This window comes from Macaca mulatta, chromosome 6 (assembly GCF_049350105.2).
Source record: "Macaca mulatta isolate MMU2019108-1 chromosome 6, T2T-MMU8v2.0, whole genome shotgun sequence".
Taxonomy (NCBI): domain Eukaryota; kingdom Metazoa; phylum Chordata; class Mammalia; order Primates; family Cercopithecidae; genus Macaca; species Macaca mulatta.
In genome coordinates, this window is record NC_133411.1 from 83,283,117 (window position 1) to 83,355,205 (window position 72,089).

Genomic DNA, 72,089 nt, shown 5'->3' on the forward strand with positions numbered 1-72,089 from the left:
TAATAAAATTTGTATGCTTTTTTCCCCTAATAATCTGCCTTTTGTCAGTTGAGTTTTAGCAAGCCTTCAGAAGACAAAGGGGAAGTTTTCCCTCTGCCCCTACAATGCCTATGTAAAAAAAAAACAAAACAGGCTTTAAAAAAAAAAATACCATATTACACCTAATAATTTAATAATTCTGTGACATCATCTAATATGCAGTTCAACATGAAATTTCCATGACTATCTCAAAATATCTCTTTTTACATTGGGTTTGTTTGAATCAGGAACAAAACAAGGCCCACAGATTACATTTGGTTGTTAAGGCTCTTAAATCTATATTAATCCTCAGCAGTCTTTTCTCATTTCCCCCCATGCCTATGTTGTAGAAACCAGGTAGCCCAGTGGAAAGCTTCATATTCTGAATTTGTCCATTTGTTACCATGTTATTTAATTGTTTCCTCTATCACCTATATTTCCATCAATGAAGGTAGCTCTAGAGCCTGGATTAGAGTCAAGTTGGACTCCTGTTAAGAGTATTTCACAGGTAGTGCTGTGCAGTCAGTGTTGCATTAGGAGCTACCTAATGCCTAGTTGCCCACTTTTAGAGTATAGTGGGCCCAGTGCTATGCCATCCCAATGGGGGAGGGCAGGCTAGAGGGGTGGGAGGGCAATATCAAGACAAATGCAAAATACCCTCCCACCCACGATGGTTCCTCTTCCACCTCCAACTACACCTTCACGGGTGTAGAATCAGATTTTGCTTTCAGATGGGAGAGGTTTCCTCATCCAGCCCAACCCACACCACCACCATAGCTCCATCATGGGCAAACTGTTTTTATAGACTTGCAAATTAATGTCTGTGGATCGGCAGCATTAGCATCACCTGCACCTGAAAGCTTGTTGGAAATGCAGAAACTCTTACCCTATAATTACCAAATTAAAAGTTGGATTTGTTGGGGCTCAAAGAAATGACACTCCAAAATATGGCACTTTGACACGCTGAACTAGAGAAGCAGCCACAAGGCTTCTCTGCCCTCCTTCCCCACCCCCAATTCTCTGTGTCTCCCAAAGCTCAGGATGAGGCTGTTCTCTGAAGTTCCCTGATCGACCTAGAAACTGGATCCGCCACAGAGGAATACAATTGCCTTTGATCCTCTCCCCTAAAATATCACTAAGCAGAAAAGATTAAAACTCATATCTCAGAGGAAGAGATGAAAATTAAATACCACACTTGGAGCCCAGACACTGTTCTCTGGTCCCGTTCAATTCCCAGAGAGAATTATTTGCTAGCCATTAACTGAATATTGGGCCCATTCATTACCCCTAAAAATTATTTGCTATATAAATTGCCACATTTCCCTGCTCTTTCCTACCCTGTAAAGAAAAGTATATAAGCATCTAGACCTCACTGGGTTTTTAGGTAATCATCCTCCTGGTATTCCCTTGTGCTTATGTGTGGTAAATAAATGTGTGTGCATTTTCTCCTATTAATCTTCCTATTTATTCTGTGTTCATTTTCAGCAAACCTTCAGAGGGGGAAGAAGAGCTTTCCCTTGGCCCCTACACATTCTAACAAGATTCTTCCTGTGATTAGTATGCCCTTTAAAATTTGAGCACCACTGGTCCTCAGGACCCCAGAGGAGTTAGGTCTGGATTAGAGGAATAAGGGCAGTAGTATTAGTTATCTGCTTCTGTATAACAAATTATCCTAAAACTTAGTAGCTTAATAAAGATACATTGATGGGCCAGGTGTGGTGGCTCAAGCCTGTAATCCCAGCACATTGGGAGGCCAGGGCAGGCAGATCACTTGAGCCAGGAGTTTGAGACCAGCCTGGCCAACATGGTGAAACCCCATCTCTACTAAAAATACAAAAATTAGCTTGGCATGGTGGCATGTGCCTGTAATCTCAGCTACTCTGGAGGCTGAGGTAGGAGAATCGCTTGAACCTGGGAGGTGGAGATTGCAGTGAGCCAAGATGGTGCCACTGCACCCCAGCCTGGGCAACAGAGTGAGACTCTGTCTCCAAAAAAAAAAAAGATACATTTGTGATCTCACATATTTTCAGAGAGTTAGAAAGCAGGAGTGTCCTGGCTGGTGATTTCTGGCTCATGGGACTCTTACGAGGTTGGTGTTGGGTTGTCAAGCTATTGGCCAGAGGAACCACTTCCAAGCTTCCTCATGTTGCTGGCAGAATGCTTCAGTTTCTTGCCACAAGGGCCGATCCCTAGGAGTGCTTATGATATGAGGGTCCCCAAAGATGAGTGGCTAGAGAGAGAGAGAGAGAGGAAGGGAGAGAGAAGTCACAGTGTTTTTTTAATAGCCTAATCTCAGAAGTGACATGCCATCACTTCTAACATGTTCTATTGGTTGTACACACTAACCTAGCACTCTGTGGGAGAGGAGTATGCGGGGGTGTGAATGCCAAGAGACAGGGATGCTTGGGGACCGTTTCATAGGCTCTCTACCGCAGTAACCATAACCAGGCCTTCACCTTGTGAAAAAGATGGGAAACTTCCTCCTGGAAACAGAGTAGGTCTCACAGTCAGTCCTCTACTCCAGGAGAAACAGAGTTCACCTGGCTGGCTCTTATCTTTCTGTCCACCTGAGTCTATGGACTCTCATTTCTGTTGCAATTGCGTGATTTGCTCTAACGCTCTCAATTCTCACAAGTACTTTTTTTTTTTTAAGTTACAGATTTTCTCTTGAGTAACTTCTTTAGATAGTCTATGCTGCTTGCCATAGGAAGAACTTAGTGACTGACAGTAAGAAATCACTTAATATAAAGGTACATAAAGCCAGGCGTGGTGGCTCATGCCTGTAATCCCAACACTTTGAGAGGCCGAGGGGGGCGGATCACTTGAGGTCGGGAGTTCAGGACTATCCTGGCTAACACGGTGAAACCCCATCTCTACTAAAAATGCAAACTTTAGCAGGGTGTGGTGGCATGTGCCTGTAGTCCCAGCTACTCAGGAAGCTGAGGCAGGAGAATTGCCTGAACCCGGGAGGTGGAGGTGGCAGTGAGCCAAGATTGTGTCACTGCCTTCCAGCCTGGGTGACAGCGTGAGACTCCATCTTAAGAAACAAAGCAAAACAAAACAAAACAAAGGTACATAAAAATATAAGGGCACATAGTTTTAGAGGTTGGTAAACAAGTCATTCAGTGTGTCATTGTGGCATCTGGGCTACAAGGGACAGCTGGGAGGTAAAATTACAGGGGAGAGCAGGGGATGGTTTAGATACAGGATAGTGGAGAAGCTTAGTTTTTTTTTTTTTTTCCTGAGGAACGATGATTAGAACTCACCCAGGGGGATACTCTGGCCTAATTGCAGATATTAAGGCAATAGAATTGTCCAATCTGGTGAGTGATGAACTTAGAGTTGGTGATTAGTAGCTGTGAGGGTTGGGGCAGTGTGATGCTGTAGTCCTACCTGCCAAATGGAGCTGATAATACTCCAGGAAGATGTACTTTTAAGTTTGTTTCAACAATAAGGAAATACAAAAACAAGTTCAGTTTTCCCCAACATCCAGGTAATGGGCTTTGAGGAAAAAAAAATAGGAAAGTGGCAGTTCAGTGCGGGAGCTGGGAGGGCTGTGGAAGTGGGTGGGGCCAAAATAGAGCCCTTCCTGCACTAGCTGCAAGAAAGCCCTATAGAGCCTGGTTAGGAGCTGTGGAGCAGGGGAGGGAGCTCCAGAGAAAATGAAGCATAAAGCTTAAGGCCCAGACCTGAGGGAGAGGCCAAATGCCCGACAGGAAAAGAACCAAGCAGGTTTCAGAACAACAGAAAGATGAGAAAGCAAAGAGGGGATCTGGAGAAAGAATAGGCTCATGAAACCCATTTTAAAATTCTCTTCTCAGGAATTGACAGTTTCCAGCTTGGGGCGGTAGAATCAGCTTTGCAAAATAGAAAGGAAAAGATTTCCCCTGAAGAGCTGCAAACCATCTGATTCATGCTTTATTTCCTTAGAAACATCTGTATAAACACAAGGATTAGGTATTGTCTCCCCCGGCTTCCTGTCTTTAATTTCCTTCTTTTTAATCTGGGTGTTTTGTTATGAACTCTTCTCTCTTAAGACAATGTCTTTAACATTCAATGGTTGGGGCAATTCCCAATTCAGTCTGTGATTATTTCACCTGTGCATGATTGTAAGATGTTCCTGCCACTTCCTTCTTACGCTAATAGTAGTAACGGTGAGACATCAAGACCCAAAGCGAAGATGCTGACCCACAAGAAGCGAAGTATGGAAATAACTGTTGTTCAGGGAGGCCCTAAAACAAGTCGGGTTTGAATGCCTCAGGTCCTTCCTGTGCTCTGGGGGAGAGGGATTCTAGAGCTCAAGTGCCTCACACTGACCTATGCTTTGATGCCCTCAGCATCCGGCCCTACCTCTCCACCCTCAACTCATACCATGTTCCCCCAAGCTCCAGTCCACTGGCCCCTTTCTGAGGTTCCAGGTGTCAGTGGAAGATGCCAAGTCGTGCTCTCCCTCTGCCCCAGATCCTCACATAGCTGATCCTTCATCTTTCTCATCTCCATGCAGATGTTACCTCCTTGAGAGGACAATCTGACCCTTTATCTAAAGGATCCCCCCGCGCCCCCTCCCCACATAGCAACCACTCTTTTCTTTGGTCCTATGTCCTTGTTTTATCTTAATCAAATTTCTAGAGCCAGAAATTATCTGGTTTATGTGTTTGATCATTTAGGGTCTGTCCCCACCAGATCATGAGCTCTGGGAGAGCGGACCCGAGCCACCTTTACTTACCACTGTTTCTCCACCATCTAGAATGATGCCTGGAACATGGTAAATACTCAGAAATGATCTACTGAATGCATAGTGAATGGCAACAAGTTCCAAGTCTCAAAATGTCAAGCTGACCCATTTTCTTGGTATTTAAATCCCTTCCTGGTAACTGGTTAGGCTTCCACCACCACTCAGCCCCAACCAGTCTGGGTTGCAAAAATCATTCACCTCAATGGCCAGGAGAAGTTGAAGACCCTTCCAAAGGTGGCTTAGACCTCTGAGGAAAGCTGTCAGGAAATTTTAAAAGAAAACTCAAAGGGCATTGTGATGAAGGAAGAAATAAGATAAGGAACTAAATTTCAGCTTATGAACAACAGTTGTAGAAAGAGGAGAGTTAGGAGGGTGAAGACTAACATTCATTTAGGTCCAGCCTCATTCGCATGTTTTACCCATGTTATGACACGGAAACTTCTCAAAAAGCCTATGGGGAAAGGTTAGTATCCTCATTTCGTGGATAAGGAAACCAAGGCTCAAAATGGTTGAGCAAATTTCCCAGGATCCTGCAGTAAATACATGGAAAAGCCAGGTTCAAGCTGAGGCCCGGCTGACTCTAAGCCCATCTGTGTGTGTGCTATTCCCCATCCACAGCCCTAGACTCTCTGCTCTGAGGATGTGGGGGTTTGGATGGGGCATGTGCTGGCATTACATAGGTATTGAAAGACACATGGGCAAGAATACCTCCCATGCCCTCACCATCCACATGGATTTCACGTATCCTTTAGGAGCACCCAAGTCAGAACTGCCTCCTTTGTTTTGAAACAAAGGGTCTAGTTCACTGTCATTTTTACACACAATGGAGACCTTTATAAATTATAGCTTTTTGTTCCTCCACTTGCAGAGGAAACAAGGACCAAAACAGGGCCATCAATTATCTCCCCAATGCAGAGGACCTGAACATATAAGCTGCAAAAAGATGCCTGAAATGTTATAATTTGATTGCTTCCCGAATAATCTTTTACTTGGTAGAATCAAATGTAAGTGCCATTGTGCTTGTGGCTTCACAGCCATCTTGAAAATTAGATAATGCATCTTTAGGGTGGGAGTGAGAAGCCTTGTCCTTCCTGGCACATTTTATATAATAAAAAAGGCTTGTATGGAGCAGGGGTAAGCCGGGAAGGTGAAGCTACTTAAAGCTGCTGCTTTCTTTCTGCATTATGGTACAGAAAGCAGCAAAATATCAAAGCCACACACAGATTCCATCTCCCCTTAAAATGATAGAAGATTAGTTAAAGACAGAAGCAGCTCAGGCTCAGTAAAAAACAAAAGGTCTTTTCATATCCAGATGGGACTCTTTAATCCTCTGAAAATTCCCAGTGTCACTTACTGGGGTGGAAGTTGACTATTTAGCTGTCTCTTTTCATTTTCGTTTTAGAGATCGGGTCTCACTCTGTCACCCAGGCTGGAGTGCAGTGCACAATCATGGCACATTACAGCCTCAGACTCCTGGGCTCAAGCAATTCCCCCACCTCAGCCTCTGGAGCAGCTGGGACTGCAGAGGGGTGCCACCACATCCAGCTAATTTTAAAACATTTTTTGTAGAGACAAGGTGTCACTATGTTGCCTAGGCTGGTCTGGAACTCCTGGGCTCTCAAGTGATCCTCCGCCCTAGGCCTTCCAAAGTGCTGGGATTATAGGTGTGAGCCTCCGTGCCTGGCTATCTCTTGAGTTACCTTCACTATTAGACTCTGAGCCACAGTAGGAGAAACCTAATAGTCAACCATAATGATGGATGTGGCAGAGAGAAAATTACAGCTCCTCGCTGGACAAAGCACCCAACACATGGAAAAACACAGGAAGAGGTTTGGTCTTTGAGTTATATAATCAGCCTGGATTTTTACATGGCAGAGAGAAGGGTGAAGATAGATCCATATTGTACCTTTTTTTTTTCCCCCCGAAAAAAGTGTACAAATGAGGCTTTGACTTGTATGTGTCCACTTCATCTGGAAACTCCATTACTAATTCAGGGAAGGAGTTGCTGGACCAATTGAACAATTTGTCTCTCAGATATATGCAGTAAAATGAAGCATCCTATTAGTTAACAGAGAATTGTCTTGATACATACAGTAAAAGGGAATTAAAAGCGTTGTTTCCAGATTGATTGTGCTGGACAAATTTGGCCAAATATAAGTCCATGACAATAACCTCTTATGGCCTTGCACTTTGCTTTACAGTTGTTCCAATAGAACTCAGTATTTTGGGTCTGTACACCAAGAGGTGACATGAAATGGAAGCTGGGATCATTATGGTTAACCTGAGTGTGTCAAAAACCAAGCAGAGGCTGAATGTTATTATACGCAGCCCGTGAATCAGAGTGAATGATAGAATCAGGCTAAACTATGCATTGCAAAATAGGTGCAACGTTTGGATGGAATGGTCACCAACAGTACCCAAATAACCAATAGCTGGTTGATGGGTGTTATTTACCATACCAAAAACCCAACCTGCAGGGACACATTGTTCAATTGATCTGAGATGCCAACCCACTTCCACAAAAAGAAAAAGGCTCAATTAATAGGAGCTACCAGAATCAGGTAAAAGGAAAGGAGACAGGCACGTGCACGAGAGATTTGTAGACCTTCATGTGAAGAGGAGAATGTTAATAAAAACATCTGGTGCATCAGCATCCTAAAATTCTACTGTTGCAGCTGCTGGTCTGATTTTCCTACAACATGGTGAGGTGTTTGCAGTGAAGATATCTTCTATTCCCACCAAGGGTAGTTTTTCATTTTTAAATCTTTAAAACAAAGAAAACTGAAGGCTAGAAAACAGCCAGGGATTTCCAAACTCAGTGTTTCCTAAATTCTTCTGTGCTACAGAATTGTCTGTGATGCTTGTTAGATACAGATTCTCAGACTCTGACAGCATCTCCAGAGAAATTGCTGGGATCGCACTACTGGGCAAACTCCCTGCTTATGCTCAGGCTTGGGCAGGTCTGGTAACATGATGATTGCACATCCAAATTGTACCAAAAAGAAAAACAGGTGCACAGAAATGACACTCCCTAGGAACACAGTAGAACCGGGACTGAACTTAGGTCTCAAGTACATAAAAATCCAATCTTATTTACTTTCCATGGTAAGGAGGCACACATCTTACAGCGCGGGTTTCAGGACCACAAAGCCTAAGGTTTGGTTGCTTAGGGCAGTAGGTGATTGGACCAACCCCTTCTGTTCAATCCTCAGCAAGAAGTTCTGCAGCTTGATATCTTAGAAAAGATGCAATCACCTGACTCTGATAATTCCCTGTTAGCTTGTCAGCTGGGGCTGCTTTAATTTTACCTTTAGGTCATAATTCTATTTAATACCACTGAGCTCTGTTCTATTGATCACAGGGCTTGGCTCAGCACTGATGTTTTTGAGGAATTGACCATTATGTCTGAAGTGTAGGGTATTATGTCTGAAAGTGGGTATTTCAGACCATTATGTCTGAAAGTGGGTATCCAAGGAGAAGAAGGGTGTTTGAGGTCCTACGATTTCCTGGAATATTACCCATCTGGGAATTGTGTAGGAGTCCATTGGAGGAGATATTTTAAAACTACAGCTTGGCAGAGGTTTTGTGGAAATGGACACCTGAATCAATTTGAGAGCAGCCTATGAGAGCTAGAATGGGGTCAGCAAAGTTAACAGCTTTTTTGCCTGAAGGAATGGGGGCAGTGGGGTTTGGAACAGGTATTCTTCCTGGCTTGTAGGCAGGTGAGCAGAGAGAATGAGCTCTGGTCTCTCTTCCTTTTTCCTTTTCTTTCTTTCTTTTTTTTCTTTTTTGAGACAGGGTCTCACTCGGTCGCCGAGGGCTCACTGCTACCTCCACTTCTCTGGGCTCAGGTGACCCTTCTGCCTCAGCCTCCAGAGTAGCTGGGACTACAGGGGTGTGCCACCACACCCGGCTAATTTTTTAAAACACTTTTTTTGTAGAGACGGGGTTTCTCTATGTTGCCCAGGCTGGTCTTGAACTCCTGAGCTCAAGCGATCAATCCACCTCAGCCTCCCAAAGTGTTGGGATTACAGTCATGAGCCACCATGCCTGGCTCCTCTTTCTCTTCTTATTTGAGGACACTAATCTCATCATGAGGTCCCCACACTCATGACCTCATTTAAACCTACTTACCTTCCAAAGGTCCCATCTCCAAACACTATCACATGGAGGATTAGGGCTCCAGCCTGTGAATTAGTGGGGAGGGGCACAGACATTCAGTCCATAATAGGAGGTGTCCTTACCTTCAGCCCCATAGCGTCCTTGAACCTTGGCGGGGTTGGAGAAGTGCTATGGAAAAGACCAGATGGATAGTGAATCTGAGAACATTAAGGTTGCATTAGGAGGTCATGGACCGCGGGAGTCTAATATCCAGAAGTAAAGTGCAATCTTAAGAATAAGATGAGATCACTTACAAGAAAGAAAGAACATTTGGATTTTTTTTATTCTTCCTTTTTTTGTGCACACATAAGTCTCAGTATGTAAAATTTGACACCAGGATGTGCACATACACACATTCACACACACTTATGAGGAGAGACAGAGGAACACAGTAGGAGTAACATCCATAATGGTAGTTATCTCTGAATGGTAAAATTATGTTATTTTATCTTTTTTTCATTGACCACTAGTGCTGATTTTTCTAACATGGATTATTATTTATATATGTAATTTATAACAAAAACTTTCCAATATATCTTTTCACAAGATGTCAGTTATTTTCAAAGGTCACTTGTGTCTGCATCTTTCACAATCATAGGTTGTAAACTCAAGCATTTAAATTCTTGTTTTTCTCCCCAGTGAAAAGATAGGAGATTTGTTGCTGTTGTTTGTCTGGTTTTTGCGCAGGACTGACAAGTTGTTTTGAAGTCTTATAGGCACAACCTAAGTAATATAATTTGGTTAAGCTGGAAAATAAGAATTTTTCAGAGCTTTCTCCTAGGCTTTCAACAGCACAAGATTTTTATGCCCTTCTCAAGACGAGACTGAAGGGAAGATTTTTTTCTTTTTGAGACAGGGTTTCTCACTCTGTAGCCCAGGTGGAGTGCAGTGGTGTGATCTCGGCTCACTGAATCTCAGCCTCCCAGGTTCAAGCAATTCTCCTGCCTCAGCCTCCCAAGTAGCGGGGATTACAGGCACCCGTCACCATGCCCAACTTATTTTTGTGTTTCTAGTAGAGACGGGGTTTCATCATGTTGGCCAGGCTGGTCTTGAACTCTTGGCCTCAAGTGATCTGCCCGCCTCGGCCTCCCAAAGTGCTGGGATTACAGGTGTGATCCACCATGCATGCCTGGCTGTGAAGACCGTTTTTGAAACTCCAGTTAGGAAGATGGCTCCCACTGAGTGGCTGACCCCTTCCCATCCACAGATGAATGACTTCATTACCTTCTACAAAGAAAATTCATTTATTTATTCATCAATGCTTTAAAAATAAAAACAAAATAAAGCTAGACATTTTTTTTTTCTGATGGGATTTGGGAAGAAAGATTAAAAAACTGTAAGAAAAGCCTTTAATGACTCTGTAACATTTAACACCTAAACAAAGCGGCTTAGTACCAGTGGGAGCTGAAACTAATTAAAATCAAAATTATATTCACTTCATCAATGCTAAAATAAATCCAAGGGAAAACAAAGAGGTACTTTTGTAATTAAATTTAACTTACTGTCATAATCTCAATTCTCGCTATTTGCAGCTGTGGGAGTTATTTTCAAAAGGATGTTTAAGGATAAAGTTTTAGAGTACACAGCATTCCAAGTTTGGTATAAAATTGAGATGATTCAAAGGAGAGAGAAAGAGAAAGGGTGTCAGGTGGTGGGGGATTCAGAGCTTCAGAGAAGGCAGGCGGAGTGCCCGGATGAGGCTTCCCGTCTCCTATTCTCTAGACTGTGTTGCTGGATGGAGTTCTGGCCTCCCTCAAGGGGCAGCATGGAAAGAAAAACGTTGTTCCCGTGGTGTCTCCTCTGTCAGTACAGTGGAATAGGGGAGAATCCTGTGGAGTGAGACGGCCTCTTCAAGAGGAGTTCTAGAATTGGGACCCGGCGGGTTCAGGAATCACCTCAAACAATGTGAATGTACCTTAGAGAGCTGAGCAGTCTCTGACCCGGTCGAGTCTCAGCCTCACGTGCTAAGTCTGGGCTGGTAGACCACCCACCTGCTCAGAACCGCCCGGGACGTGCTGCTGAATACCAGAAGGAGCTGTCACCTGTTACTGGGTGGTAGCTACCTACCATCCCCTGAGCATTTGCTACATGGCAGGCCCTGTACTAAATACACACTTTTCATATATTATCGCACTCAATATTCACAACAACCTTAGGGAACAGGAATTATTGTTCGTATTTTTAAGAATACAACTTGAAAATTTATTCTCATTTCTTCATGGCCACATCTTTCATTTGATTATGGTATATATACATATCAAAATTTTACCAAAATTTTAAGTGTACAATTCAGTATTAAGTATATTCACAATGCTATGGGACAATCACCACTACCCATTTCCAGAACTTTTCACCATCCCAAACAAAAACTTTGTACCCATTAAACAAAAACTTTGTACCCATTAAACAAAAACTTCCTATTCCTTCTTCCCCCAACCACCTGGTAGCCACTAGTCTACTTTCTGTCTCTATGAATTTGCCTGTTCCAGGTACTGCATATAAGTGGAATCATATATATCTGGCTTATTTCATTTAGCATAGTGTTTTCAAGTTTCATCCGTGTTGTAGTATCCCATTGTATAGGCAAGGAAACTGAGACTTATATTAAATAACTTGCCCAGGACCACAGCAGAATTAGTGACAGAGGAAGAATTCAAATCCAGGGATGTCACACTTCAAAGTCCTTGCTCTTAATCATCCTCTACTAAGTGTTTCTGCCAATGCAGACCACAGACCACTAAATCAGAATGACCATGAGTGCTTAAAAAATACAGATTTCTGGGCTCCATCCTACTAAAAGAATCCTACTAAACGACAATCCTTGCACTTTTAACACATTCCCCAGTTGATTCTTATGCAAAACTAAAGTTTGTGAATTACTTCATTCTTCTCTATTGAAAATGCAACTAAGGAAAGATGGTGGCAGAGAAAATGAAGACAGTTACAAACTCAAGACCAAGTGATCTCACGGAAAAGGAGAAATGAGTAGGCAAGTGCTATGGTTTGAATAATAGTGTCCCCTCCAAAATTCATGTTGAAGCCTAATCCCCAAGGCAACAGTATAAAGAGGTTTGGCCTTTGGGAGGTGACTAAATCATGTGGGCTCCACCCTCATAAATGGGGTTAACACCCTTATGAAAGGGCAGAAGGTGGAAGGGAGCATTCTCTTGCTCTTTTGTCTCTCCCACCATGTGAGGACACAGTGTTCCTCCCCTTCAGAGGATGCAGCAATAGGAACCATCATGGAAGCAGAGAGCAGCCCTCACCCGACACTGAATCTGCTGGTGCCTTGATCTTGGACTTCCCAGACTTTGGAACAGTGAGAAATAAATTTCTATTGTTTATAAATTACCCAGTGTGTGGTATTTTGTTATAGCAACACAGACTAAGACAGTAAGACTCTAGGAGTTGTCAAATGCCTATGTATTTTGTTGGGGTCTTCTGGAGTGATTTCCAGCATGTCCATCCTATTTGTCCTTTGTGGCCCCATGACTTATCCTTTCATGAAGAGAAAAGATACATCTCTTATAGTCATGCCATATTTTTCATTCCCAGTTTTACAGTTCATGTCAATACGTATTATGTATGAAAAACAAACTAGCTTTTCGTCAAATGCTGCCAAAATGTAGCATCTCAATGTCTGGCATAAGAAAAGTAAGACGCAAATGGTGAATTGCAATGCTGGCAAACCAATGCACAATGTAGCCAAAAGACATGTCATATGTATTGTGGGACTAAAAACTCACCTTCAGGAAGACTTTCACCTTGAAATCTGGTGATGTGTGGAACAGATGTTTTAATTTAGCTAAAATTATTTGCATAATCGATTTAACATGTGGTTTATCAAACCTGCCAAAGAGCAGGTGACAATATGGAATTAATATGATTACTAATTTGACACATCATTGAGATTAATTTGACCTTTCTCGATCTCAGAATACCCAGAGGTCTTCACAGACAGGAATAGTGTGCTATGAAATGCAATCTAAAATCCACCATCTTAGCATCATAAATTAAGCAACCACTTTGCTCAGTCTGGCCTCATGCTTCTCTTCCTTTTCTTTCAATCTCTCCTCTAAATGGACAGGAAGGCAATGAGTGAATATTGGGGAACATATCTGATTCACAGTGTTTAAAATATTATGAAAAGTAATTGATCTAACGTGCCTCTGATACTAGATGTGGTACTGCCTTCTCCCTGGTCTGTTGATTTATCCTTGAATCTAGACTCAAAGGAGATCACCTTTGAGAATTCATTGGCTTAAGCCTTTAGTATTAAGTCTGAAGACTCAAAATAATGACTTTTTTTTTTTTTGAGGTGGAGTTTCACTCTTGTCACCAGTTGTCACCCAGGGTGGAGTGCAATGGCATGATCTCGGCTCACTGCAACCTCTGCCTCCCAGGTTCAAGAGATTTTCCTGTCTCAGCCTCCCAAGTAGCTGGGATTACAGGGGCACACCACCACACCTGGCTAATTTTTGTATTTTTAGTAGAGACGGGGTTTCACCATGTTGGCCAGGATGGTCTTGAACTCCTGATCTCAGGTGATCTGCCCGCCTCGGCATCCCAAAGTACCGGGATTACAGGCGTGAACCACTGTGCCCAGCCAAAATAATGACTTTTAAATTATATATCAGTCTGATTACAATATAAATTACCCTATTAGAAACAATAGAAATGTTCATCAATAGGGGATTGATAAAATAATATCATATGTCAGTAAAATGCTGTATGCCCATTTAAATGATGTGGAAAAACTATATTTAATGACATAAAAACATGTTTGTGATATGTGACATGAAGAAATCATATTGCATCTGTGAAAAATAACATTAAAAATGAGAAATCATATTGCAAATTAGTATGTGCACTATAATCTTATTTTTATAAGAAAAATTATGTACATATCTGAAAAGATAAATACCAAAACGTTAACCATGGTTATATCTACATGGTAGGATTAAGGCTGATTTATGTTTTTTCTTTTTTATTTATCTATATTTTAAACATTTTTTTAAAACCATGAACATATAATTTTTTGGTGTAATAGAGAAAAAAGTCAATTAAAAAATATTTGTGAAGTGAGGATGGCAGATTGAATCAGCATGCAATTTTACTCTCTCCCAAAACTCCATTAAAGTTCCTACACACACACACACACACACACACAACCATGAAGGAAACAACAGCAAGAATGTTTTGGAAACTGGAAACATTTTGAAAACTGATTTGGTAGGCTCGCAAAAGCCTAACCTCAAGGCCGCAGTGGATAAATGAACCAAGCTGCTTTAGGTTGCAGAATCCTGCCTGGGATTGCCACTGGGGACGGAGACGGGAAGAGGGAAGAGGGAAGAGGGAAGAGGCAAGGGCACCGAAAGAAGGAGCACTGGGAAGCTGCGAGATCTCAAGAGACATCTCTCCTTCATCATTCCTCAGCCCTTGAGCCCCTCATCCTTCACCCAACAGGAGTATGAAAGCTTATTCTCTGTACTATGGACACCAGACACAGTTGGAAGTCTGATCGTCACACCCAAAACAGAAGAGTAAGTGATCTTATGCTCAGCAAATCCCGGCTGCAGAGCCCTCCCTGGCCTTTCCACTCAGGTTCAGGACACCAACAGCCAGACTCTGACCCTTCCAGATAAGAGACTGGAAATGGCTTCTTCACAAAGGCTAAATTTATGCTTGCCCCTCAAGATTGCAAAATTAAGCAACATATCACTTAGGGACACATATGTAGGTGATATAACCAGAAGAAAAAAAAGCAGGGGAATGAGTACTCTTGCCCTGTGTAACGAGGAGGAAGGGGTTACAACTGGGGTAAGACCCTGGTAATGTTTGATTTTTTTTTTTTTTAAAGAACTAGAGTGATAGGAATATAGATAGTATAATAATACATTTTATTATTCTTATTTAAATTTTAGATATGCATTTTATATATTCTTCCCTACATATTATATATTTTACAATTCACAAAATGTTGGTAGGCCAGGTGCAGTGGCACATGCCTATAATCCCAGCACTTTGGCAGGTCGAGGTGAGCAGATCGCTTCAGTCCAGGAGTTTGAGATCAGCCTGGGCAACATAGCGAGACCTCATCTCTACCATAAAAGAAATAGCTGGATGTGGTGGCACACACCTGTGGTCCCAGCTACTCAGGAGGCTGAGGCAGGAGGGTTGCTTGAGCCCAGGAGGTCGACGCTGCAGTGAGCCATAATCGTGCCACTGCACTCCAGCCTGGGCAACAAAGCAAGATCCTGTCACACACAAAAAAACAAAAAACAGCAGGCAACCTATGACATCTTCCTTTCTGCGCGATTTTCTCCCTTTCTTCTTTTCATCCCTGTTATGTTTCTGCTGTTCTTTCATTCTCTTTTTCTTTTCTAGAACTTTATAGAGGTCAGGAGTTTGAGACCAGTCGAGCCAACATGGTAAAACCCTGTCTCTACTAAAAATACAAAAATTAGTTGGGCGTGGTGGTGCATGCCTGTAATTCCAGCTACTCAAGAAGCTGAGGCAAGAGCTTGAACCCAGGAGGCAGAGGTTGCAGTGAGCCGAGATCACGCCACTGCAATCCAGCCTGGGCAACAGTGTGAGACTCCGTCTCAAAAAAAAACAAACACAAACAAACAAAAAACCAAAAAAAGAAATGTGATTGGTCAAAAAGGGTATGACCTAGTGGGAATAGACAGAAAGAGGAACCCATCAATGCCTGTCTATTCAGATTCTTCTTGGCCTCACTCTCCTCCTGGGTATGGGCCGGGGCCCTTTCTGGAAAGGTAGTTCCATGACCTACAATCAAACAAAATAGGTAAGAGAATTTCTTTACGGCCGGTTCTTACTCAGAAAGGCAGGGGAAGGTTAGAGTAGTATTTTACGTTTTATGGCTGGCTTTGGGGATTTTTGGGGTTCTGGTTTTTATGAACCACTCTGTAGAAGAGAAATTCTAGTTTCTGTGGCTTGTCTTGAGGACGAATGAGAGGTGAGAGATAAGAGGGCAGGAGAGAGTCAGAGAAACGTTGCTTTTGAGGCTGCTTCTGAAGACTTCACTTGGGGGCATCACTTTCTGAGTCCCCATAGTGTCTTCTGATGAACAGAAATGTTTAACGTTAATGAAGTTTAATTTATTAGTTTTTTAATGGTTAGTGTTTTCTGTCACCTAGGAAATCTTTACCTGTCCCAACATTGCAAAGGTATTCCCCTGTTTCCTTCTATATATTTTATAGTTTTAGTTTTCATGTCTATGTGTATGACCCATCTCAAGTTAATTTTTATGTATGGTGTGAAGTAGAGGTCATGTTTTCTTCCCATATAGATATCAAGTTGTTCCGGGGCCCCATGTTTGTAAACTAATAGAATGTGCCCCTATCCCTTTATTTGCTCATCATGCAAAAAAATATTCTAAACCTAAACCTGAAAATTTGAAATGTGCATCCCTGTCTTCATATCTCACTGCCTCCCTATAACATGACCAGTAACTTTAAGGACCATCTATTATGACCGCTCCCCACCCCAGACAATTACAAATGATTTATTTCTTTAGGATCATATATTTCAGATTAGAGAAAAAATAGATTTTGAAAGGAAAATAAACCTTGGCACTATTATTCTTTGACTGCTCTGCTTTTCCAATGTCTAAGATGTAAATAAAATCAACTATTAAGTTTGGGGCTGCAAATTTTTTTTTTTTTTTTGAGACAGAATCTCGCTTTGTCGCCCAGGCTGGAGTGCAGTAGCGCCATCTCGGGTCACTGCAAGCCCCACCTTCAGGGTTCACGCCATTCTCCTGTCTCAGCCTCCCGAGTAGCTGGGACTACAGGCGTCCGCCACCATGCCTGGCTAATTTTTTGTATTTTTAGTAGAGACAGGGTTTCACCCTGTTAGCCAGGATGATCTCAATCTCCTGACCTTGTGATCCGCCCACCTCAGCCTCCCAAAGTGCTGGGATTACAGGTGTGAGCCACCACACCCAGCTTGGGGCTGCAAATTTTTATATATCACATAAAGTGTGAAATAATATGGAACAAAATTGGTGTTTAACTCCTTTTTTTTTTTTTTTTTAGATAGAGTTTTGCTCCTGTTGCCCAAGTTGGAGTGCAATGGCGCAGTCTTGGCTCACTGCAACCTCTGCCTCCTGAGTTCAAGCGATTCTCCTGCCTCAGCCTCCTGAGTAGCTGGGATTACAGGCATGTACCACCATACCCGGCTAATTTTTGTATTTTTAGTAGCGTCCTGACCTTAGGTGATCCACTTGCCTCGACCTCCCAAAGTGCTGGGATTACAGGCGCGAGCCACCACGCCTGGCCTAATTCATTTTTTCAATGTTTTTAAAATTGGCACATGTCTGACTCCTTTAAAAAATCAGGTTTACGAGGCCAGGCGCAGTGGCTTACGCCTGTAATGCCAGCACTTTGGGAGGCTGAGGTGGGCGGATCACAAGATCACGAGATTGAGACCATCCTGACCAACATGGTGAAACCCTGTCTCTACTAAAAATACAAAAATTAGCTGGGCGTGGTGGCATACGTCTGTAGTCCCAGCTACTCGGGAGGCTGAGGCAGGTGAATCACTTGAGCCCAAAAGGCGGAGGTTGCAGTGAGCCGAGATCACACCACCATACTCTAGCCTGGCAACAAAGCAAGACTCCATCTTAAAAAAAAAAAAAATCAAGTTTACCTAAAACCAAAGGAATAAATTCCAAAAAGAGGAAAAAGAGAAACTGTCAAAAAATGCAGAGAAGTCAAGGAACAAAGAGAGTGATCAGTGGATGTAAAAATTAGGAGTAACCTAACTGAGAGAAATTTTTGCAGTCTGGTGGAGGTGGTGGGAGCTGGAGCAAAGGAGATTGAGGAAAATGCAGGGAATAACTATAGATGAATGGAATTAAGTGGCAATATTTTTACTTTTTAAAATTTTTTTTAGATGGAGCCTTGTTCTGTCACCCAGGCTGGAGTGCAGTGGCACGATCTCAACTGATTGCAACCTCCACCTTCTGGGTTCAAGTGATTCTCCTGCCTCAGCCCCCTGAGTAGCTGAGATTACAGGTGCCTGCCACCACCCCTGGCTAATTTTTGTATTTTTAGTAGAGAAAGGATTTCACCATTTTGGCCAGGCTGGTCTTGAACTCCTGACCTCAAGTGATCCACCCACCTCAGCCTCCCAACGTGCTGGGATCATAGGCATGAGCCACCATGCCCGGCCTCATGAACCAATCTCTATGTAATAGTATTAACTAAAGTCATAGTTTATTCAGATTTCTTTAGTTTTTACCAAATGTTCTTTTTTTGGTCCAGGATCCCACCTAAGATACTCCATTACATTTGCTGGTCATGTCTTCTTAGGTTCCCCTTGACTGGGACGGTTGTTCAGACTTTTCTTGTTTTTGATGATCTTGACAATTTTGAGAAGTACTGGTCAGGATGCCCCACTGCTGGAATTTGTCTGTTTTACTCATGATTAGATTGGGTTATTGGTGTGTATTATTAGTCCATTCTCCAGGGTTCTCTGGAGAACCCTGACTAATACAGTTCTTGCATTGCCATAAAGAAATATCTGAGAGTGGGTAATTTGTAAAGCAAAGAGGTTTAATTGGCTCATGGTTCTGCAGGCTGTACATGCAAGAACAAAAGGAAAGACAGTTTCTTGCATGACTCAACTTTCAGCTTAATTTTTCTCCTTTTGGCATAGTGAATTGGGGTCCCAAGATTTTGTTTTCCTTTTACAACGTCAAGGTGATATGGTTTGGCTGTGTCCCCACCCAAATCTCATCTTGAATTGTCGCTCCCATAATCCCCACATGCCCTGGGAGGGACCCGGTGGGAGGTCATTGAATTATGAGGTGAGTTTTTTCCCATGCTGTTCTTGCGATAGTGAGTAAGTCTCATGAGATTTGATGGTTTTATAAAGGGCGGTTCCCCCACACACGCTCTCTTGCCTGCCGCCATATAAGAGGTGCCTTTGCTCCCCACTTCACCTTCTGCCATGATTGTGAGGCCTCCCCAGCCATGTAAAACTATGAGTCCATTAAACCTTTTTTCTTTATAAATGACCCAGTCTTGGGTATGTACTTACTAGCAGCGTGAGAACAGACTAGTACACAAGGGTAGATACTACCAATGTGATTCATCACTGTTGATGTTGACTGAGATGGAAAAAGCGTCTGTCAGGCTTCTCCACTACAGACTTACTCCCCACCCACTCCACCCCTCCCTTCCCGCTTCTCATGCTATCCTCTCTGGAGGGAAGTCACTAGGTGAAGTGCACTTTTAAGGAGCGCAGAGTTATGCCCCCTCTGTTGATGGCAGAGAATCAAGATAAATTATTTAGGATTCTTCTGGGCAGGAGACTTGTCTCTTCTCTCCATTTATTAATTTTTCAATCATTTATTTATATTAATGTGGATTCGTAGAAATTTATTTTATTCACTGGTTTATAATCCAATATTACTTTATTTTGTTGCTCAAATTGTTCCAATTCTGGCCATTGAGAGCATCTGCAGTTGGTTCTAGATGTTTACTTTTTAACTCTAAATGTATTCAGTGTTCTGGCGAGTTTTATAGCATGATATTTAAAAACATGAATGGGACCTACCATGTAACTATTATTATTTTATTATTATTATTATTTTTTAGACAGAGTCTTGCTTTGTTGCCTGGGCTGGAGTGCAGTGGTGCGATCTTTGCTCACTGCAACCTCTGCCTCCCAGGTTCAAGCAATTCTCCTGCCTCAGCCTCCCGAGTTGCTGGAACTATAGGTGCCCGTCACCATGCCTGGCTAATTTTTGTATTTTTAGTAGAGACGGGGTTTCACCATGTTGGGCAGTCTGGTCTCGAACTCCTGAACTCATGTGATCCACCTGCCTCGGCCTCCCAAAGTGCTGGGATTATAGGCATGAGCCACCATACCCAGCCCAGTATAGCTATTATATTGGCCAAAAAAAAAAAAAGCAAAAAACTCTAATTTCTTTTATATTAAATGACTATCTTCCCCTAAATAACTTAGAGGAACCTTGTTTGTTTGCACAATAGTAATGATTAGAAATGTTAAAATGTCAGCATTGAAAAGGGAGCAGGGTTTATTGATCTTTCACCAGCTGGTGAGAGTGTGCTGGGCTCAGGGCTGAGACATTGGGGTGTTTAGTATCAGCTCTTCAGCCACTTCTTATGCCCCCACAAGTTGAGCCTGGCACCATCAGCTTGTTTTTACACATGTTGATTTGGTGTAGAAATAGCCATCTGGGCCCAAGGCTATGCCTCACAGATGGTGATTCAGCTCAAGGGTTTCACAGACAAAGGTTGTCATACAGCTGGAGCACTTGGAGACTCCCCAGTTCAGAGCCCCAGAGAATGTAGAAAATTAGAAATGAAAAGGGCCTGTATTAGTTATCCATTCCTGAATAATGCATCACTCCAAAACTTACTGGCTTAAAACAACAGCCATTTATTATTTCTCGCGGTTCCTGTGGGTTAGATATTGGGAAGTACTCAGTGGGGTGGTTCTGTCTTGAGTTCTCTCTTGATGGTGCAGTCAGATGGTGGCTGGAACCGGGTCACCTCTAGGGCTTCTTTACTCATCTGGTACCCAGACTGTGATGATTAAACATTTGAGGACTGAAACAGCTAGGGCTCCTGGGCATCTCCCTGTATGTGGTCTCTCCGTGTGACCTCTCCAGCATAGTGGCTTCCTGGTAGCTGGACTTCTTTCATGGTGGCTCAGGGTACCAAAGGCACATATTGCACGAGAGAGGGAAAACTCCTGGCTGAAGGCATTTTGCTTTTTTACTAACTTAGCCTAAGAGGTCACATGGAAAGAGAATTAGTATCTACCTTTTTGTGAGAAGAGTGTCAAAGAATTTGCAGACAAGTTTTAAAACCATGGCAGGACCTTAAAGACCTGATAGCTCCCAGGGCTGGATGTCTTCCTTTGCCCCTCCTGTTCCTGTCCGTGCCCTCCTACCTGTTCTGTGCCCAGGAGGCTGAGTGAAAGCTCCTCTCTGCTCTTGGTCCTGGGACACTGCATGCTTCTTGCATTTTTCCTGCATACTGCCCACAACTTTGTAAACAGTCCTTTTATTCAACTCCTCTAATTATCCAATTTGAGACACCGTCTGTCTCCTGCAGTGATTCTGATAGTTACTCCCACGTCCTTCATCTTAGAGATGAGGAGAATGACCCCATGCTTCCAGCCAGGGGTCCAGTACTTGGGGCACCCAATCCAGGGCCCTTTTGTTTCCATTCTATTAGCCAATACACACAGAAACCAGAATGGGGCCTGAGGCAAAAGGAAAAGTCACGGACACAGAGTATTTATTTAAAACTTTGACTTTTTTTTTCAGTACGGATTTATGCATACATTTTTATTTTATAACAGATTGCATTATATTATTTATCATGACTGAGTTTTTTTTTTTTTGGCACCCCCTTTTGTGTCCCTGGGAGTCCCCTACTTGCCTCACCCTATCCCGGCCCCATCCCTCCGGCTTGCTCCCCACCTTGAGCTGCTACTGGCACTGCTGAGCTGGCTGTGGGCTTTTAGAGGCGACCCAGGAATTCTTTCAGCACCTCCTCCTTTTCCTGAGGTTTTACCCTTCAAATTTCATTGCCTGGTGTGTGCCACATCTTCGGATGCTGTCAGCAGCATTTTAGTGGTGACGAATCCCTAATTTGTAACTAGGTGGAAATAGAAGCTCCTTTATTCAATTTTCTTTTGGGCACCTCCCAGGAGTGCCAGGTGTATGTGTGCCTGGCGCTCTGGAGGAAGATGGGTGAGGTGCATGGTGGAACCTGGAGGCATTTGCATTTAGGTTGGAAAACAGACATATTAAAAGTTAGAATAAAATATGACAAAGGCTCGTCAAGCTATATAAAAAATACTGAGTACACAGCTAAATCTGTTGTTCAGAGTTTGTTAAAAGAAGGAAGGAGGGTGGATAGGAGGGGGTAGGCTGGCAGAGAGGAGGAGCAGGCTGGCAGGTCCCACCAAGGTGAGGTTAGGAGGCACCACAGATAACTAAACACCAGCTAGCTTGCAGTTTTCTCTTCTGCTGTCCTTATTTAGATCCTCTTCTGTCACTGCACGTAACTGGCAGACTTTTCTCTTTTAGATCTATTCTAAGGCACTAAGGAATGAGGCTCTTTACACTTCATTACTCTGCCGTCAGGGAAGAGGCTGATGTCACGTGCCCATGCGTCACCACTGCTTAACGACAGACACACCAGCGGTTCTGGACCTGGCAGTACTTTTCCCTTTGATGCAGGCAGTGAGGGATGTTAAATGGCATTTCATTATGATCTACTGGCTAGATGTTAGTCATGGTATATTTTAGAGTAAGCCTGAAGGGAGTTGTAGGGAAAAGAAAGAGAGATCAGACTGTTATTGTGTCTATGTAGAAAAGGAAGACATAAGAAACTCCGTTTTGACCTGTACCTTGAACAATTGCTTTGCCCTGAGATGCTGTTAATCTGTAACTTTGCCCCAATCTTGAGCTCACAAAAACATGTGTTGTATGGAATCAAGGTTTAAGGGATCTAGGGCTGTGCAGGATGTGCCTTGTTAACAAAATGTTTACAGGCAGTATGCTTGGTAAAAGTCACCGCCATTCTCCAGTCTCTATAAAACGGGGGCACAATACACTGCGGAAAGTCGCAGGGACCTCTGCCCGGGAAAGCTGGGTATTGTCCAAGGCTTCTCCCCATGTGATAACCTGAGATATGGCCTCGTGGGATGGGAAAGCCCTGACAGTCCCCCAGCCCGACACCCGTGAAGGGTCTGTGCTGAGGAGGATTAGTAAAAGAGGAAGGCCTCTTGCGGTTGAGATAAGAGGAAGGCCTCTGTCTCCTGCATGCCCCTGGGAACGGAATGTCTCAGTATAAAACCCGATTGTACATTTGTTCTATTCTGAGATAGGAGAAAAACCGCCCTGTGGCGGGAGGCGAGACATGTTGGCAGGAATGCTGCTCTGTTATTCTTTACTCCACTGAGATGTTTGGGTGGAGAGAAGCATAAATCTTGAACTTATTTGTGACACAGATTCCTTTGCTCACGTGTTTTATTGCCGACCTTCTCCCCACTATCACCCTGCTCTCCTACCACATTCCTCTTGCTGAGATAGTGAAAATAGTAATCAACAAACACTGAGGGAATTCAGAGACCGGTGCCAGTGCAGGTCCTCCGTATGCTGAGCACCGGTCTCCTGAGCCCACTGTCCTTTCTCTATACTTTGTCTCTGTGTCTTATTTCTTTTCTCAGTCTCTCATCCCACCCGACGAGAAACACCCACAGGTGTGGAGGGGCTGGTCACCCCTTCAGGAGTTGAGATACTCAAAAGGCCACTGTGCAAACACAAACAATCCCCAATCTCCTTCACAGTTATCCATCTGCAGGCATCTTACTTTAGGCTGCACCATCTCATTTTTTTTGCTGCTAGTCTAGTCATTTGGTTAATTTCCAAGGCTGTTTGTTGTCTGTGGAGGATTGACCACTTGGCTGGACACAGGGACCTCTCTAGTCTGGACTTTGTTTCTGACTCACTGTGATAATATGGGCAGATAGATCACTTAATCTCTCACCTTTTCCTCCCATCATTACTCTTCAAAAGCCTTCTCGCCAAATCACTACTTTCTAATTCTCAGTGTTCCTAGGCCTTAACGGATGACGTCATTCAACAATCCTTGATATGGGACCAAATACTACTTCTTTTGGGCAGTTCCTAATTATTTTATTTTCTGTTTCTGCTTTATAACTTCCAGTTCCCCCTTTCTTCAATCTTCTCAATTTCACTACACTCTACATTTCAGCTCTTCTCTCTGATGCAGCTAAACTACTATATTATGGTACATAATCTTTAATGGGACCCATTCCTAGCTAATCTTTTGAAATGCAGTTCTGCATTTATATTTTAACTTAATTCCCTCTTTTTCTAATGGTGGCTTTTAAAGTCTGTTAATATTCTAATATGAAGTCATTCATTCTAATTTAATAATAATATGAAAAACATATCCTATGCATGCGCTCGTATAAAACTACTATTACTAGGAGTAAAACCCTAGTGATAAAGACATATAATATGGTTGATATAATTCAATAACAGCTACCATTTAAATACATCCTCTTTGTGTTTTATATATTATAATATTTGATCCCTACAATAATTCTTAGTACACATTACCATTTCACATGTGAGAAAATTTACAATCAAAGACATTGAATCGAGGTGGGGCTTTGTTTTGTTTTGTTTTGTTTTACTCTTTTGTGGAAACCTATTATTTTGTGGATTTAGCATCCCTTCTTCTGAAAACTGCTTCTCCCTTCTCTATTCCTATGGATGCCCTAGAACAGTCATGTTATGACAAGATCCTACCCTCCAGCCTCTGGGGGCCTCATCCTACAATTTTGTGAAGCACATTAGTTTATGTTATTTTTATTTGTCTAACAGTAACATGTAAAACTTAGAATTGTTGGTGGCCTGTTTACCAGCACAGGGACTGCAGATGTCAGCTAGCAGACAGAGAGACTGGGGAGTAGCATTCAAGCTCCTGCCTTTAATCGCCCACGTCCTGGCCTCCCCATGTATTCTGGAAGAAATCTTCGTGTCCTGATGAAAAATTTCCCCTTTGGCTTACGCTCAAGTTTGTTATCAGTCAATTGCAACCCTGAAAAGTCTGAACTTTTACCAACTGTTGATCATCATTTGGGTTGAAAATAGCTGGCATATTAGAATTTCATTCCAAGGCTGATTTATACTAGTTCCCCAAAGGGTATGTGCTTCATTTCTTCCTTCCTGATCTCAAACACACATGAAAAATAAATCTTATCTATTAAAAACAGTTGCATTAAAAATAGCTAAATCCTTTTTTTACTGAAATAGAAAAACAATTATAAAATTCATATGAAACCAAAAAGACCTCAAGCAGCCAAAACAATCTTGAGAAAGAAACAAAGCAGCAGGCACCACACTTCCTGATTTCAAAATATATCACAAATCTACAGTAGTTAAAACAATATGGTGCAGGCATAAAGACAGACATACAGACCAATTGAGCAGAACATAGAGCCAGAAATAAATCCACACATATATGGTCAACTCATCTTCAGCAAGGGTGCCAAGAATATACAATGGGGAAAGGATAATCAGTTCAACAAATGGTGTTGGGAAAACTGGATATCCACATGCAAATAAATAAAATGGAACCTTTACCTTACATCTTACACAAAAATCAAGTCAAAATGGATTAAAGACTTAAGTGTAAGACCTGAAACTATAAAACTCCTAGAAGAAAACAGGAAAAAGCATCATGACATTGGTCTTGGCAATGATTTAATGGATATGACACCATAAGCACAGGCAACAAAAGCAAAAATAGGCAAGTGGGACTACACCAAACCAAAAAGCTTCTGCAGGCGGGGATCTGTGGCTCACGTCTGTAAACCCAGCACTTTGGGAGGCCAAGGCAGGTGGATCATTTGAGGTCAGAAGTTCAAAACCATCATGGCCAACAAGGTGAAACCCTGTCTCTACTAAAAATACAAAAATTAGCTCGGTGTGGTGGTGCACAACTGTAATCCCAGCTACTGGGGAGGCTGAGGCAGGAGAATTGCTTGAATCTGGGAGGCAGAGGTTGTAGTGAGCTGAGATTCTGCCACGGCACTTCAGCCTGGGAAACGGAGTGAGACTCTGTCTCTAAATAAATAAATAAATGGCTTCTGCACAGCAAAGGAAATGATCAACAGGGTGCAAAGGTAACCTACATAATGGGAGAAAATACTTACAAACCATATATCTGATAAGTGGTTAATATCCAAAATATATATGAAACTCCTACAACACAGCAAAAAACCTAATAAGTCATTTTAAAAATGGGCTAAGGACTTGAATAGACATTTCTCCAAAGAAGACATACAAATGGCCAATCGATATATAAAAAGATGCTCAATGTCACCAATGATCAAGAAAATGCAAATCAAATCCATGACGAGATATCACCTCGAAACTTTTCGGATGGCTATCATCAAAAAGCTACAAGATGACAATTGCTGGCAGGGAGAAAAGGAAACCCTGGCCACCATTAGAGGGAATGGCAATTAGCACAGCCATTATGGAAAACAGTATGGACCTTCCTCAAAAAATTAAAATAGAGTATTGTATGAAAGGAAAGAAGGTTATCATTCCCCTTGACAAGAGGAGCAGAAAATCAAATACTGTGTGTCCTCGTAAGTGGGAACTAAATGATGAGAACAAACACATGGACACACACAGGGAAATAACACATACTAGGGCCTGTTGGAAGGTGGAGGGTGGGAGGAAGGAGAGGATCAGGAAAAATAACTAATGGGTACTAGGCTTAATACCTGGGTGACGAAACAATCTGTACAACAAACTTCCATGACAGACACACATTTACCTATGTGACAAACCTGTACATGTACTCCTGAAGTTAAAATAAAAGTTTTTAGGCTGGGCGCCGTGGCTCATGCCTGTAATCCCAACACTTTGGGAGGCCGAGGTGGGCGGATCACAAGGTCAGGAGATCGAGACCACCCTGGCTAACATGGTGAAACCCCGTCTCTACTAAAAATGCAAAAAAATTAGCCTGGGCACCTGTAGTCCCAGCTACTTGGGAGGCTGAGGCAGGAGAATGGTGTGGACCCGGGAGGTGTAGCTTGCAGTGAGCCAAGATCCTGCCACTGCACTCCAGCCTGGGCAACAGAGCGAGACTCCATCTCAAAAAAAAAAAAAAAAAGAAAAGAAAAAATAAAAGTTTCAGCAAGCCCACTTCTGCATATTTTTCCAAAAGAATTGAAATCAGTATGTTGAAGACATACCTGCACTCCCATGTTCGTTGCACCACTATTCACAATAGCTAAGATGTGGAAACAACGTAAACATTGATGAATGAATAAAGAAAATGTGGTATATACATACAAAGGAATATTACTCAGTCAGAGAAAAGAGGAAATCCTTGTTATATACTACAGCATGGATGAACCTTGAGGACATTATGCTAAGTGAAAGATGCCAGCCACAAAACGGCAAATACTGCACGATTACACTTATATGAGGTATCTAAAATAGTGAGACTTGTAGAAGCAGACAGTAGAATGATAGTTGCAGGGATTGGGAGGAGGGTAAAATGGGGAATCAATAATAATGGGTATAAAGTTTCAGTTATGCAAGATGAATAAGTTCCAGAGATCTGTTGTACAACGTTGTGCCTATAGTTGATAATATTGTGTTGTGTACTTAAATATCTTTTAAGAGAGTAGATCTTGTGTTTTAACTCTTCTTACCACAATAAAATAAAAATAATAGCTAAATTCATTCAAACAAATCATCTTGAAAGCAACTGAAAACTATTTGGTGGTGGTTGTTGTTGGTTAACTACAATGAGTTTTATTCAGTAGTCTTTACTTCTTAAAGAACGCAATAAGGCCGGGCGCGGTGGCTCAAGCCTGTAATCCCAGCACTTTGGGAGGCCGAGACGGGCGGATCACGAGGTCAGGAGATCGAGACCATCCTGGCTAACACGGTGAAACCCCGTCTCTACTAAAAAATACAAAAAAAACTAGCCGGGCGAGGTGGCGGGCGCCTGTAGTCCCAGCTACTCGGGAGGCTGAGGCAGGAGAATGGCGTGAACCCGGGAGGCGGAGCTTGCAGTGAGCTGAGATCCGGCCACTGCACTCCAGCCTGGGCGACAGAGCGAGACTCCGTCTCAAAAAAAAAAAAAAAAAAAAAAAAAAAAGAACGCAATAATATGTTCCATTTTCTAACATTCCAGCTAATTCATTAGTCAGGAAAGGAAAAAGGAAGTTCATCTAAAGCATGGATTAGTGATGTTCTATGTTGATGTGATAAATAAAAGAAAAAATTTATTATTACAGGTCATATTACAACTTCTAACTTGAATGCAGAGGGATTTTGTGGTCACCCTGAAAACATGGCCTATAATGTGACTGTGAAAGTCAAGTGCAGCCTGTGGAGGCTGTGCCATGAAGTGTCAGAAGTTCTCTGTGTGCGTCTCATCAGTCTAGGCACAATTTTAAATTCTGCACCTGCCCCCGTGTCCATGCATTGAATATGGATCTGCTATTGTGTGGCCACCTTGGCCTTCAGGATTAACATAGGTGACAATTTGCTCTGGGGCTTTGTGAAAGAAAAAATGTCTTAATCCTACCTAACAAAAAGAAAGTATTAGCCCTGCCTAACAATAGTTGAAGACCCAAAAAACACCTATCAGGGACTGTATAACATCAACATTGGAGAAGCTATCTGGAAAAATACAGAGAAAAACTGAAATATTTGAAAAGAATGGAGGTTAACATACAGATAATTTCCAATCAGCATACTTGGGGACTCTGAGTTTACCCAGAACATATTTTTTAAAAAATCCAGTTTGCTTGAACAAACAACTTTCAAATATTAAGCTAATTGTTTGAATGACCAAAGCAGTCCATGAAAATAATTTATCCTTAGTCTTCACACATAGGCCTACTTATTGCCCAGAAACTTTTTCTTCTGCCTAATCCTAATTACTCTTCCATTTCTCTCACCTATTTTTAATACTTCCTCTCAGAGAGAATGGCTACCTGGCTTCTCCTTGTCTTCCAATTTAATCTTCTTAGTTTTCCTCCATCGGTTGTAGTTTCCATCTTTAAATTACCATAATTTTTTTTTTTTTTTTAAAGAAAAGGTAGTTTCCACTGGCTTAGTAGATATTTACCAAACTGGAGAAAACTACACATTAATTTATCTACCTAGAATTTGGTGGGAATGAGGTTCATCTTGTACTATAATTTGTGGATTAAGTAAAATCAGATGCTATGTTATGATGTTTGTAAAATCAGTCACTATGTTAGCACTCACTCATCCCAGCTCTTGCTGTGTGTGGTTCCTGAGGAGGGGGCATCATGAGAGCTGGGTGGGAACATCAGTGTTGTCCGTGCATGTGTGTGTGCACATGTGCACATGAGCATATGCTTGTAAAGGGGCTGGTTGAAGAAGAATGTCTCCTTGGTGATGCTAACAAAGCAACATTGAGCTGGAGTGACATCAGGTGCCAGACCCCCGAAGAGGCAGAGGTCTCCAAGGTGGGTGCTGGACTGAATTCTGGGAATAGGCCAAGGACTGTGGCTACATCAATGGGAAAGAGAAAAGGGCCTGTGGCATGCCTGGTGAATGGGCCTGAGGCTCCCTCTAGGCACAAAAAGGGTGGGAGATAGACCTGAAGATGGCCTGGCATGTTTGAGGCCAGCAAGTTTGGGTTAACTTGTTTGTTTTCCTCCTCTTTGATTCTTCTCAGGTTTCTTTATAACCTTTTTAAAACTCAGGCATCTAAACAGCCCTTGGGATGAGAAGGACATGATGGTCAGTGTCCATGAGCTTTAGGTACTCTTTTCCCTCTCACTGTCTATGGTCTGAGAACTGCTTACACAGTTGGGCTGTGGCAGAAAGGCCTCCTGATTAAACCAACAAAAAGAACACCTCTCCAGACCTCAGAATTGTCCTGACGTGAAAATATTCAAGTTCTGACACTGCCAGGATAATCACTGTTTGAGTATTTTAAAATGGAAAACACAGCCATTCCTTCCTTTCTAACTCTGTATTATGGTCTATTTGTAATAATTGTAATAACAATGCTTGGTGCAGAGACTGGAAAGGGGTAAGAAAGCCAATAGTGGAGCGTCCTCATGTTTCCCACAATTTTGGACACAAAGAAGAAAGTCTCTTCTCTCCTGATAAGCAGAGATAAGCTTATACTTATCTCTGGATCCCTAAGTCATCTTTTTAGCCCTGTAAATTTGCTGGTGAGCAGTTACAATAAAGCTTCCTGGCAGTTCTTTCTACCAGAGTGTTAAAGTAATCCAGGTATTTGAATGCATGAAATGGAATGACTTAATCTCATCTCCCAGTGGTTCAGATGGATGCAAAGGTCATGGCTACAGCTACCTGGTCTAGGAGTGTGTACATCATGTAAACATTCAGGTCAAGTGACAGAGCTCAGCTAAAATCCAGAAGTCCACTGACACCAGAGTTAGTTTTCCATGAAAGAAATGCCTGTAAGAAACTGGACCAGGATAAAGCAAAGAGTAAGGGGCAGGAAGAAAGCTTATAATTGCATTACTGCAATATTCTGCAAAATCAGACTTTTGCTTCTGTTCCACCTCTCTTTAAAGCTGAAAATGCCTCAAGTTTCTTACTGAGAGGCATGAGTAATTGCATGAATACTAAATTCTTTGACAATTTCTAGCATGGTTTCATCCAAGGTTATGTGATGAGGCTGCAAAATATAGGCTGTATGTGTTTGGGTATTTTATGCATGTATGTAACTTTGTCACTTTGATTTGCAAAATGGAAAATTCCCTGAATGCCCACAGAAAAGTATAATGTAGCATTTGGCAGGTCAACAAAATGCCCTCCCTTATTCTTTGTCTCCGCCTCATTCTCCAACACTTTAGTGCACTAAGTTGTAGTGACTGAAATCATTCTTGGTGAATAATGCTGGGCCACGCTGAAAATTTGTGGCTGAGAGCTGGACCCTCGTCATCGCCACGTACTTTGTCAATGAGACAGGGTAACCCATGGTTACTGAGCTCTGATCAGCTAAGGGGCAGAGAGCCTCCGCTCCCCACTGCTCTATAAAAGAGACCCAGCTAAGGGACCCTACCAGCTTCTAGCTCTCAGTCTGCGCGAGGGTGTGGGAAGGAAAGCCCAGGACCTCCGGAGCAGAGCACAGCAGCTGCAGAGGCAAGGCCAGCATGTCGCCCAACTTCAAACTTCAGTGTCACTTCATTCTCATCTTCCTGACGGCTCTAAGAGGGGAAAGCCGGTACCTAGAGGTGAGCCGACCCTGGACTGACCCATCTCACCTTCCTTGCGTGTTAGCCCTAGGCGGCAGGCAGGCTGCCTCTGCTAGCAGCCTTTTGGGGTTCGCTGTTTCTTCCCTCTCTGCTGGATGCTCTCTTGCCCCTGGTTTCCCCTATCTTGTTCTCCATCCTTGCCTCTGAGCATCCCAGACTGCCTGCCTGCCTCTGGCCGCTGGGGATGCCCCGGCCTGATGGAGAGGGTCTAAGACCTTCCCATCTTCTCCCGACACGGGAAAATATTACCCCTCTCTCTTTATTTGCTATGCTGAGTGGCAGGGAGGGTGCCCCGCTCCTGGCCCCCTTTTTTATCCCCAGCCCTTGAACTTTTCCGGACTGACCCATGTTCCTTGCCAGCTGCGGGAAGCGGCGGACTATGATCCTTTCCTGCTCTTCAGCGCCAACCTGAAGCGGGAGCTGGCTGGGGAGCAGCCGTACCGCCGCGCTCTGCGTGAGTCGAGGCTGCCCGGCTCGCGGGCGCCCGGGACGCGGGGAAGCTGGGACTCTGTGCGGAGGGCAGGGGGCTCGCGGGCATCTTGGGTAAGGGGCTGGCCGGAACCGCCAGGGGCGCGGCCCCCTCGCTAAGGATCGGTCCGCGGAGGCGCTCCAAGAGGGGAAGGAGGTGGCGCGCCGCGGGCGCGGGAACCCAGCGCAGCCGAGGCTGGAAGTCGGAGCGCCGGGCGCTACAGAGCCCGGGAATGGGGCGCGCGGAGAGGGGCCGCCCGAGGCTGGCGCCGAGGCGGCTGCAGCCCGGGACTTATTGCCCCGTGCCCTCCTCCCCCAGGGTGCCTGGACATGCTGAGCCTCCAGGGCCAGTTCACCTTCACCGCCGACCGGCCGCAGCTGCACTGCGCCGCCTTCTTCATCGGCGAGCCCGAGGAGTTCATCACCATCCACTACGACCAGGTCTCCATCGACTGTCAGGGCGGCGACTTCCTGAAGGTGAGGCGCCCACGGCCCACCAGCCTAGCCGGGGGAGGGGGTTGGGAGGCGGCACGGGAGGGTTGGAAAGGGCTGGGGCATTGCAACCAGCGTGGGGCTGCCGAGCGTGGGTAGCCGGTGGCAATTCTTAGACACTTCGCTGGTGCCCGAGTAGGAGAGGCGCGCTCGAGGACCCCCACACGGCGAGAATCTCGCCCTTACCCGAAGACCTCGTGCCACACACATCCAGTAGGGCTCCGGTCGGTGCCTCTGGACGCTGCCATGGTTTACATTCCCTTCTAGGCGCTTTCGAGGCCCGGGGAACTTCTAGACTTGAACTCGCAGCGCAGAACGCTGCGACGCAATCCGGGGCCGATGAAATATGATTAAAAACCAACAAGCTCGAGCGCTGCGGTCCACCAAGCGGGCCGTCTTGGTTAGAAGGCCCGCCCCACACGTCTCACATCTGATCCCGCCTCGCTCCTGCTGGTCCACGCTCGGCGCACAGAGGCTGTCTTCAGTGCGCCGGTGACCCGATTTTGGAGCAGGAGGGGACTGGCTGCCGAGGGGGCATCTAGATGGAGATAGGTGGGAGGGGAGGACAAGACCCCCAAGCTCACTGCCTCCATGATTCCAGTCGTCAGACTCCATAAGTATAACAGGGCAGAGTGGGATGGCTGATGGAGCTCTACTGTCCAATTAAAATAATAATGATTAACATCTCCAAAGTAGGATTATTTTGGAACCTGTCACATGCGTTAGAAATAATTTGTAGCTGGGTTGTTGGTAATTTTGCTAATGTGGACTAGATTGGACTCATTAAACTGGAGACCTGTGGTGATTTTGAGGGTCAAGTCAATAGACTCTGACCCTTTGTTCAACTGTAAACTTTAACAAGTGAAGGAAAAATGTCCCAGGTAGTATACCAGCCATCATTGCCTGGCTGTTGAAGCAGTTCTTGACATTTTAAAATAATATGTGATGATACAAAAAAAAATGAGAAAAATGGGTGTATATAGCCATTAGCAGGTAAAGTTGCTGCTCCAGTTTTTTATTTTGCTATCTATTTTCTTTTTTTTTTTTTTTTTTGAGACGGAGTCTCGCTCTGCCGCCCAGGTTGGAGTACAGTGGCCGGATCTCAGCTCACTGCAAGCTCCGCCTCCCAGGTTTACGCCATTCTCCTGCCTCAGTCTCCCGAGTAGCTGGGACTACAGGCGCCCGCCACCTCGCCCGGCTAGTTTTTTGTATTTTTAGTAGAGACGAGGTTTCACCGTGTTAACCAGGATGGTCTCGATCTCCTGACCTCGTGATTCGCCCGTCTCGGCCTCCCAAAGTGCTGGGATTACAGGCTTGAGCCACCGCGCCCGGCCTTTTGCTATCTATTTTCAAGATATTTTGTTCACATTTCATGACTAGAGGAAAGAGAGAAGCTGCACGAAACCCAAATTATGCTTTTGTGGGATTCTTCTGAAGGTGAGAGGTAGAAAATATGACCAAGGTAAAAATGTACATTGGCTGTGGTTTTATTTACCAAAGTGGTTGAAATGATAAAGTATAAAGAAGTTTACTTACTTTGGAAGCTTTAAGGCTTATAAAAATTAATTAATACTATTACTTGCAAACAACCCTCACAGTCCAATATATACAAATGAAAAGCAAGCAGGCAGAGTGTGGACTGTCAATTCTCACTTATGACTAAAGGCCCATTGGTGGATGACTTTTTCCCCCTTTTCAACTCTCTTCAGACTTCAGGAGCTGATGGAAATGATAGCATCTATGTCTGTATTTTTTTTCAAAGGTATTTGATGGTTGGATTCTCAAGGGGGAGAAGTTCCCCAGTTCCCAGGATCATCCTCTCCCCACAGCTGAGCGGTACATAGATTTCTGTGAGACTGGTCTTAGCAGGAGGAGCATCAGATCTTCCCAGAATGTGGCCATGATCTTCTTCGGAGTCCGTGAACCAGGAAATGGATTCACATTAACCATAAAGACAGACCCCAACCTCTTTCGTAAGTGTTCTCAGTCAAAAGGCAGAACTTGGGAGTCAGACTGCTTTTTGAAAGTAGTATCATTGCACAGACTTAAAGAAATTTGAACTGAGGAATGATTTGAATGGAAATTTTTTTGTAATTAGAAATGACCTAAAGGATAGTTTCTATTCTTTATTATGAATATCAAACCACAGTTTTAAATTTATTTCCCAGGTTAGGTAGTATACTAATTTATGGTGAGTACAATTCAATCTTTTCTCCAAAGTCTTGCTCTGAGCTCCTCAGGTTCTACGATGCATTTAGTGATAAGCTTTAATCTTCCAAGGCATTTCACTAATCCAGGATAAGCTTGAGGGATCGGATATAAAGTTGCAGGCTTAGAGATATTCAGGCACAGGCTTGAAAGTCTCCATGTCTTTCAGCCTGTGCCTGAACGTGGTAGACAGATATCATGCCCTGACCAGAGGGTTGGATTACAGCATCTCAATGTTACCTTCTGATTCTGAGCCCACCACTCTAATTTAGTTCGTTTCTGATGGACACACATGTAGCCTACGCTACACAACTGAACAGCCCCGGCCTAAAGCATATTATCTTTATAAAAATGAGTTTACTTAGGCGGTGGCTCACGCCTGTAATCCCAGCACTATGGGAGGCCGAGGCAGGTGGATCATGAGGTCAGGAGATCGAGACCATCCTGGCTAACACAGTGAAACCCCGTCTCTACTAAAAATACAAAAAATTAGCCGGGTGTGGTGATGGGCGCCTGTAGTCCCAGCTACTCAGGAAGCTCAGGCAGGAGAATGGTGTGAACCCGGGAGGCAGAGCTTGCAATGAGCTGATATCATGCCACTACATTCCAGCCTGGGCGACAAAGTGAGACTCCGTCTCAAAAAAAAAAAAAAAAAAAAAATGAGTTTACTCATCTGCTAATTGTTTTTTTCCCCATTAAGAAAAAAATCTGTTTAAAAAATTAGAAAAGGAACACATATCGCTCATTTTTGCATACAATAGAATTAATATTAACATTTTGTGTGGCTGAAAGATGGGGCCTAATCTGCCAAAGAATAACGTACTACTGATCTTTTGATTTCTAGTTCTGAAAAAACAAAAGAATTTTTGAAACAGCCCCCCAAAAAGACTCTTCCTGAGGACTGCAATAGAATAATTCTAGAAGACAAAATAAAGAGTTTCCCCTATATTTTGTTTAGTTAGAAATCAGAAACCTCCTGGGCCAGTAGTGGCTCATGCCTGTAATCCTAGCAGGATTACAGGCCAAGGCAGGAGGATCACTTGAGCCCAGGAGTTCAAGATCAGGCTAGCCCACAAAGTGAGACGCTGTCTGTATTAAAACTTTTTAAAAAGTATATTAAAAAAAGAAACTTCCTAGAACCATCAAGGAATTTCAGTTCTTTTTGAAAGTAAGTATAATTAAAAATATGAAAAGGAGGCAAGAGGTGTTTCTGATCTGTTCTGATCAATGTTGATTCATCCGGTAATCAGAAAAAAAAGTACAAATTCTGATGCTTCTAGTTTCATATCTAGACTAATTAATGTATTGTAGATTTATTTATTTACTTATTTGAGGCGGAGTCTTGCTCTGTCACCCAAGCTGGAGTGCAGTGGTGCGATCTCGACTCACTGCAACCTCTGCCTCCCGGGTTCAAGTAATTCTCTGCCTCAGCCTCCCGAGTAGCTGGGATTACAGGCGCCCATCACCACGCCCGGCTAATTTTTGTGTTTTTAGTAGAGACGGGGTTTCACCATCTTGGCCAGGCTGGTCATGAACTCCTGACTTCGTGATCCACCCGCCTCAGCCTCCCAAAGTGCTGGGATTACAGGCATGAGCCACCACTCCCGGCCAATGTATTGTAAATTTAGATTTGAGATATAAAACAAAAAATTGTAGAAGTTCTTGGGAGTAAAATAAACATTAAAAATGCACCTTTTAGTTAACTTATCACTTAACATGCAGCAAATATTTATCAGCCTTAAGACTATTGTCTTTCATTTTTTTTCTCAGCCTATTTTCTCACTATTAGAAAAATACTTAAAATAGGCCTGGTGTGGGGGCTCACTCCTGTAATCCCACACTTTGGGAGGCCGAGGCAGGTGGATCACTTGAGGTCAGGAGTTCGAGACCAGCCTGGCCAACGTGGTGAAACCCTGTCTCTACTAAAAATACAAAAATTACCCGGATGTTGTGGCACATGTCTGTAATCCCAGCTACTCAGGAGGCCGAGGCAGGAGAATCACTTGAACCCGGGAGGCGGAGGATGCAGTGAGCTGAGATCACGCCCCTGCATTCTAGCCAGGGTGACAGAGCAAGATTCCGCCTTAGAAAAAAAAAGAAAAGAAAAGAAAAATACTTAAAATAAGCCTGGGGCCATGGTGAAGCTGCTCAGCTGCATCCTAGGCCCCAAGTCTTAAAATAAAGATAAAAAGTCTTAATTAAAAATTAAAAAATTTTTTAAAAAGGAAAAGAAATAAGAATGAAAAAGAAAATACTTAAAATTAATTATTTACTTTATTATTTGAAAATAGAGTTTGAATTTTGGACTCACCATTAAGCCTTGATTTTTCCACATTCCTAGCTTTAAGCTGAACTCTAGTTAACTCAAGTGCTCCTAGAACTAATACTAGCTAGTATTTGTTTGGGTGCTGAATTATGTCTTCTGATTGTTATAAACAAGGTAACCCCCTAAGATTAACATTAGAAGCCCCCTCACAGCCCAGGGCCTCCTGACAATATCCATGTGTCACTGATGGTTTTTGTTCCCCAAATCCTTTCTGTCTCCAAATTGTTTTTGTGGTATATATGCTCTCTTCCTGGGCAGAAGGCCCTAGATCATGAACAGGAGTCCTAGAATAAGATACAATAAATGTCTATAAAAACCCAGCAAACCAAGTAATGGAAATGGAAACATGAATTTTCGTTGTTTTTTTTTTTTTCCTTTCTACAAAGCCTGCAATGTCATTTCTCAGACTCCAAATGGAAAGTTTACCCTGGTCGTTCCACACCAGCATCGAAACTGCAGCTTCTCCATAATTTATCCTGTGGTGATCAAAATATCTGATCTCACCCTGGGACACGTAAATGGTCTTCAGTTAAAGGTGAGTTGTTTACTTGTTTCCTAACCATTTGATAAGGCCAGAGCTTTAATCAGAGCAGAAGCAATCATACAGGGCAAACCTGGACACTAGCAAATTGGCGTAGTACGTCGCTCTGATGAGCTCTTAAATCTCACACGTGTTTGCCCTAGCTGCTTTGACTAAGCCCCTCTTCTATTTCAGTTGTGCGGCAAGTTGCATACTCAGGTGCCCCTTCTGACTACTTGAATACTTTCCTTGTGATGTAAGAAATGTTTTCAACTGGTAAAGTTGTGGTATATAATTACAATTGAACTCTCTTGTGCTTGCCTCTTTTACAAAAATTCTCTCCTAGCAGAACGTAGTGTGAGTCATCTACACAGCTGTTTTTCTGATTATTGGAATTTTCTTTTGACATAAGGAAGTATCTCATTGACAGAACTGTGTTGTGAAGGAGTGCTAACTGTAGCATAAAATACAAAATTGGATTTTTAGATTGCAAAATACGGTAAAGCTTTGAAAAGTATTTGGCATGACATTTAACTCAATACATTTTGCCTAAAAAATATTAGCGGATAATCCCTATCAACTTATTTTCGAATAAACTTCTGTATGGACCTTAAAATTCATGCTGAGTTTGACCGCATTTTCTTGCACTGGCAGCATTTTCCCTCTGAGTCATCCTCATTTCCTTTTACTTTCTCACATGACTAGGTTAAGATAACTCATGTATTTGCTGCTATCAAAGGCAGTCATAATTCCTAATCAGACAGATTTTAGTGACAACCAAATAAATAGAACTAGGACTGAAAAAAGGAGTATATCCAATTTCCTTTAAGCCCTAAATTCATGGATTAGTGCCTGCTTTTTTCTTAGTGGAAGAATAGTCCTTTGATAAGGACACTTTTGGGTATCTTTGGTATAGTCTTACTGGCTCGATATTTGTATGTCATTTTTGATGTAAAATATAGAAGATGAAAGGTGTGAGCACAGACTGGGAGATCTGAATTTTAGTTATTGGGGCTATCGGGGTAATCTTGGTGTTTCCTCCCAAACAATTTAGAGCCTATAGTGTTTTAGGCATCTGCTTCTTCACAAAATATTTTTTGAGTGCTTAGCATGTGCCAGGCACTATTGTAGATGCTGGAAATTAGCAATAAACAAGACAGGTCCTGCTCACAGGGACTGTGCATTCAAGTGGGATGAGACAGGCAAAACTGCCATGTATTTCAAATGGTGGTAAGTGCTATACAGAAAATGCAGCAGAATAGTGTGGTAGACAGTAACTGGGAGCATGGGGGTGGATGGAGAGGCAGGGGGCTACTTGTGATAAAGTGGTCAGGAAAGAAACCTTTTGAGAAGTGAGACCTGAGTGATCAGAAGGAGCCAGCAGCTGTGAGAACAGGGAGCAGAGGGAACAGTGCAGAGGCTCAGAGGCAGGAATGGGCTTGCTGGATTCCAGAAATGGAAGGAAGAGGAGGATTGGCATAAGACAGCTTCAGGGAGATGGGCAGGGCCAGAGTGTGGTGAGCCCTGCAGGCCACATTAGGGAGTTTAAGTTTATTTTAAGTGCAGTGGTAAACCACTGAAGAGGTTCAGGGAGGAAAGCAACATGATCCGATGTACGCTGTCTAAAATGTCACTGTGCCTTCCATGCAATGAATGGGCTGTCGGGCCATGCCACCCTTTCCATGGCCCTGGTGAGATGTTTCTTTAGTTATTATTAATGTATCTATCAAGATTATTTTCTTAAACCTCCCAGATTTCTATGTATTGGAAGATGAGTTCCACCAAAATAAACAAAACCAAAACCAAACACCTTCAATTTTGCACATTGAGTTGGTGTGAGGGTCTTACATTTGGTACAAGGAATATAAGTACTTCTTTTTTTTATTTTTTTTTTGAGATGGAGTCTTGCTCTGTTACCCAGGCTGGAGTGCAGAGGTGCAATCTCAACTTACTGCAACCTCCACCTCCCAGGTTCAAGCAATTCTTCTGCCTCAGCCTCCCGAGTAGCTGGGATTATAAGCATGAGCCACCACAACTGGCTAGTTTTGTTTTGTTTTGTATTTTTTGTAGAGACAGAGTTTCACCATATCGGCCAGGCTGGTCTCGAACTCCTGACCTTGTGATCTGCCCGCCTCGGCCTCCCAAAGTGCTGGGATTACAGGCATGAGCCACTGCTCCTGGCCAAGTACTTTTTTGGTACATTATTGTGGGCTAGGCAAAAGATAGCAGTGGCTTAGAACCTCAACAAAGAAATTTAGGGAATCACTGTTGAGGAACTGAACTTCAGAGGTCCCCACATAACTCAGTTTCTAACATTGTAAGAAAAGCTGAGAGGTTTGCAAAGAAGGGAGAAAAATCGTTGAATAGCAAGGAATAAGTGCACCTAACTTTCTTGTTTCTTTGTTTTGTCCCCCTCACTTTAGTTTCTATTTCTTTCTAGCTTCTTTATTTCCCACTTCTCTCTCCTGAGTCTGCCTTTTTCCCTGTAACAGCACCTGCTGAATTTTGGAACCTATAAAACTAAGTGGAAAATTTAGTCTTAAGAGATGTTCCTCCTGGACGTCCTCTACTCAAGGGAAAGGCAATTAAGGTTTTTTTCCTTTACTGATAAATTGCTTATTCCACTCTCAGTACAAGAACATGAAGCCCTGTATACAGTGGGGCTAATTAAACCTCTATTTCATCATTTGATGCAATTATATATAAAGCCTCTAAGCATCAAACCCAGCACATAGTAGGTAGGCCCTTTAAAAATAGATATCCCCACCTACCCCTGCTTATTAGTGAAGCAGTTGCCATTATGTTATTTTCCAATTTGCTGTTTAGTTCCAGTTGTATTTCAATGCCCTTCTTTTTTTTTTTTTTTTTTTTTTTTTTTCTGAGACAGAGTCTCACTCTGTCGCCCAGGCTGGAGTGCAGTGGCACATGATCTTGGCTCACTGCAACCTCTGCCTCCCAGGTTCAACTGATTCTCCTACCTCAGCTTCTCGAGTAGCTGGGACTACAGGTGTGCCACCGCACTTGGCTAATTTTTGTATTTTTAGTGGAGATGGGGTTTCACCATGTTGGCCAGGCTGGTCTCGAACTCCTGACCTCAAATGATCCACCTGCCTTGGCCTCCCAAAGTGCTGGAATTACAGGCATGAGCCACCATGGCTGTCAGTGCCCTTCTAAATGCCTGAATGTGTGTGTGCTTATGTGTGTGTGTGTGTTTTAAGTTCTCTATTTTAGATTTTGGTTCCTATGTGTTAAGGTCTATCTAGTTAAGTACTGAGCACCTTGTCACATACCACTAGATCTCTTAATGAGCACACTTCAATGAAGAAGAGGATTACAGGCAAAATTGTGGGGACCAGTACAAATGAAAATGTGAGAGCCCTTATTACAGTTTTATTAAAATGCAGCAGAGCATTAAACCAAGCATAGAGCCCTTCTAGGCACTGAATTTATGTGGTTGCACAGGTGGCATACTTGTGAGACTGCCCTGATCATGGGAGATGGGGGCTCAAAGTACTTTTGGGACTGAGAGTGGTTGCTTTGTTTGTGTTGGAAAGTAAGGCAGGGGGATTGCTGTGGACAAGACAGTATGGAAAAGCTGAAAAGACTGAGTGAGGTGGCTCGTGCCTGTAATCCCAGTATTTTGGGAGTCCGAGACAGGAGGATCCCTTGAGGTTAGGAGTTCAAGACTGGCCTGGGCAACATATCAAGGACCCATCTCTACAAAATTAAAAAAAAAAAAAAATGAAGGGAAGCAGGAGAAGGTGATCATGGTGGACCACACAGAGCTTTAGAATGAATTCTTTTGAGTAGCTTGAAATAAATTTGTTTTAGTTGAAAGGAGAAAGATCATGGTAACTGTAGCTAACTTGAGCCCCAAATCAGGGTTTTATTATTTCTTTAACATACTTATAATTAATCAAAATTTTTATTGGTAGAAATGATGTGTTCCAATAGCACACAAAGTTCCTTTACAAAGAAGAAGAGATGAGGTGAAGGAAAAACGGATGTGAAAGCCCTATTTATAAAATGTAGGTATTTGACTTCACTTAACTGTGACTGCGTGCATTAAGAAATTCGAATGATTCAGCATGCATGTCCAAATGATTTGAAAAGTAAAGTATTTTTTTGGTTCAATTTCCGTACATCTTATATGGCGTTTACAGATTTCCATTTTATCATTCCAGTCCTTGAGCTTAAAAAAAAATGAAAAAAACATGTACACACATTTCTAAAAAAAATGATTACTCAACTGATTTAGAAAAGCAATTTTTATGATTTTTTCTCTTTTAAACGTCTTTTAATTTCCGGAGTCCCAGATGTTAAATTAAACGGTATTGCCAGGATGTTGAGGGCTGATTGAGTGAATTCATGGACCCGCTGTTGGTCAAATGGTTTGACTTCTGTAATTGGTTTAAATGTGTCTTTCTCTGCTGCTTTATTGCCTTAGAAATCCTCAGCAGGTTGTGAGGGAATAGGAGACTTTGTGGAGCTGCTGGGAGGAACTGGATTGGACCCTTCCAAGATGATACCTTTAGCTGATCTCTGCTACCCCTTTCATGGCCCGGGTGAGGTATTTCTTTGATTATTATGTATGTGCTTATTAAGATTAAAAAAAAATAATCTATCCCCCAATATTTTCTACATTGGAAGGTGAGTTTCACCAAAAAAATCTTCAACTTTTCACACTGAGCCAGTATGAGGATTTGAGGTTATGTATAACATCAGTATCTTTACCAAAATATCTGACATCGGGAGAGAAACCTATGAAGCAATAAAGGTTGGCCTTAAGTAAAACTATGAAAAAGACAAAGCTTTTAAAATCTGCTTTCTTTCCATTTTCTTGGGGGTCCCTGCTTTCATTTTCTAGAGACTAAAGAGTTTATCTACTAACTGAAACACTTATGGTTCAAATAGTAGATGTATCATCAGTTAGTGATAGGATAATAATGAAGTAACTGTTTTTTATATATGTGTATGTATGTGTGTGTGTTACTCACAGTAAATAAACAACAAAGTGATAAGCTTTATTAGAAATTCTTAGAACTGCTAAAAGTCTATAACTTCTTAACGGCTAAACTAGCCTCTCAAAGGCCAGTGTAACACAGAGGTAAATTCTGAAATCTAAAAGCGGTCACCAGTAATAGAAGACTGGTTTATTTGGCACAGCATATGCCAGATAGAACCAGATCTATGTCAGAGACAAGTGAGGATTTTCACTTTATTATGCTCATGTCAGGTGAGGATGGATGGGACTTCATGACCTCATGACCAAACAGCTCAATGGAGTCTGGGGGAGGCGGGGAGAGGAGTCATCAAACATTACTGTAAAGGTCACTCCCACAGCTTTACTTCGACACAGGAGCCCTAGATTATCATTAAAGCGACAAAACAGAAGAACAGCAGTCTCTAATCTCGGTTAATTCTGACTGTAGCCTCCTCCCTCTCCTGTCACAGCAGATCATTAACCAGCTAGGCAATGATGCTGCAAAGCAGACAGTCCTCTTGATCAGCTGTTACCTGTAATAATTAAAACCAGGCCACACCACCAGTATTTTCTGTCTCTGAGTTGATGATGGACAAAACATTTCTAAAATAGAATTAACATCGAGTCAGCTCTCCTTAACTGTGGGTTCCCCATACATGGATTCAACCAATTGCAAATAGAAAATACTCAATGTAGGCAGGGTGCAGTGTCTCACGCCTGTAATCACAGCACTTTGGGAGGCCAAAGCGGGCGGATTACCTGAGGTCAGGAGTTCGAGACCAGCATGGCCAATATGGTGAAACCCTATCTCTACTAAAAATACAAAAAAATTAGCCAGGCGTGGTGGTGCACACCTGTAGTCTCAGTTACTTAGGAGGCTGAAGCAGCAGAATTGCTTGAACCAGGGCAGTGGTGCTTACAGTGAGCTGAGATTGTGCCACTGCACTCCAGCCTGGGTAACAGAGAGAGATTCTGTCTTAAAAAAAAAAAAAAAAAAAAAAATTCAGTGTAATTCCTGAACTTTGGGAGTTTGAGGCAGGAGGATTGCTTGAACCCAACAGTTTGAGACCAGCCTGGTCAACAGACCATACCTCCATAAAATAAAAAAGGAAATAATCAGGAAAAAAAAACACACAAAAAAATAGAGTATGACAACTATTTACATTGCTTTTACATTGTATTAGGTATTATAGGTAATCTACAGATGATTTAAAGTATATGGGAGGATGTGTGTAGTTTGCATGGAAATAGGTAAAGGTAAAAGGTAGCCATTTACATAAGGGACTTGAACATCTGTGGATTTTGGTATCTGTGGGATGGGGAGCATCTTGGAACCAATCTCCCGAGGATACCAGAGGCTGGATTATACAAAAGTCAGCACTAAAGCCTGATATGCAGTCTACCCTCCCCCAGATATACTGTATTCTAAAAGTTTCAGATGAGATTTAAGGCAGGAGTGGGCTCAAAGCAAGCTTTCCAAGCAAGGTAAAGGCAAAAGATTTCTCAAATCCCACTTTGCTGAAAACTAGAGGATTCTCTAATGCTAATTGACACTTGAGCCCTGGTTTAAACTGTCAGTGCATTCGGCCTCTCCAGCCTTTTGGGTGAACGATCTGAGGTACTGAATTACTTCCCTGCTCATGATTGGAGAGCACCTTTGAGGAGATATACCTCAGCTGGGTTAAACGGTAAGACAAGGATTAAAAAACAATCAGGCCTTTAAATTTAGATAATTGAAGCCAAAGTAATTTTTCTGCTTGAGTGATATAACTTGAATTGGCAAAAAAGGTGATTCTAAAGCTGGAAAACCACTTTTGCCTATATTACCTAGGTAACTGAAACCACTTTTAAGATATTTTAAGGCTTTAATCATATCACTGTTTGGTTCATTTCAGACTTTATTCCATTACTGGAAGGAGGGCCTTGATTGCAAGTTGTCCAGGTTCTTGGTGTTTTGAACAAAGAATTGGACAGAACGCACCAAGTAACAAAGGAATGAAACACAGGAATGAAGTAGCCAAAGCAGGGATTTATTAAAGGGACAAAGCACTCCACAGGGTGGGAGTGGACCCTAGCAAGTGGCTCAAGGGCCCAGTTACAAAAGTTTTCTGGGTTTCAAGTACTCCTTTCTTTTGTTTTGAGACGGAGTTTCGCTCTTGTTGCCCAGGCTGGAGTACAATGGTGCGATCTCGGCTCACTGCAACCTCTGTTTCTTGGGTTCAAGCGATTCTCCTGCCTTGGCCTCCCAAGTAGCTGGGATTACAGGCATGTGCCACTACACCTGGCTAATTTTGTATTTTTAGTAGAGATGGGGTTTCTCCACGTTGGTCAGGCTGGTCTCGAACTCCTGACCTCAGGTGATCTGCCCACCTCAGCCTCCCAAAGTGCTGGGATTACAGGCATCAGCTACTGCGCCTGGCCTTTTGAGGTTCTTATCAATTACCCCTTTTCTGGATGAAGGATTTGGTTTGTGGCTAAAGGCTGAGGTGAATTGGCACCCTATGCAGATGAAGAGATAGCCCATGCTTGGCCCACGGCCAGTCCAAGGCACTCTCCCTTTCCTTGCGACATGTGGTGGAAGGGGAGAGTTGTAGGGAGACTAGCCTTTGATCCTTCACTACTCAGGCTTGGGGGAGACGCAGTTTTTCCTTTTGGTTCAGCTTTAGGAAGTTTGCATTAATTGGCCTTAGGTTCTCAGCCCCCAGACCCAGGTGTTTTCCTTTTGCTCCAGCTTTGGGGAGTCAGCACGAATTGGTCTCAGTTTCCCTGCCACCAGGCCTTGGTGGTTTTCCTTGATTCAGCACGAATTACCTCAAGTTTCCTGCTTCCAGACCCTGTTCTGCTGCCTTAATTCTTTTCTTTCTTTATCATGTTTCCATGAGCCCCTCCCGAGCTGTTCAGTGTTGAACTATTAGGGACCCTGCCCTTTACATTGGATTTTGTTAGGAATTAGTTCAAAATAATAAATAATACTCAAGTAAAGAAAATAGGACATGTTATAAAGATTAAAGTCCAGAGTAAGATCAGAAAAAGAATGGCCTCCAAATTGTTTAATGAAAAATAAATTTGGCTGGGTGTGGTGGCTCATACCTGTAATCCTAACACTTTGGGAGGCTGAAGCAGGCAGATCACTCGAGGTCAGGAGTTCGAGACCAGCCTGGCTAACATGGTGAAACCTCGTCTCTACTCAAATTCAAAAATTAGTCCGGTGTGGTGGCACACAACTGTAATCATGGCTACTGGGGAGGCTGAGGCAGAATAATCGCTTGAACCTGGGAGGCAGAGGTTGCAGTGAGCCAAGATGGCACCACTGCACTCCAGCCTGGATGACAGAGCAAGACCCTGCCACAAAAAAAAAAAAAAAAAAAAGAAATTGAAAAAGAAAAGAAAGGAAAAGAGAAATAAATTTGGACCTCCTGGTAGAAGCTTAACTAGACTCCCTGGTACTTATATTAAAATAATTATAGGGCTTTTATTTATTACGTCATCAAATTGTCTTTTATCTCAATAACTCTGTTGAACTGTTTACTTTATTTAAATCCAGGTACGTGTTTGAGTGGTACCCATTACACAAGGACAATGATAGCATTTCTTAAAATTTGAAAACACCTTATGGAGACAAAGTGAGGAAAAGGAAGATTGAGAAAACTAAAACAGCAGAAACAATTGTTGCTGGCAGATAAATCTTGCCTCAGGAACCAGCTTGAGGCTGCATAAATAAAAGGAAAGGAATTCTTTTTTTTTTTTTTTTTTTTTTTTTTTTGAGACGGAGTCTCGCTGTGTCGCCCAGGCTGGAGTGCAGTGGCCGGATCTCAGCTCACTGCAAGCTCCGCCTCCCGGGTTTTTACGCCATTCTCCTGCCTCAGCCTCCCGAGTAGCCAGGACTACAGGTGCCCGCCACCGCGCCCGGCTAGTTTTTTGTATTTTTTAGTAGAGACGGGGTTTCACCGTGTTAGCCAGGATGGTCTCGAACTCCTGACCTCGTGATCCGCCCGTCTTGGCCTCCCAAAGTGCTGGGATTACAGGCTTGAGCCACCGCGCCCAGCCAGGAAAGGAATTCTTAATGAAAATGATGTGAGTTTCAGTATATAACCCATACAGAAGAGATATAAAAGTTGTCAGATCTTATACAAATAATGAATAAGACTGGATTTTTGTTTGTTTGTTTGAGATGGAGTCTCACTCTGTTCCCCAGGCTGGGGTACAGTGGTGTGATCTCGGCCCACCATGACCTCCACCTCCCAGGTTCAAGCCATTCTCCTGCCTCAGCCTCCGGAGTAGCTGGGACTACAGGCGCACACCACCATGCCCGGCTAATTTTTGTATTTTTAGTAGAGACGGGGTTTCACTATGTTGTCCAGGCTGGTCTCAAACTCCTGACCTCCTGATCTCCCCACCTCGGCCTCACAAAGTGCTGGGATTACAGGCATGAGCCACCGCACCCGGCCGAATAAGATTGGAGTTAAGAGAAGCAAGGATATCAGAAGCCATTTCATATAAGTGGTACAGAAAAAATCAGAGAAAAGTTGTAAGTGGATAATAGAACAAAAACTAGTATGTGCAGTGTATATCTATACCATGCAAATGATCTTTTTGTTTATGTATAAAACAGAGTTTTTGTTTAAATTCAGAAAATGATAAACAGGTCATTTTTTTTTTTTTTTGTCTACATAAATGTCCCGCAGTACATTCTATCCTCTAGCCCCCACTAAATGCCCCTTGCAACCCTAGATCTGGTGACAACCAAAAATTGCCACGGCAAATTTCCGACCTGTGCTTAGAGGGCAGTACTGTTTCCACCGCGAACCCGGAACCCAAGCAACTGTGCACACGCCAGACTGATTTTCTTTGCCTGCCTTTACCACTCAGGCTTTGCAGGCAAAAAAGGCCGAGGAAACATCTTTCCTCTTTCCAGCTAGTTTTATTTTTCTAATAGTGTTCTTGCACATGAGTAGAAAGACTGAATTCAATTACACTATTCTGTAACTAATTATAAGTTATAATAAAAATGAAACAAAAACATTTCAACTGATAGTAGATGCGTAGTTTGAGTACCTGAGAGGAAGATACGTCTCCTTGCTTTCATTGTGTTTAAGTGATCCCATTGTTTAAATGACTGTGTGGTTTCTAACCTGCTGGGAAACTTTTATCTTTTCCATCCATTATAGCCCAAATGAAAGTTGGCTGTGACAACACTGTGGTGCGCATGGTCTCCAGTGGAAAACACATAAATCGTGTGACTTTTGAGTATCGTCAGCTGGAACCATATGAGCTGGAAAACCCAAATGGAAACAGTATCGGGGAATTCTGTTTGTCTGATCTTTGAATAACCAACCCAATGATTTACATGCTGATAGCTAAGTGAGTTTTTAATGGCCATTGTGTATGATTTTGATGCACAACTAGTTAAAAGCCTTTCATACCAGTCTGTATTCCCAGCCTTGAGCGCGTGCGCGTGCACACACACACATATGCATTAATTTTTGTACTTTGCTTCTTTTATGTTTGTAATCTGTAAATGAACACATGGCAGAAAATAAGCACCTGATTAGTAGGATCATTGTTCTAAATGGAAATGTTTGTAATTCTTTGATGTGCTACGAACCTGAAACTGGTAAGACAAGCACAAAGCAACGTGCAATAAAAATATTGTATCTCAAGGGAAAATACTCAAAGAAAGAAAAGCGGCAGCACTTTTATTAGTTTTATAACAGGAAAAAGTCTTGTATATAACAAAGTAGTTGCATCTGTTTATTTTCTATTTATTATTCTGTTACAATAGCTATAGCAGTTATTTATTGATTTGTAGCAACTTGTTTTTAACAAAACTTTGTAGCATGGAAAAAATTTTCCATCCACAAATACAAACATGAATAAATGTATTCAGAATGTTGGCACCCTGATGTTGGGCTTTATTTGCTTTCCTGAGTAGTCCTCTTTCTTGTTACCATCAGAAAATAATGTTATCATGTGGTGCAGAGCCAAATGCTGAACTAAATCATTTTGGACTTCTTAGAGCTAGAAGAACTCTGGGCCATTGAAATAGAATGATTTAAAGTAGAGGTAGAATTGCAGCGTTTGCACAAGCAACACTAACTGGCCCTGGCAGGGAAGCAGGGTACAGAGATTCATTTTCCACTCTCCTCGTAATACATGTTTTTGTCACGATATACATTTCTACAAAGACAGCAAGGACCTTACAACTCTCATAGACACAATTTGCAGAAATCTGAGTACTTCTGTTGAACTACAGTTTACTGTTTACTGTTTACTGTTGACTGAGCCTTGTTCCCTGTTTGGCTTAAAACTGAGCGTGTAGTATATAAAAGACATCTTGGAGCAAAAAGCAAGGTTCAAAGCTACAAAGAATTTTTTTTTTTTCTTTTTTTGAGACAGAGTCTTGCTTTGTCACCTAGGCTGGAGTACAGTAGTGTAATCTCACCTCACTGCAACCTCCGCCTCCCAGGTTTAAGCAATTCTCCTGCCTTAGCCTCCCAAGTAGCTGTGGTTACATGTGTGCCACCATGCCTGGCTAATTTTTGTATTTTTGATAGAGGCAGGGTTTCACCATGTTGGCTAAGCTGGTCTCAAACTCCTGACCTCAAGTGATCTACCAGCCTTGGTCTCCCAAAGTGCTGGGATTACAGGCATGAGCCATTGTGCCTGGCTAGAAAATTCTTTTAAGTGAACTCTTTACTTTGGATTAGTAGATGAAAGCTTCAAACTATGCCATAATTAATAGCCTTATTATGGTTCCTGAAACGTATTTAATATGGAATTCATTGAAATATACTGGGACCCTATACATTGGGTTTGTTCACAACATCTGAAAACCAGGCAGAAAACAACAACAACAACAAAAAAACCCCAACTGATTGGAAGTGTTTCAAATACCTAGGATTTTGCATAAGTTTTGGCTCAGGAGGTATTTTGGAATGAGTGACTACTTTAGCAAATGAATGAATAAATGCTTGAATGGATGGATGGATGGATGGATGGATGACTATAATTCTTGATTAGTTATATAAAATATTGGATTCTTCATTTCATAGAAACTAAATTCTATGAAGTATGAGATTGAACCCTTTTCTTAAAAAAGACAGTCCCTCTAGCAACCCAAGAATTAAGGAAGTTACTTTTATCACCGTCAGAAGTTTCTGGCTCTTAACCTTCATGACTCCCTCATGCTGAGTAAAATGCACTTTTCGTTACACCTCACCATGAAAGTTAGGAAAACTTGCTTTTGTTCCTAAGGGATATTTTGCAAGCTCATTAGCCTCTCTGCGGTAAGACAGGTGCTCCTGTGGTCCTTAAGCCCTGACATTCTGTGGTCATTTGTGACATGCTTTACTTCAAAGCTTGTTGGTGAACAAAAGCTTACATTCTTTGAGAGGATGGCCATCCTGGTGAACTGTCCCCATCTTATTCTTGGACTGTCCGCTACTTAGCCTACGTTCCAAAAGGATGGGGCAGCTTTCTGGAAACAAAATGGTAAATGAAATCTCTGGGGGAGATTTATAGGTTGTGTCTTCACTGGCATATCCGTCAAGCGAGTAAAAGTTTCTATGAAACTATTTGACTTTCTAAGAAAGGAAGTATAGTGTAGTGGCTAAGGCCATTGAGTCTGCAGCCAATCCTCTTGGAATCCCAGCTCTACCACTCACTTGAGCAAGTCACTTGTAAGTCTCCATTCCTTAGTTTTTAATCTGTAAAATTTGGATAATTTACAGTACCTTTACAGAAGGATAAAGGTGCCATCTTCAAAAGGTTATTGTCCACATTAAATGGTTAGATATATTTAAAGCTTAAGACTTGTGTCTCACATGTATTGACTGTTATTTTTATTGTTGTCTCTTCTAAGCAAATATGCCATTCTGAGTCCTCTGTACTCTTATTGGGACATTTGCTTTGTACGCTGAAGGATTTGCACTAATTCAATTATATTGTTTCATTCCAGGACATGTGTGAGGAAGCTAGGGTTAGTTAAGGTTGTTGTCTGTCACTGAGAAGTGTAGTAACCCCAGCCCTAATCCTCACCCTAATCCTAATGTTTGAGGATAGATCATGTCAGGATTTATCTAATTCACACACATCTCTTCTCACAGCTCACCCCTGTCTGCAGGTGCTGCATTGCTCCAGGACCAATCCTGACCTTGGGTAAGAGGAATTTGAATAGCTCTTGTCTGACATTCTGATTGTGAAGAAATCATCTCATAAATTGTCTGGACAATCTGCCCTTCTGCCCCATTATCCATCTCTGTAATCTTCTCAATCTTGGTTATTTCATTGTAGTTAGTTTTTGTCTGGCCCTACTTTTATCTCTTACTCCTACCTATAGGTCTTTCTAAATACCAATTAGGTGTCTAGGGCTCTGCTTTCTACAACCGGTAACTGATTTCCCAAATTCCTCCTGCCTCCATGCCTAAAATTCTGAGCATTTTTGCTCATAGATTTTATGTCACTATCACCATCTAATTTTCTAGATGCTTCTCTTTTTTCTTCTTTTGAGACTGCGTCTTGTTCTATTGTGCAGGCTAAAGTGCAGTGACAGCTAACTGCAGCTTCGACTTCCTGGGGTCAAGCGATCTCCCACCTCAGCCTCCCAAGTATTTGGGGCCACAGGTGCATGCCACCTGTGGCTAATTTTTTTTTTTTAAAGTGTATAGGCCGGGAGCAGTGGCTCACACCTGTAATCCCAGCACTTTGGGAGGCCGAGGCGGGCGGATCACCTGAGGTTGGAAGTTGGAGACCAGCCTAGTCAGCATGGTGAAAACCTGTCTCTACTAAAAATACAAAAATTTGCCGGGCGTAGTGGCAGGCACCTGTAATCCCAGCTGCTTGGGAAGCTGAGGCAGGAGAATCACCTGAACCTGGGAGGCGGAGATTGCAGTGAGCGGAGATCATGCCGTTGCACTCCAGCCTGGGCAATAGAGAGAGACTCCATCTCAAAAAAAAAAAAAAAAAAAAAAAAAATTGTAGAGACAGGGTCTCACAATGTTGCCCAAGTTGGTCTCAAACTTCTGGGCTCAAGCGATCCACCCACCTCTGCTTCCCAAAGTGTTAGGATTATAGGCATAAGCCACTGCACCCAGTCTTCTGGATCCTTTTCTACCTCCTCTAATCCTGCCTCTTCTGCCACTGTCTTCCAGCCTGTCATCTATGGAATATCTTGACCTGCCTATGACACGCGACTTTCTTCTCATATCTAAAGCAGCGTGTCTTCTTTACCTTCACCTACTCCCTGGTACTGTTGCTTCATTTAAGTGGGTAGGGCAGAAATGCTATATGTTCATCAGAACTCACTTTACAACCTCTCTTACAGTTAAGCTTGGTCACGTGACTGAATTATCACAGAAAGAATGTGGGTAGATGTGATATCCACCCCTTCATGTGATCCTCCATACCTTCCCTCTCTTCCCATATCTAATGTCTGTTAGACACAGAGGCTTTAACAGAGGACTCCAAGGCCATACAGGAAAACAGAGCCATAGGATGCAAGAAGCCTGGATCCCTGAATGATCACAGGGACGGCTTCCTATTGACTATGCATATCCACATTGGGCTTTGTGTGAATGAGAAATAGATTTTTATTTTGTTGAGCCACTGAGATAAATATATATAGCACTGAGTATTATCATACTTCATACAACGGGCCTGTCTAAATCCAATTCTTAGCTATTCTGTCTGTTTTTGTTGCAACTATCCAGACAGGCCTGACTTGACTCTTCCGAAGAAAAATACCTCAAATGCACATCTTTGATCTTATGAACGCTAAGCTTTAACTGATATAACCATATGCAATCTTTCCACATTCTTTAAATAATCTTTTTTTTTTTTTTTTTTTTTGAGATGGAGTCTTGTTCTGTCGCCCAGGCTGGAGTGCAGTGGTGCGACCTTGTCTCACTGCAAGCTCCACCTCCCAGGTTCACGCCATTCTCATGCCTCAGCCTCCTGGGTAGCTCGGACTACAGGCGCCCGGCACCATGCCCAGCTAATTTTTTGTATTTTTAGTGAGACGGGGTTTCACTGTGTTAGCCAGGATGGTCTCAATCTCCTGACCTTGTGATCCACCCAAAGTGCTGGGATTACAGGCGCGAGCCACCACACCCAGCCTCTTTAGATAATCTTAGAACGGTGATCCTTAGACCTCTTTGAAAATCTGACAGGAACTGGAAATTGTTTTCCAGTAAAAAATTCCTATAGGTACAAAAATACCACGCAAATACCTGAGAGTTCACAAACTCCTAAAGAGCATCTAAGGATTTCAGGATAACTCCTGCTATTGGATTCAGTGATGGATAAAAGTTAGTTTTATACCAGTCTTCTTACACTGAATTGCCCTCTCTTCAATATTAGTTAAAAATATTTGTGAGTGAATTTGGCTGCAAAATAAGTCCATAATAACAACTTAGTCTTTCTGCTTCTATATTTAGTTAATTTTGCCTTCTACCAGATGAGTTTTTCTTCATCTGCTATGTAGTTTTTCTTTAGGGAGAAAACATGTTTGACTCAGGACAAATTTTTGTGACACAGATTTTTCCAGATTTCTTCCAATTTCAAACTTTTCTTGCTTGCTATTTTATTTTGTTTGAGACGGAACCTTGCTCTGTCACCCAGCCTGGAGTGTAGAGTGCGATCTCAGCTCACTGCAATCTCCGCCTCCTGGGTTCAAGCGATTCTCCTGCCTCAGCCTCTCGAGTAGCTGGGATTACAGGCATGTGCCACCACACCTGGCTAATTTTTTAAATCATTATTATTCATTTATTTATTTTTAGACAGGGTCTCACTTGGTCAATCGGACTGGAGTGCAGTGCCACGATCTCGGCTTGCTGCAACCTCTGCCTCCCAGGCTCAAAGCAATTCTCCTGCCTCAGCCTCCCAAGTAGCTGGGATTACAAGCATGTGTCACTATGCCTGGCTAATTTTTGTATTTTTAGTAGAGACGGGGTTTCACCACGTTAGTCAGGCTGGTCTTGAACTCCTGACTTCAAATGATCCACCCACCTTAGCTTCCCAAAGTGCTGGGATTACAGGCGTGAGCCACTGTGCCCGGCCAAGTTTTGTATTTTTAGTAGAGAGGGGGTTTCACTCTGTTGGCCAGGCTGGTCTCGAACTCCTGATCTCAGGTGATCCACTGGCCTCAGCCTCCCAAAGTGCTGGGATTACAGGCATGGGCCACTGCACCCGGCTTCTTGCTATTTTAATTGGGAGGCAACATTGCCAGAGTTTGTCTGCAAAGTAGAATCTTCATGAAAGGAAAACAAAGGTTTGATGGACAGGATTTACTTGTAAGCAGTTTTTTATGTGCTCAAAAGCACCTAAAAGAGAGTTGTGGAAAGAAACGCCTATTGTACAGTAATCATATGAAATTATATCTGAATATACTCTTATCTGTGCAGTGAAGTATTTCAGAAAAGAGAAACACCTTTGTATCTTCAAATAAGTAGGTTGAATGGCTTCAGTTCTGATGGGTCATTTGTAATGATTATCATCCATTTTTCTCTTTGCATTTTAAAGTTTTCTTCTTCATTTGTTAAGACAAACTACACAAAAAGAAAAGAAACAGATATGGGAGAGGAAATAGGGATGAGAGAAAGAGGCTTGATTAGAGGATTTGAAAACATAATGAAATAGAGGTCTCTAAATTGGATTCTGGGCTTTGGTCTTGATAACAACCGTGTACTCAATCCCTCTGCAGCTGAAAAACTGAAAACAGGAAGTGTTTTTGCTTTAGGGGAAAGATTTCATGTCAAAACTAAGGCATAAAGTTGGATGAGCTAGAAATAACCATGATCTTTGTAACCAGAAGAATTATCAGATATTGGGGGTTCCTAGTACGAAAATGCAATCCCCCTATTGACTCTCCTTTCCAGGTTTTTAAAGTATAAGAAAACATGTCTTGTGTTATTAACGGTTCAGATGGAATCAAGCCAGCCAAAGGCACCAGCAAAGCAGGTAGCTACCTGTGTGGTGTGATTTCAGGGATAGTACTTAACTGAAAATATTGCCTTTTATTGAAATGCCCACCCTTACAACCCTTTTTCTTCTGTTATCAAAATGTATATTTAATTAAGCAAGTAATTCATTAGTAACTTATTACTTTAAAGATTCAAACCATATAGTGGTAACTAGTTAATGAACTAATTTATAAATCAGTCATTAATTTGACCCTATATTTTTGCTAACCATTATGACACGAAAAGAATTGGCAGGAAAGTCTCGAATACAGGGGAGAGTAGTGAGTGCAATTAAGAGTATTAGGTGCTGGCTGGGCACAGTGGCTCATACCCATAATCCCAATACTTTGGGAGGCTGAGGTGGGCGGATTACTTAAGGCCGGGAGTTCGAGACCAGCCTGTCCAACATAGTGAAACCTGATCTCTACTAAAAATACAAAAAATTAGCTGGGTGTGGTGGTGCATGCCTGTAATCCCAGCTACTCTGGAGCCTGAGGCAGAAGAATCGCTTGAACTCGGGAGGCAGAGTTTGCAGTGAACCAAGATCACACCACTGTACTTCAGCCTGGGCAACAGAATGAGGCTCTCTCTCTCTCTCTCTCTCTCTATCTATCTATCTATATATATATATATACACACACACACATATATACACACACACACACACGAACACACACACACATACACAATATATATGTGTGTTATATATATGTATGTTGGTGGTCCATTGGCAAAGCTAAGAAAATGGTAGATCAACTCTGCCATCTGCTCAGCAAAAGCCAATCCTTTCACCTATCACATCTGGGCTTATTAGCAGAGGCCTCTATGATCCCTCCGTATCCTGGCATTTCTAGTGAAAAACAACCAGTGCTGACATTGAGTGCCCCTTAAGGGACACTGACACGCCAACTGTCAGGTAAAGGTAGGAAGGGTGAGGCTGGTGTAATTTTCTGTAAGTCTGCAGGCTTAAAAACAAAACAAAACAAACTCAAAAACCTCTAAGATTGATGAACAATAAGAAAATGTTTGGCTTTATTCTTGAATCATAGTAAAAGCTAATATTTATTGAATACGAAGTACAGGCATACCTTGTTTTATTGCACTTCACTTTATTGGACTTTGCAGACGTTGTGTTTTTTACAAGTAGAAGGTTTGTGGCAACTGGGCTGGGCAGGTCTATTGGTGCTATTTTTCCAACAACATGTGTTCACTTCATGTGTCTGTGTCACGTGTTGGTAATTCTCATAATATTTCAAGCTTTTTCATTATGATCATACCTGTTATGGTGATCTGTGGTCGGAGATCTTTGATGTTACTATTGTAATTGTTTTGGGGTGCCACAAACTGTGCCCATACAAGACAGCGAACTTATGGATAAATGTGTGTGCTGACTTCTCCACCTACTGGCTGTTCCTCTATCTCTCTTTCTCTTGCCTCGGGCCTCCTTATTCTCTAAGACACAAAAATATTAAAATTAGGCCAATTAATAATTCTACAGTGACCTCTAAGTGTTCAGTGAAAGGAAGAATCCCAGGTTTCTCACTTTAAGTCAAATGCTAGAAATGATTAAGCTTAGTGAAGAAGGCATGTTGAAAGCCAGGAGAGGCTAAAAGCTAAGCTTCTTATTCCAAACAGCCAAGTTATGAACACCAAGGAAAAGTTACCGAAGGAAATTAAAAGTGCTACTCCAGTGAATACACAAATGATAAGAAAACAAAACAGCCTTATTGCTGATGTGGAGAAAGTTTGAGTGTTCTGGATACATCAAACCGGCCACAGCATTCCCTTAAGCCAAAACCTAATCCTAATCCAGAGCAAGGCCCTAATTTTCTCTCATTCTTTGAAGGCTGAGTGAGGTGAGGGAATCTGCCAAAGAAAAGCTGGAAGCTAGCACAGGTTGCTTCATGAGGTTTAAGGAAAGAAGCCATCTCCATAACAAAAAGGTGCAAGTGAAGCAGCAAGTGCTGATGTAGAAGCTGCAGCAAGATCATTGATGAAGGTGGCTACTCCAAACAACTGATTTTCAATGTAGACAAAAAAGCCTTCTATTGGAAGGAGATGCCATCTAGGACTTTTCTCACTAAAGGGAAGTCAATACCTGGTTTCAAAGCTTCAAAGGACAGAATGACTCGTTAGGGGCTAATGCAGCTGGTAACTTTAAGAAGAAGCCAAGCTCACGTACCATTCTGAAAATCCCAGGGCCCATAAGAAGTATGCTGAGTCTACCCTGTCTGGGCTCTAAAGGAACAACAAAGCCTGGATGATAGCACCTCTGTTTACAACATGGTTTACTGGATATTTGAAGCCTACTGTTGAGACTTACTGCTGAGAAAAATAATTTCTTTCAAAATATTACTGCTCATTGACAATGCACCTGGTCATCCAAGAGCTCTGAGGGAAATATACAAAAAGATTAATGTTTTCATGCCTGCTAACATAACATCCATTCTGCAGCCCATGGACAATCTCACAATAAAACTTTAAGGGATAAGGAGTTACTTCTTTTGAACGAGCAAAGAAAGCGGTTTCTTGAGATGGCATCTACTCCTAGTGAAGACGCTGTGAACGTTGTTGAAATAACAACAAATTTAGAATGGTTCATAAACTTAGCTGATAATGCAGCAGCAGAGTTTGAGAGGATTAAGTCTAATTTTGAAGGAAGTTCTACTATAGGTAGAATGCTATCAAACAGCCTTACATGCTATAGAGAAATCCTTTGTAAAAAGAAGACTCAATTAATGTGGCAAACTTCACTGGTGTCTTATTTTAGGAAATTGCCACAGCTGTCCCAGCTTTCAGTAGCCACTGCCCTTATCAGTCAGCAGCCCATCAACATCAAGGCAAGACCCACCACCAGCAAAAAGATTATGACTTGCCGAAGGATTGGATGATCTTTGGCAATTTTTTCGCAATAAAGTATTTTTCTTTTCTTTCTTTCTTTTTTTTTTTTTTGAGATGGGGTCTTGCTCTGTTGCCCAGGCTGGAGTGCAGTGTGCAATCACAGCTCACTGCAGCCTTGACCTCCCCAGGCTCAGGTGGTCCTGCCACCTCAAGCAATCTGCCTGTCTCAGCCTCCCAAAATGCTACATTTATAGGTATGAGCCACTGTGCCCAGCCAATAATAACGCCTTTTTTTTTTTTTTTTGGTGGGGGGGCAGAGTTTCACTTTTTCTCCAGGCTGAAGCGCAGTGGTATGATCTTGGCTCTCTGCAACCTCCACCTCCTGGGTTCAAGTGATTCTCCTGCCTCAGCCTCCTGAGTAGCTGGGATTATAGGCATGCGCCACCGCACCCAGCTAATTTTTGTATTTTTAGTAGAGACGGTGTTTCACCATGTTGGCCAGGATGTCTTGATCTCCTGATGTCATGATCCGCCTGTCTCAGCCTCCCAAAGTGCTAGGATTACAGGCGTGAGTCACTGCACCCGGCCAATAAAGTATTTTAAATTAAGGTATGTACATTGTTTTAGACACAATGCTATTGCACACTTAGTATACTACATTATACGTAAACATAACTTTTATATATACTAGGAAATCAAAAAATTGGTATGACTCACCTTATTGCAATATTCACCTTTTTAAGATGGTCTGGAACCAAAAGTGTAATATCTTCAAAGTACGCCTGCATATTCTTTGCCATGTTCTACAAACTTCCTATGCGTGAAAGCATTGAAACCTATCTTCACTTTGCAGATAGGGAAACTGAAGCATGTTGAAGTAAATCACACAGTTAGAAAGCAGTGGGGCCAGGATTCAGACTTCAGTGATGTGACATCAAAGCTTGCTGGCTTTATTACTGCACTGCTCTGCTAGAGACTTGTGGCTGGAATAGAGTATGAAGCTCACTCTCAGGGAGGGTTTCCACCAGCATGGCAGTGACACTGAAAGCATTTTGGTCCTTATTTCTTTGTCAAAACACACCATTCAAAGTTATTTTAGAGTATTTGTCTGAAGATTTTGTAACAAATCAATTCCATTTCCAGCTCTCAGAATGGCCCTGTGGTATAGCTCATTGAATATTTGGTCACCTTGGTGATGCCATAGAACCAAGATATTTAGTCAAACTTATCTGGATGTTGCTGTGAAGACAATTTTCAGATGAGATTAACATTTAAATCAGTAGATTTTGAGTAAAGCAAATTACTTCCATAAGGTGCGTGGGCCTCAACCAATCAGTTGAAGGCCTTATATGGAAAAAGACAGAGGTTCCCCAAGGAAAAGAGAACATCTGATTGGTTCTGCTTCTCTGGAGAACCTTCCTAATGTGCCAATACTATTAATTTTGGGGGGGGAGGGCTCTGAAAAACTTTCCCTTGTATTCAGCTATAGTGTTGTAAGCAAAGCTGTTGCAAAATCTTTGTTTACAATGAATGGTCTGAGGTATTATCATGTCCTTTTTTTTTCTTTCTCTGCACAGTCCTGCATAACCCCTTGTTCACAATCAAACTGACTTTCATATACAGAAGCACCAAAAGGCACAGGAATGGATGCCAGTAGACTCATTAGCACCTCCTCAACATCACCTCAGTCCACTTAACTGAGAAACAGCTGTTGAAGATGGCAAGAGCCAAAATAAAACCCAGTTCTCAACCAAATAAAATATCTCTGAAAAGAGGAAAAAATGGTTGTGAGATGTAATTGTCCCATTTTTAGGAGAAACTGCAAAAGAAACAGCCAACAGCTACACAGAAATTTAAGATTGTGCCTACGTTAATTCCAAGCAATAGTCTTTCTATTTATAACCCATGCTAATTAAATGTTATCACTTAACATTCATTATTGACAGAGGTTTTCTGGCTATTGTCAAATCTCAAGTGAAAACCTTTTAGCTTCTTTCATTCCTTCTCAATGAAACCAATTTGGCAGTCTCTTTCAAAGCAGTGTCTTCAATTGGAAAGCACTCCCTCATACATGAATGAATAATGTGTTTCCTCATGTCATTGATAAGATGAGCTTAGAATGAGCTTAGAACGCTACGGTGGTGGTGCTCTGTTCTGGACTGCAGAAAAATCTGGAATGTTAGCTACTATGTAACAAGAGCAGAACATTATGGGGGAAGAAAACACAGAAGGCTAATTTTTCAAAAAATTAAATAAATTTAAGAAATGAATAAAAGAGTCTTAAAATATAAAGCCTAATAAATCTCAAGAGTAGATTGGACATAGCTAATGAGAAAATGAGTTCTGGAAGAAAAGTTGGAAGATATGGAGGATAGAATGAGATGCACCAGCAGACATCTGAGTGGGCCAGTGGTTTATGATATTAGGCATTTTGTTTCTCCTCACTATAAAGATAGGTATTCTTGGACACTTTGCAGGTTTTAAAAATAATTCTCTTGCGGCCGGGCGCGGTGGCTCACACCTGTAATCCCAGCACTTTGGGAGGCCGAGGCTGGTGGATCACCAGGTCAGGAGATTGAGACCATCCTGGCTAACAAAGTGAAACCCCATCTCTACTAAAAATACAAAAAATTAGCTGGGCATGGTGGTGGGTGCCTATAGTCCCAGCTACTCGGGAGGCTGAGGCAGGAGAATGGCGTGAACCTGGGAGGCAGAGCTTGCAATAAGCCGAGATCACGCCACTGCACTCCAGCCTGGGCGACAGAGTGAGACTCTGTCTCAAAAAAAAAAAAAAAAAAAAAAAAGAAAAAGAAAATAATAGTTCTCTTGAAAATTACTACCTTAAAAAGTGACATTGATAAAGATACTCTGAAGAATTGGTCACTTTTATTAATTGGATGAATGCAGGTAAACAAAATTATTAATTCCAGGTAACCCCTTATAGGCATAATCTATCTGCTAATTTCCCTTGCAATCATTTTGTTTTATTTCTTATTCTTAAATAATTTTGTAAAGCACCTCAATTCCTCATTTCACTTCTTCACGTACTGACTGCCTTTCTATATAATAAACAATATGATCTAGCTGGGTGCAGTGGCTCACACCTATAATCCCAGTGCTTTGGGAGGCCAATGCACGAGAATCACTTGAGCCCAGGAGTTTGAGACCAGCCTGGGCTGGGAGATGGGAGACCCCATCTCTACAAAAATTTAAAAATTAGCCAGCATGGTGGTGTGTACCTGTGGTCCCAGTTACTCTGGAGGCTGAGGTAGGAGGATTGCTTGAGCCCAGGAGGTTAAGGTTCTAGTGGGCTGTGATTGTGCCACTGCACTCCAGCCTGGGTGACGGAGCGAGACCCTGTCTCAAAAAAAATTATATGAGCTAACATGTATTCAGTGTTTGTTATTATACTAAGCATTATAAAACAGTTTACATTTATTATCTCATTTAATCTTACAACATGCAAAAGTGGAAGGTAGTGTTATTTTCTTCATTTTACATGGAAGGAATGGAGAACCAAATAGGTTAAGATACTTGCCCAAGGTCATACAGCTACTCATTCATAAAGGAAAACAATTTACATGTGTTTGTCAAGGTTATTCATTGCAGGAGTGACTCATCTCATACCTAATTATAAGTCACTCTTTTATACGACCCGTTTTACACTCCTTCCTCTCCTCTTCCATTACAACTAATCTGATTCCACCCTCCCTTCTCCAAATAAGAAATGTTCACAGTCTGGGAAAAAATATCTAGAAGATTCAATGTTTTTGCTTTTATTATTTTCTCTCCCTTCCTTCCTTCCTTCCTTCCTTCCTTCCTTCCTTCCTTCCTTCCTTCCTTCCTTCCTTCCTTCCTTTCTTTCTTTCTTTCTTTCTTTTTCTTTCTTTCTTTCTTTCTTTCTTGAGACAGAGTCTCACTCTGTCGCCCAGGCTGGAGTGCAGTGTCGCGATCTTGTCTCACTGCAAACTCCGCCTCCAGGATTCACGCCATTCTCTTGCCTCAGCCTCCCAAGTAGCTGGGACTACAGGTGCCAGCCACCACGCCCGGCTAATTTTTTGTATTTTTTTTAGTAGAGACGGGGTTTCACTGTGTTAGCCAGGATGGTCTCAATCTCCCGACCTCGTGATCCGCCTGCCTCAGCCTCCCAAAGTATTATTTTCTTTTTAGTAGAAGTATCTGGATAATTTCTCTCATTTTTCATTTCATTATGATTATAAAGACCTGGCTAATGGTATTTCATATGTTTACTAGGTCTTGAGGAAAATCCTTCAGATTTGGTGTTCTAGGATATCAAGATACTTTTTTTTTTTTTTTTTTTTTTTTTGAGATGGAGTTTCACTCTTTTTGCCCAGGCTGGAGTGCAGTTCTGCAATCTCGGCTCACTGCAACCTCTGCCTCCTGGGTTCAAGTGATTCTCATGCCTCAGCACCCCCGGGGTAGCTGGGATTATAGGGGTGTGCCACCCACGCCCAGCTAATTTTGTATTTTTAGTGGAGATGGGGTTTCACCATAATTGCCAGGCTGGCCTTGAATTCCTGACCTCAGGTGATCCATCCTCCTCGGCCTCCCAAAGTGCTGGAATTACAGGCGTAAGCCACGGCACCCGACCTCAAGACACTTCATGAGGATCGTCAGGTCAAGGTTTAGATGAGAGATTCATTGCGGTGATGTATAGAGGCAACAGCATCCTCCTACATCCTGGCTAGAGCAGCAAAGCTTGCTACTGTTTGGCAAAGTTTCTAGGTGGTATTTTTAGGACAATATCCTCCTCTGTTTGGTGCTGCTGGAATATAGCTCTTGATTCACAGATGGGTGTCTCTGGGGTGACTGGGGAGCTAAATTGTCAAGGCTTCCCCTTACTGGATAAGCAGTGACTCTTTTCCAATTTTTGTAAAATCTTAACAGGCCACCAAGGCTGATGAAAAAAGCTTCAGAAGAGAAACTTGTAGGCACCTACAGGTGGTGTGTCATTTAGAGGGAAGTATACACTTGACAATGCTTTTTTTTTTTTTGGAAACAGAGTCTTGCTCTGTCACCCAGGCTGGGGTGCAGTGGTGCAATCTCGGCTCACTGCAAACTTCAGCTTACTGCAAAATCCGCCTCCTGGGCTCAAGTGATTCTCCCACCTCAGCCTCCCAAGTAGCTGGGACTACAGGCATGTGCCACCATGCCCAGCTAATTTTTGTATTTTTAGTAGAAACAGAGTTTCGCTATGTTGCCCAGGCTGGTTTCAAACTCCTGGACTCAAGTGATCCACCCGCCTCAGCCTCCCAAAGTGCTGGAATTACAAGCGTTAGCCACCATGCCCAGCCATATTTGGCAATATTTCTTAAACCTCAGTGTGACTATGAATCACCTGGGGATCCTGTGAAAGGTCAGACTCTGATTCTGGGTAGGGTCTAAGATTCAGTATTTCTTTTCTTTTCTTTTTATTTTCCTGTGCCAATTCATCTGCAAAGCATTAGATATACATTAATTAAACTGTTGTTGAAATTCTGAAGCTGTCAATCCATGTTAGTGTGCTAGAGTCTTTTTCACATTTCTAAAATTTTCGTGGGTACATAGTAGGTGCCTATGTTTGTGAGGAGAGTCTGCATTTCTGACAAGCTCCCGGGTGATGCTGACACTACTCGTCTCTCAACCACAAGGATATACGGATCTGTATGGAGGAATAATATTGCCTTTCAATGGAGCTAGCCACGGTTGGTTTATTTGTTTTTGCTTATCTTGAAGGCTTGTGCTAAATAATAAAATGTTCCTCACTTTCTTTCCACCTTGTCACTTGTGTTTGGAGCAACACAATGGAAGGAGCAAGCTGTAACTTGTGAACGGGAGACACATTAATGAAAGAAAGCTCCAGAGAGAGAACTCAAGCTGGCCTGTTGCCATGATGCTGGGCTAATCACACTGAGCTGGAAGAGTGATTCCCCTGGAGTCCTTATCAAGTGACACCATCTTAATTACCCAATGAAAAGACAGCCTGTTTCCAGCAAACAATTACTTCCTGATTGATACCCCTGTCTTGTTGAGTATGCTTCCTGACCATTTATAGCCAAACATTTGATGTACTTTTCCTGAGAAGGAAAATCACCTTCTCAGCTATCTCTACTCAGCAGAAGCCCTGACCCACATCACACACAAAAACGTCTACATTTAGCTATCGTGAATGGTTTGAAACTCCTCACTATTTATTATGCTTCGGTGACTTTTACCTTTAGATGAAGAATTGAGAAGGGCACACAAGTTCCTCTCAGCAACATGTTTTATGCTTGAGGCTAAGGCCTCAACTTGGGGAAGGGAAGAAGGTTGTTTCAAGCCTGTGGCTTCCTGTCACTCCCCACCCCTGGAAGACCCTTCACTTTTGGGTGTGGCCTGGAGGTCTCATGGACAGCAGTCCCTTCTGACACCCAGTGAGATATCATTTGGGAGGGCAGTGCAGCCCTCAGTTCCCCTCATGGCTCTCTCTTTCACTTCCCTCCATGGCACCACCACATCGAGTTGAAGATGTTATTGATTAGTGCAGTGGGTATGTAGTGTCCTCCCAATATTCATGTCCACCCAGAACCTCAGATTGTGACCTTAATCTGGAAATAGAATCTTTGCAAATGTGGTTAGTTAAGATGAGATCATACTGAGCTAGGATGAACCTGAAATCCAATCACTGGTATCCTTGTAAGAGCAAAGAACACAAAGAGACAGAGGAGATACACAGAGAAGCCCAAGTAATGATGGGTACAGAGACTAGAGTGGTGCAGCTACAAGCCAAGGAATGCCAGGGATGGCCAGCTAGCAGAAGCTAGGGAAAAACACAGAGGGACTCTCCCCTGGAGTCTTTGGAGGGAGTGTGGCCCTGCCGACACCTTGGTTCTGGACTTCTGTCCTCTAGAACTGTGAGAAAATAAATTTCTGTTGCTTGAAGCCACCCAGTTTGTGGTACTTTGTTGCAGCAGCCCTGGAAAACTAACACAATGAGTAAGGGAAAGTAAAGGAATTAAAAGTTGTGCAGGAAAGAATTTAAAACTATGTGAAAATCATGACTTTCCCCCTTCCATCTAAGGAAAAAGAAATCCCTAAGAATGAATAGGTCCTCCTCATTTGCTCACCTTACTCAAGGCTCAAGTCAGAGCTTTCTATAGGAGCATCTTTTTCAAACCTCCACAGTTCAAATCTCCATCCAGTAGGGGATTTTATTCATTTAGGACTCTTGGGAAATCTCGCTCACTACCATTAGGGATTGGTTTCACCCTAGGGCTAATTTCCCTTCCCCTACAATTTGTGATAATAGTCCCCAGCTGTGTTTTTCTCTAATTCTGAATATCCAGTTTAGAATCACAGCACAAGGGAAGAACCTCAAGCAGGATGTCCAGAACAAGCAATGGCAACTTAGGTTTATTCCGGGTCTCCTACCCTGTAGTTGTAGATCCGCCCTGTCATTCTTTTGAAGGTCCAGTGTGCATGCGTGCACACACACACACACACACACTCGCACACACACACACACATACACAGCTCTACATCTCTCTAGAACAAACATCCACTCTCAGATACAACACAATCCAGTGGAGGAATAATTAGCAAAGGCACCCTGTGCACTTAATGGACTTGTAATGGACTTAGGACATCATATAATGTAACTCTTACTTACTATTACTATGCAGATGTCGATAATACAGGATTTTCACCTTCAAACAAGAGGACAAAAACATGATCCTCTTTGGATATTTTGTGGCATTGAAAAAAGGGACAAAAAAATCCTTTTGGCCACTCTCTGTTTCTTCAAATCATATTTTCATCTTCTAGCAATTAAAAACAAGAGTTCTGGCATGAAGAATAAAGCCAGCACCAATTTTGGCAAATCATAAAGCAAGAAAGGAAAAAAAAATATTTGAATGGAACAGAAAGGAATGGAAAGAAAAAGTGGACATCTTATAACTGGGCCACAGAGATTGCATCTAAACAGTAAAGACGGTCTAGTTGCTCACTTTTTCTTTGGACTTCTAACACCTTAGATAAGTGTCCTTGCTTTACAAAAAATGATATGACTTCTGCCACAAGACAGGCTTGGGGAGAAACCTGGCCATTGGTGTTAAGGTGGATTGCCTCTCCTCGTTTATAATCCGGAGTGTTTTGTGTTGGTTGAGCTCAAAATTCATTCAAATACACTTTCAAAGTTTTCAGTTGATTAAAGTGGCTCTGAAAAAGAAATTCCTAAATTTGTGTCTTTTTGCTGTGCTACTCTTAAATACTTAAAAACCTTTTTTTAATTAGCATAAATACTGCAGGTTGACTACAGACAGCTCTGTTGATCAAGGTTGTCCAGAAAAACAGACCCAATAGGACATAGGAGATATAATACTTATTTATAAATTTATATCTCCATATCAGAAGAAGATGAGATGTCCTAGCTCAAGCAGTGAAGCAGGAAAAAGGGCAAATTCCTCCTTCTTCCACCTTCTTTTGCTTTTGTTTTTGAGACGGAATCTCTCTCTGTTGCCCAGGCTGGAGTGCAGTGGTACGATCTCGGCTCACTGCAACCTCGGCCTCCCATTTTCAAGTGATTCTCCTGCCTCAGCCTCTTGAGTAGCTGGTACTACAGGCATGCACCACCATGCCTGGCTAATTCCACCTTTTTGTTGTTGTTGTTCTATTCAAGTCCTCAATGGATTGGATCATACCTCAACATTGGGGTCCAGGACCATCTGTCTTATTGAGCCCACTGATTCAAATACTAATCTCATTTGGAAACAACCTCACAGATGCACCCAGAAATATCTGGACACCTCATGGCCTAGTCAAGTTAACACATAAAATTAACCATCATAATAGGTAAGCAAAATAAAGAAAATAAAAGCTTATAGCAACATCAATGGAAAAATAACTCATATTTTTACTAATACTACTAACACTCTTCCAGGATTTTTCTTTTCTTTTCTTTTTTGAGATGGAGTCTCGCTCTGTCACCCAGGCTGGAGTGCAATGGTGCGATCTCTGCTCACTGCAACCTCTGCATCCCAGGTTCAAGAGATTCTCCTGCCTCAGCCTCCTGAGTAGCTGGGATTACAGGAGCCCACGACCATGCCTGGCTAATTTTTGTATATTTAGTAGAGACGGGGTTTTACTATGTTGGTCAGGCTGGTCTTGAACTCCTGACCTCATGATCTGCCCCCCCTCAGCCTCCCAAGGTGCTGGGATTACAGGCGTGAACCACCACACCCGGCTGGATTTTTCTATACTTATAAATATCATTAATATGTTATTTTTAAGATGGAATTATATTATATTTTTTGTTTTATGATCTGCTTATCTCCCTAAACTATATTTTGTGAGTATCTTTGCCTTGTTGACAAATGTGCCTCTATATTTATTTAGTCAATCCTGTGGTGCATTTTTACTGTGTCAACTTGGCTGGAACTGTATTCCCTAGAACTTCCTTCCCTGGGTGGCTCTTGGTTACAGTTGGAGAAATAGATGAGTGGAAATTGATGGAAGGTAGAAATGCAGCTGCAGCCATTTTGTTGATAGTAGAGTGTGATGCAGGGCTAGCTGCTGTTGCAGCTCATGCACGTTGTCGCTAATCTGCTAGTTCCCTCTGTAGATATGTACAGCTCTGCAGGGAAGGGCACGAGCTTATCTTGCAGGTTATTGACATCATTAAGGTTGGCAATATGTTCTAGAACCCATAGAACTAGTTACATCCTGAGTTCCACATTCTTGTCTCAGGTTTCAGTTTGTCCTTGCTTCATATTCATCCTTCTTTCCCAAGTGCTGGGTCTGATGATTTCAAGCCCAACACCAGAAGCAGAAGCTGCCTTCTTACATAGATGGCTTGACAACCTCCCACATCTGCATATCTATCCCTATGTGTCACTTACTCACCGTGGTTCTGCTTCTTCTTTTGAACAGTGTAACCAATCTAGAATTTGGTGCCATAAGTGGGGTATTCTGGTTATCTATTACTATGTAATAAAACATCTCAACATATACTGGCTTAAAACAGCAGTCATCATTTTATTAACTCTCATGGTTACTATAGGTTGGGTATTCGAGAAGGACTCTGGGGTGATTCCACTAACGGTTGCTTCAGGTCCCTTCTAGTGTCCTCTGCCACCTGGTCCTAAAGCCAATGCCATTTGCTTTAGGCTTCTCTTATGGCAGCACCTCACTTAAGGCACCAAATTCTCTTCTGGTAATCAATTACCAGCCTAAAAACCACCCTAAAGCAACAATAGTTATTTTATTATCTCTCAGAGTTTCTGTGTATGAGGGATTTGGAAAGGATTCAACTGGCAGGTTCTGGCTCGGTGTCTTCCCGTGTTTGTAGTCTGAAGGTGGCTGGGGCTGGGATGGCAGGAGTATGGAGCAGCTGAGGCTGGCCAGGCATCTCTTTCTCTCAATCTCTCTCTCTTTTTTTTTTTTGAGACAGAGTCTCGCTCTGTTACCCAGGCTGGAGAGCAGTGGTGCAATCTTGGCTCAATGCAACCTTTGCCTCTCAGGTTCAAGCGATTCTCGTACCTCAGCCTCCCGAGTAGCTGGGACTACAGGCACCTGCCACCACACCCGGCTAATTTTTATATTTTCAGTAGAGATAGGGTTTCGCTATGTTGGCCAGGCTGGTCTCAAACTCCTGGCCTCAAGAGATCCACCAGCCTCGGCCTCCCAAAGTGCCGCGATTACAGGCATGAGCCACCACACCTGGCCCAGGCATCCTTCTCTTTACATATAGTCCCAAGGCCTCTCCATGTGTTTTTTCTGCGTGGGCTGCCTCAGAGCCTGGTGGCCTCAGGGCAGTGAGGCCCTTTATATGGTGGCCTAAGACTTTCACAGTGTGAATCCTAGTGAATAAGACAGCACCTTTAATGACTGAGAGTTTTTTTGTTTCGAGAATGTGATATTCTCTTCCTTCTCTAAGGATATTGATGCCTTTTTTTCCCTTTTTTGTTTTCATCTCCTTCCATAGTTTCTTTCTTCCAATATTTTTTGTTTACGCTCTCTTTTATGAGTCTCATCCTTTTAGTTTGCATCTATTTCATTAGTAATAAAGTTAAACCTTTAAAAGCTGATTATTAGTCACACGCATTTTTTCCTTTTTGAACTACCAGTTCATTTCTTTTGCCCATTTTTCTATTGTGTTTGTCTATTCCTTGAAGGTTTCGAAGAACTCTTTATATGTTAATGATACTAAATGTTTGCCATATATATTACAGATATTATTTTCCCATATAGTTGTCATATTTTCCAAACTAAAAATTAGGATAAATGCTGTGTAAAAGGATGTTTATCTGGTTTACCAATGTATGTAGATCAGGGGTGTCCAATCTTTTGGTTTCCCTGGGCCACACTGGAAGAAGAAGAATTGTCTTGGACCACACATAAAATACACTAAACTAACAATAGCTGATGAGCTAAAAAAAAAAAAAAATTGCAAAAAACTCATGTTTTAAGAAAATTTATGAATTTGTGCTGGATTTCATTCAGGCCAGTCCTGGGCCACAAGACCTGTGGGCCACTGGTTGGACAAGCTTGATGTAGATAAAAAGATTTACAAAAACTCATAAAAACAAATTGTACTTAGTTATAATCTAACAATTTACCTTTAAATAAAGGGATTTAAAAAATCCTGAAATAAGAATAATTCTTGAACATCCATACTTACGAGATAGTGTTTCTCAGTCCTAGCTGCACATGAGAATCACTTAGAGAACTTGCAAAGTACTGACGCCCGGCACCTGCCCTCACCGAAGCTTGGTATGGGATTCTAATGTGCAACCAGGGATGCAAACCTCTGCTGTATGTAATTGATCCTATTGATCAAAGTAGACTTCCTGGCTGGGCGTGGTGGCTCATGCTCATAATCTCAGCACTTTGGGAGGCCGAGGTGGGCAGATCACTTGAGCTTAGGAGTTCGAGACCAGCCTGGGTAATATAGTGAGACCTTGTCTCTACAAAAAAATACAAAAATTAGCCAAATGTGGTGGCACATGCCTGTAGTCTCAGCTACTCAGGAGGCTGAGGTGGGAGGATCACCTGAACTTGGGAGGCAGAGGTTGCAGTGAGCCGAGAGCACCACTGCATTCCAGCCTGAGTGACAGAGTGAAACCCTGTCTCAAAACAAAAACAAAAACAAAAAAAAGCAGGCTTCCTATGGGCAAAGATTTCTTTCTGGAGAACTTGGAGCAGAGCATTGCCTGTGAGCCTTGTACTTCCTGGGCTCTAAGCCAGCCTTTTTTTTTTTTTTTTTTGAGACGGAGTCTCACTCTGTCTCCAGGCTGGAGTGTAGTGGCATGATCTCGGCTCACGGCAATCTCCACCTCCTGGGTTTAAGTGATTCTCCTGCCTCAGCCTCCCAAATAGCTGGGACTACAGCTGCGTGCCACCATGCCCAGCCAATTTTTGTATTTTTAGTAGAGACGGGGTTTTGCCATGTTGGCCAGGATGATGATCTCAATCTCTTGACCTCATGATCCACCCGTCTTGGCCTCCCAAAGTGCTGGGATTACAGGCGTGAGCCACCATACCTGGCCTGAGCCAGCCTTTTTATTGAGAGGTCACAGAAAGTCCATTTGCCCATGTGTCTCCACTTCCTCTTCCACTGCCACCTACTGATATTTCCAATATTATTGTCTGTCCTTAAGGGCTCTTTTCTTCTGAAGCAGGATATTTTCATTTAGTTAAGACATCATGTTACCTGGAAGGTTAACACAACGTTTACCTCATTTTTTACTGCTCAAAATGGAGTTCAGGAAAAGCAGACCCTCAGGCCCAACTCTAGACTGAGTCAGAATCCACATTTAAGTAAAATTTTCAGATGATTCATATGCACACTAAAGCTAAAGAAAGACAAGTTTATAGGAAGTTGTCCTCCGGAAGGTAAGCTATAGCAGGCAGGGACCCTGTCTATCTTATTCACGGTTGTGCTGTCACAGGAAAGATTTGCAGTAATATAGGTTGAATGAATGAATGGATTTGATTAGTAAAGAAAATTAAATGTTTTATTTAATATGAGTCATGTAATACGGGTCAACAAGGCTTTCTTTGGATGCCACTATGATAGGCAGAATCAGATCCTGTATATAATTTGCTCAACATAGCATAATATTTGTATCCACTGTATTAGTATGATTTAGGTTGCCTGGCACACATGCTGTGCTCTAATAGGTATAGTGAGTAATTACTTCTATTTGCATTAACACTTTATAAAGGACGTTCATGCATCTTACTTTACGTACTCTCTACAGTGTGCATAGACTTAAGTCTGTGAACCAGGTGAATATGGGTATCTTCGCCTAATTACACAGGAAAACACAGGATTAAGAGATTTGTGGAGGGCTGGACATGGTGACTCACACCTGTAATCCCAGCACTTTGGGAGGCCGAGGTGGGTGGATCACAAAGTCAGGAGTTTGAGACTAGCCTGGCCAACATGGTGAAACCCCTTCTCTACTAAAAATACAAAAATTAGCCGAGTGTAGTGGTGCATGCCTGTAATCCCAGCTACTTGGGAGGCTGAGACAGGAGAATCGCTTGAATCCAGGAGGCAGAGGTTATAGTGAGCTGAGATCATGCCACTGCATTCCAGCCTGGTGACAGAATGAAACTCTGTCTCAAAAAAAAAGAGATTTGTGGAAAGATTCATAGCGAGTTAATGCCGCACTAGAATTTGCACTCAAAATGCCTGGGTTGCTAGACTACTCTCTAGTTACTTACCACTGAAGGCTTGCATTTGGAACTCCACATTGTATATTGCATATATAAACTAGCAGGGTATATATAAACTAGTTCAAACTACCATAGAATGTACATGAAAAAGGCATAATAATGGGTAATAAAATGCTTTCATTTAAAGATACATTTTTCTAGTTTTATATATAGTTTTTTCCCTAGTTCTGTGTAACTAAATTTATTTATTTATTTATTTATTTATTTATTTATTTATTTATAGAGATGGGGGATCTTGCTATGTTGCCCAGTATGGTTTTGAACCCCTGGCCTCAAGCTAGCCTGCCTCCTCAGCCTCCACAGTGGCTGAGGTTTCAGGCATGAGATACTGTGCCTGCTCTGAGTAAGCAAATAATGCCTATAATAAAACTCCCAAATGAACATTGGCACTACAGGTATGTAAAGATTTTTTTAAAATCAATTTTAAAATAAAATCTTACTGGATATTCCTCAGACAGCTAACATGAAAATGCTCTTCCTTTTAGAACTTTATATCCCTGTGAGCTGGAGAAAAGAACACATTTTATTTTATGGAACTGTCGCTTTATTTTTTGAATCAGAAAATAAACCTTCATTTCTTTTAGATGACACTCAGAATAATCTCTGATCATGTAATTTTCTTCTCAATTCACCAGAGGATATTTGTGGCAGTGAACCTCAAAGATGGATGTTTAGGATAATGTTATGACATTAGAAGCAAAATAGATAAGAGACATTTGGAAGGAATTCATGCCAGTCCAATACCCTTTTATAAATTATTCTTTCCTCACCTATTTTTATGTAGGAATGTCATTAGACAGATTCAGCTATCTGTTCAGTAGACTTTCTTGTTTAAACCCAAGAGTGAGGACTGTTTCTTAGTCATCATCATATCCCTCAGACCTTTGTATGTGACACTGTCTTGCATTCAATATCAGTTCAAATATTTGTTTAGTTAAATTACTCAGCTGCATTGTGAGACTCCATATTTACATTCCCTGGATGAATCCCCCCCAAAACTCTAAAGTAATAACAATAAACACTAAACTGAATTCTAAAACTATCCTAAAACAGATTAAAATGACTGTTTTCAAAATGTAAATTTAACTTCTACAAAGCCTGCCCTTAGCAGGAGCACCACACATGGCATCCACTCTGGGTCAAAGTAGAAGGACAATAAAATTGGAAAAGACTAGTAGGTTATGCACCAAAGATCTGAACATGTTTTATTCTAGAAATGAGTGACCAATGTAAGCAAGGTTTTACCTGAAGGACCTGAAGAGAATAAAAAAATAGCTTCCGTATATTGAGAACTTGTGAGATGCTTCCATATATTGAGAACTTGTGGCTGAGCGCGGTGGCTCATGCCTGGAATCCCAGCACTTTGGGAGGCCAAGGTGGGCAGATCATGAGATCAGGAGCTCACGACCAGCCTGGCCAACATGGTGAAACCCTGTCTCTACTAAAAATACAAAAATTAGACGGGGTTGGTGGTGGTGCCTGTAATCCCAGCTACTCGGGAGACTGAGGCAGCAGAACTTGAACCTGGGAGGCAGAGGTTGCAGTGAGCCGGGATCACACCATTGAACTCCAGCCTGGGTGACAAGAGCAAGACTCAGTTTCAAAAAAAAAAAAAAAGAAAGAAAAAGAAAAGAGAACTTGTTAGACTTTGATCAATAGGATCGATTATATACAGCAGGGGTTTGCATCTTTGGTTGCACGTTAGAATCCTCAGACCAACAGCTACTGTACTGAGTTCTTTGCAAATAACAAGCCCCACTGTTATTGTTTCCCATTTACAGGTAAGGACAGATGAGGAAACTGAGACA

The 72,089-nt window shown here is 42.3% G+C and overlaps 1 protein-coding gene and 1 pseudogene across 1 annotated transcript; both read left to right on the plus strand.

The window, feature by feature from the left end:
- Nucleotides 1-26,048: 26,048 nt before the first annotated feature.
- On the plus strand, nucleotides 26,049-26,092 carry LOC114679170 (U6atac minor spliceosomal RNA; annotated as a pseudogene).
- A 4,366-nt stretch (nucleotides 26,093-30,458) lies between these two features.
- CRHBP (corticotropin releasing hormone binding protein) lies at nucleotides 30,459-47,659 on the plus strand. Its single transcript, NM_001257453.1, is given in 7 exon segments — nucleotides 30,459-30,745; nucleotides 31,127-31,220; nucleotides 31,554-31,711; nucleotides 33,489-33,699; nucleotides 36,647-36,795; nucleotides 41,228-41,345; nucleotides 46,933-47,659. Coding segments are annotated over 7 exon segments (969 nt in total). The 5' UTR covers nucleotides 30,459-30,664; the 3' UTR covers nucleotides 47,091-47,659.
- Nucleotides 47,660-72,089: the final 24,430 nt, after the last annotated feature.